Source organism: Crocodylus siamensis, chromosome 10 (assembly GCF_052110815.1).
Source record: "Crocodylus siamensis isolate JL-2025a chromosome 10, ASM5211081v1, whole genome shotgun sequence".
Lineage (NCBI taxonomy): Eukaryota > Metazoa > Chordata > Crocodylia > Crocodylidae > Crocodylus > Crocodylus siamensis.
Window position 1 is genome coordinate 14,864,459 of NC_143404.1, and position 72,089 is coordinate 14,936,547.

The 72,089-nt window shown below is 43.5% G+C and overlaps 1 long non-coding RNA gene across 1 annotated transcript; it reads right to left on the reverse strand.

Moving 5' to 3' along the window:
• Window positions 1–12,894: 12,894 nt before the first annotated feature.
• On the reverse strand, window positions 12,895–31,864 carry LOC149856268 (uncharacterized). Its single transcript, XR_016444499.1, has 3 exons — window positions 31,752–31,864; window positions 16,797–16,841; window positions 12,895–12,990 (listed from the first exon to the last, which is right to left on the reverse strand). It is a non-coding gene; the product is annotated as an uncharacterized LOC149856268 (long non-coding RNA).
• Window positions 31,865–72,089: the final 40,225 nt, after the last annotated feature.

The following is a 72,089-nucleotide window of genomic DNA, read 5'->3' on the forward strand; positions in this document are numbered from 1 at the left end:
GTAGGAAAGGATTGGATACAACTTACAAGGAGACTAGCTAGCAAGAGACTAGATAGCAAGCCAGAGCCTTTCAGATGCTGCTGCTCCAGGAGAGACACAACTCACAGAAGGCACAGATCACTTCAGACACAGCTTGATATGTTGTTTCTACACTCCTCCCCCAGAGCACTGTGATTGGAAGGGAACTCCGAGAAAGATGACAGTCACTGGCCAGCTACAGATGTCAATTTCAGAGCAGTCTTTCCCCTCATCTCAGCCTTTTCCATATATGGAAGATCACCCCATCTCCCTCCCTCTTTTCAGTTTCTGTTTTCTGTAAGCCTTCCGGATATTCCAAATCAATTTGGAGGCTTCCGATTTGATTCTGACCTTTTAATTGGTCTCCCACTTTGATTTGGAGATTCGGCCACTGAATCGGGCTGAATCTCCTCCAAATCGAATTGGCTACCGAAGCTTCATACAGCCCTAGTGCCTAGTATATGTAGGCCACATTTCTGAACCATAAAGCAGGGCTGACAGCACACAAGTCTCGTAGACTTGCATCTTCACCTTAACCGATAGTTTCTTGTTATTCCATGCATATTTCTGTAATAGCCTGAAATTCTTAGCTAATTTTCCAATTCTGTTTATGAGCTCAGTCTGAAGGTCAAGTTTCCTGATGATGGCAGAACCCAAGTAGCAAATACTGACAATGACACCAAGAGATTTATCCTCCAGAGTGATGTCAGGTATTGGTTCTTCCACCCTGTGGTACACGATCACAGTCTTCTTGAGACTAATAGCCATCCCAAAGCTCTTGCATGACTCAGAAAATCAGCCCAAGAAATTTTTCAGGGAAGATTCACTGTGGACAACCAAGTCCATATCGTTCACAAATGGAAAAGCTCTTAGAACCAGTTCTTTTACCTTGGTTTTCACTCTAAACCTCGTGATGTTGAACAAACCTCCATCTAGTCTGGTTCAAAGATAAACCACCATCACTGAATGCATAAAGGATCAGGAATGAAAAGTAGATATTAAAAAACACAGAGACTAAGACACAGCCCTGTTTCACCCCATTACTGATGGAAAAGGTGCTTGATTCTTTGTTTTTATACGTTACAGTTGCCTTCATATTTTGATGTAATGAGTGAATTATGTTCCAACTTGTAGGGACAACCCATTTTCTTCAGAACAGTAAAAAGGCCCTGTCTTTTGACTGTATCAAAAGCTTTCATCAAATCAATGAAGGCTATGTACAGTGGTATTCATTTTTCTCTACACTCATCTTGCAGTTGCTTGACCAAAAATATATCAAGGGTGGGGCTTCCTGAGCGAAAACTACATTGATTTTTAAGATAGATTTTTTTCACCTAGAGATGGCTACCTAGGGAGCATGATGTGTGTGACAGTTTTTCCAACAATGTTCAACATGGAGATATCTTTATCCCCTTTGTTTTTGTATAATTGTGCAAAACAAGCATCTTTGAAATCTTGCACTTCCTCTTTCCAACAGAGCTATAGAACACCATGAACCTTTCAAAGTAATTAATTGTTGACACATTTGTAGATTTTAACCAACAAATGCCTTGTTCACCTGAACTGATTTAATGGCTTTCTGCAAATCTTCTAATGTAGCCTTGTTGTCCACATCCATCATAACTTTGAACTGTTGGAATCCTTCAAATTTTTTATGTTTGATTTCAGTCTCACTGGAGTATAGAATTCCAGTGTTCAACCCAACACTTGAGTTGCTTTTGTTGATCAGGAATGACATTTCTATTTAAGTCTTTCAGTGGAGCTGTTTTCTTTTTGACTGGACCAATTGCTTGTTTGCTGCCTTCAGACATCCCACTTGTGTCAGCTGCTTTCTGAATATCATCACAGAATTTCAGCCAAAAATTTTAGACATACCGCGTAGCCTCCTTTTGCATTTCTCTTCAAGCCTCTCTCTTATTTTTTCAGGATTATGGTGATGGGAGATTCCTTATAGTTAGTTAGCACTGTCTTTTTGATCTCCACCAGTGGTATAAGGATTTCAGAGTGCTCTTCAAAGATAATTTTTTTTGCAATTTCTTAGTTGGTCTAGTAAAAGGTATCATCTCTGAACCAAGAGTTCTAGTGTTTTACGTTTCTTTTTGTCTCAGGCCAACATTCTTCAAACCAGTCTGCATTTTTCTTGTATTTTTTGCCAAATGCTTCTACGACAGCATTATACTTATTAGTTTTAAGTTTTCCCAAGCCTCAGTGGCTGAGTTGTTAAGTAAACTTGCTTTCACAACTTATTCATTGAATAGGCTGCATTTTTCTACATCTTTAGTTTGGCTGATGTCCATCTGAAGATGACTGGTAGTTTTGCTACGGTGGATCTTCTTTACATTTAGTCTGACTTTGCAGCAGTCGCTGTCATAGTCAGCCATGCGATAAAACCTGATATGCAGGATTTCTTTCAGGTGGTTACACCTGGTCAGTACTAGATCTAATTGGTAACAGTGTCCTGATCTCGGATATTTCCACAATGTCTTTCCTGTGATTTTCTTGTTGAAGTAGATGTTGGTAACACATAGATTTGGACCTGCACAAAGTTTTAACACTCACTGGCCATTGTCATTCCTATTACCAATTTCATGTTTGCCCAGAATACCAGGCCAACTCTTGAAACTACATCCAACTCTTGTATTGAAGTTACCAAGTATTATAACAGTTTCCCTTCTGTAAGTTTTCTCAATCTCCTCTGCAAATTGTTGATTGAAAATATTCATGTCTTTATTGCTAGCTTGAAGGTTAGGGATAAAAATGCTAGCTTGAATGGACAAAGGCAACATGATGAAGCCATTCTGTGCATGTACTCTGAGCATCGTGAGTCAAATAGATACAGCAATGGGGTTTTCACAGAAAGATAGTAAGCTGTTTCTAAGAGCTGAAAAGATAATTCAGAAATTATATGTTTTTCATTTACAGAGCTGAAGGACTACTATCTTTAGCTAATATTGTTAAACTTGAAGTCATCATTTGAGGCTAATAATGAATAGCATCTTCTTTTACTTTCAGTGATCTGGATGAGGTATATAAATAAATTACTAAGCATAAAAAAGCATCTAGAGAAAATTAATTAAGGTAATTGGAAAATAATCACTTGATGCTAGGCTATTATAATAGTTTACTTTTGAATCACAAATTATTCCTAAAATGATGAATAATCCCATGTTGAAACAATTTCTTCCCTTAGATCTTCTACAAAAAAGGCACAAAACACAATGCAAGGACGCAATAGTAGAAGTGACCTACAGATTCTCAAGCCTTTGTTTACAGCATTTTCGTACTTCCCTGACAACAGTCTTGAGTAGTCAAATGATATGATTTTCCATCTTAACCAGCCTGGCTGTTTACTCTTCTGTATTTTAAATGTTTCTGTAACACAAAATGGGATGACCAGAGAGTAAACCTTGTCTACTTCTGTTTGCTGACTATCTACTGCAATAGGACTCTGTCTCTGGCAGAGTTGTATCAATAGCAGATCCATTAACTTAAAGTAGTCCCAATATATAAAATTTTCAGTTTAATATTATCAACAATAATGATAAAGCAATGGCTGAAAAAGAAGAATAAATATACCAAACTGTTAAAAGAAAAATTCAGGATGTAATCATAGTACTGAGCTATAGTGGAAAACTCCTCACCAAGTGCACTGACAAAAAACCTATTAGCAATGCCAATAAGATGCTCCACTTGCTTCAAAATACTACAAACACCCCAAGAAAAAAAACAACAGATCAGTTGAAACCCTCTGGGTAAAAATTCGTGGGAAAAACGGCACAGGGGACACAACGCTGGGAGTCTACTACAGACCTCCCACTCAAAGTCCTGAGCTTGACCAGGAGTTCGCCCAGGAACTGACTGAGGCCGCTTGCTCCAGGACCTTGGTTGTCATGGGTGACTTCAATTACCCGGACATCTCGTGGGAAGATCACTCAGCAAAATCCGAGCAGTCGCAAAGCTTTCTCTCGTGCGTGGATGACCTCTACCTGACTCAAAAAGTCTATGGGCCAACGAGAGGCAAAGCGCTGCTCGACCTGGCACTGGCTATGGGGGACGACCTAATCGGTGACCTAGTGATCGATGGGAAGCTGGGTGACAGTGACCACGAGCTGATCACCTTCACCATCCGCCATAAAGCTGGCAGGTCAGTCAGCAACACAGAAGTCCTTGACTTCAGAAAAGCCAACTTTGACAAGCTCAAGAGGCTTGTTGGTCAGGCCCTCAGGGACCGTCACCCCAGGGAGATGGGAGTTCAAGAAAAGTGGTTGCTTCTCAAGGAAGCGATCCTTAATGCACAAGCTAAATCTATTCCAACATGGAGGAAAGGCAGCAAGAAGGCACAGCAGCCCTCCTGGCTCTCTAGGGACCTAGCGGACCTCCTGCGGCTAAAAAGGAAAGCCTACAAAGGATGGAGGATGGGATTCACCTCCAAGGAGGATTATTCTGCACTGGTCCAGTCCTGCAGGGGGCAAACCAGGAAAGCCAAGGCTGCAACTGAACTCCAACTAGCTTCAAGCATCAAGGACAACAAAAAGTCCTTTTTCAGATATGTGGGGAGCCGGAGGAAAAGCAAGGGCAATGTTGGACCCCTGCTAAACCAGATGGGACAACTGACGCCCAGGAAAAAGCCAACCCATTAAATAGGTACTTTGCGTCAGTCTTTCATCAGTCACACGGGATGCCCATGCCTGCTATGGGACAAGGAGATCCGGGTGATAGGGATCCCCTACCCTCCATAAATGCTGACCTCGTGAAGGAACACCTTGAGAAGCTGAATACCTTCAAGTCAGCCGGCCCTGACAATCTGTACCCCAGGGTACTCAAGGAGCTGGCGAGCGTCATAGCCCAGCCCCTGGCACGGATCTTTGAAAACTCCTGGCACTCTGGTGTAGTGCCCGAAGACTGGAAGAAGGCCAATGTGGTGCCGATCTTCAAGAAAGGGAGGAGAGTGGATCTGGCTAACTACAGGCCCATTAGCCTGACTTCTATCCTGGGGAAGATCTTAGAAAAGTTTATTAAGGAGGCCATCCTTGATGGACTGGCCCAGGCTAACATCCTAAGGGATAGCCAGCACGGGTTTGTTGCGGGTAGGTCTTGTTTGACCAATCTCATTTCCTTCTATGACCAGGTGACCTATCACCTGGACAAGGGAGAAGTGATTGATGTCATATATCTTGACTTCAGAAAAGCCTTTGATCTGGTATCCCACGATAATCTCTTGGCCAAACTGGCCAGTTGTGGCCTTGGCTCCACCACGATCCGCTGGCTGGGAAACTGGCTCCGTGGTCAGACCCAGAGGGTTGTAATCGATGGCAGTCACTCATCATGGTGCCCTGTGACCAGTGGGGTCCCTCAAGGCTCTGTCCTGGGACCCATCTTGTTCAACATCTTCATTAATGATGTGAACATTGGAGTCAGGAGTGGACTGGCCAAGTTCGCTGATGACACCAAACTTTGGGGCAAAGCATCCATGCCAGAAGATAGGCGGGTGATCCAGGCTGACCTGGACAAGCTCAGCAAATGGGCGGACAAGAACCTGATGGTGTTTAACACCGAAAAATGCAAGGTTCTGCACCTTGGGAGGAAAAACCTGCAGCTTCCTTATAGGCTCAGCAGTGCTACGTTGGATAGCACTACAGAAGAAAGAGACTTGGGGGTCATCATTGACCACAAGATAAACATGAGCCTGCGATGCTATGCTGCGGCTAGTAAAGCGACCAAAACGCTGGCGTGCATCCATAGATGCTACTCGAGCAAATCCCGGGACGTCATTCTCCCCTTGTACTCGGCCTTGGTGAGGCCACACCTGGAGTACTGCGTCCAGGTTTGGGCTCCACAATTCAAAAAGGATGTGGAGAAGCTTGAGAGAGTCCAGAGGAGAGCCACGCGCATGATCAGAGGTCAGGAAAACAGATCTTACGATGACAGGCTGAGAGCCATGGGACTCTTTAGCCTGGAAAAGCGTAGGCTCAGGGGTGATCTGATGGCCACCTATAAATTTATCAGGGGTGACCACCAGGATCTGGGGGAACGTCTGTTCACCAGAGCGCCCCAAGGGATGACGAGGTCGAACGGTCACAAACTCCTGCAAGACCATTTCAGGCTGGACATAAGGAAGAATTTCTTTACTGTCCAAGCCCCCAAGGTCTGAAACAGTCTGCCAGCGGAGGTGGTTCAAGCACCTACATTGAACACCTTCAAGAGTAAATTGGATGCTTATCTTGCTGGGATCCTATGACCCCAGCTGACTTCCTGCCCTTTGGGCAGGGGGCTGGACTCGATGATCTCCCGAGGTCCCTTCCAGCCCTAATGTCTATGAAATCTATGAAATCACCACCACTCAGCCCCCCACAGTGCTGCTGCTCCATGCACCCTCCTCACCCCCTGCAGCCCCCCCCATTCCCCATGTATGGCCCTGTGCACCCCCTCTACCCCCTGCATCCAGCCGCGTAGCCCCCCCACCCCCGCCACTCCCAGTGCAGCCCTGTGCACCCCCCACCACCGATGCTCCACCCCATGCTACCACTGGCTCCCAGGAACGGGAGCAGAGGGGAGTTCGCACACAGCGGCGGCCACCAACACCCAGCAGCATGCAACATGCCCCCACTCCCTGCCTCCCCTCCTCCCTCCCTCCCTGCCACCTCCCCCCTCTTCTGGCTGTCATCTGTACCAGGTGGTGGCAACAGCAACAGAGGGGGTGGGGGGGGTGCAGCAGTGGCAACGGGGGGGGGCACTGCCACCAGAACCCCCCGTCTTCTTCTCACTCCCCTCCCTCCTTCCCACCCCTGCCAGCTGCTATAGGGAGGCAGGGTGGCATGGCAGCTCCCTCACCCCCCTCTGCTCCAGGCCCTCACAGCCAACCAGCGCGCACCCTCTCAGTGACACATGCACATTTGGCCCAGAGCATTGCAGACAGACAGACTAAGGCTTTTATTATATTAGAATTGATCTGGACACATACTCAACTGAAGGGACTCTGCAACATTCACAGCTCCTGACCCACAACTATGAGGAAGACGGATGGTGCTGTCACAGGCCATGTCTACACTGTGCACATACTATGCCAGGTAGAGGTGCTCTCAAATGTGAAACACTGCTCCGTGCAGGCTACCTACTGGACGTGAAGCAGCGTAGCCATGTTCAGGAGGTGCTAGTTACTACTGCCGGGAAAAAATAACTTCTAAGACAGTTCATAACCTGCACGGAGCAGCACAGACTGTTAGAGGGCCCTGCTGTCTGGCAGGCTATGTTCGTAATATAGACTTGCCCACAGAAAGCAAAAGCCTCGAAGGGCATATGGAGACATAATGATATGGCTGGGCACCTGGGGCAGCTGCCACACGTGGAGGCATAGGTGACTTCTGGCCATCACCATGCCACCAGCACAATTGTACAGCTGCAGCAGCAGCTGCTTTTTTTCCGCCCCTCCCTCCCCCCAAGTCAGCACTTGGGGCAGCTGCAGAGTAACAGAGAAGTGCCCTCAGAGCAATATCACCATACATTGCCAGGTCTGGCACAGGCAGAGTGCAGACAGGTGGGTAGAGATGTGCTTCTCAGTGGTTTCCTCAACATCCCTGTGGAAGCAGTATAGACATAGCCTAAACACCCAGGCAGGGGGAACGCAGGGACAATTAGCTCCTCCTACCTTCCTCTGGCTGAGCACTGGGAGAGCAAGAATCTACAAGCAGAAGAACTCCCCCCACACCTGTTTTCAAGCATGCCTTTCTGCCCCTATTTCTGCAGTCCAATCAAGTTACCTGTGTGATAATGCGCATGGGAGTGGAATCAAAATGAATCTCCATTTTTCAGTATTAAGAATTCTTTTGCTGCAGGACATGGTATTAGCCCTCACTTCTTTACTACACTGTTGGGTCACTAGACTGTTGGGTTTACTACACTGCATGCAGCTTGGGTCACTAGAGAGGGGACTGCATTTTGGTGGCAAGTGTAGTGATTCCATAGTGCAAATAAAGGCCTTTGGGGATCCCTGAAAATTAAAAGCACTTCATAAATCTAAAATAGTCCTGCCATCTCTAAGTGGTTACACTTTATTTTCCAGTTTTATATAAATGTGATCAAACAGCCTCACTAGCATTTGAAAATTTACCTTTTTTAATGTCATCCCATTATTCTTTGTTATACTCTTCTGTATGAAGCTAAATAATTCTTACCATCCTTGAGATCTGCAACCTTCAAATGCTCATAAAAAGTTATGATTCCCCTTGAGTCATCATTTAGCCAAGCCATACATATTTAATTCTTTTAATCTTTCTTCATAAATCCTAAGCAACCTTTAATCATTTGTGTTGCTCTTTGAGTCTTCTCCATCTTTCTGAAACTGAGGCACTAAACAGAGACTTCTTAATGTGGTCTCATGAACAGGGATCCTGGCTCTCTCTGCTTACAAATCTCAAATTGTCTGATAAAAAAATTGCAAATTATCTGATTTAAAACTCCCAAATCCATACGTTTCCGCAATTAAAATGAAACACCACTATACATATCTATAAGTATCAGTTGAACACAATGTTTTATTGATATAGTTACAATTTTAAAGCAATTGCGAAGTCTACTAGGGCCTCAATCACTATAAGAAAATAAATTCTAAATACCTGTACATTTTGGGTGTTTCATTTTATGCTTTTTTATCATGGAAAATCAGAGCTCCCCCTGCCCATCACCAGGATGTGGGTCCAGCTGCAGCTGTCCACCCCTTCCACCCACTGTTTTGTCGTGCTGAGCAGCCCTGCTATGCCAGTGCCCTGCCTATGCCATTGCCCCTTACTCCCCATCTACAGCCCCCTGGCCCTGCCAGTGCCCCTTACTCCCCATCCACAGCACCCTGGCCCTAATGGGGCCCCTCACTCCCCACCCACAGCCCCCTGGGACCCACAGCCCTGCCAGAGGGGGCCCACAGCTTCCAGGGCTCTGGGGCCAAGGATCCAGGTCTTCATCCCTCTGCCCCCCACCACAGTGCCTGAGCCCTTGGTGCTTCCTGTAGGAATCAGTGGCTGCTGTGGCTCAAGTGCAGCACGGAGCCCATCTCCCCCTCATTCATAGGCAACATGGCTAAAGTGGAGCCTATTGGGAGGGGTGGATGCAGCCTGCCCGTTGTGTGCTCTCGGCTCCCCACCCTGCTGACCTCCCCCTGGGGTCTCCACAGCCCAGTGGATGGGACCTAGAGCAGGAGGGCAGAACCCCTCCATGCCCTCTCCAGGAGTCCTATGCAGCAGCAGGGAAGGCAGCCCTCCCATCGGCCCCCAGACAAGCCACCCATGGCTCCATCCCGCTCCCTACCCAGGCTCCATGACAGTGCATTCCAGATCTGGGTGTCAAGCCCCATGCACCACTCCCTCCCTCCCTCACTATGGCAGCCTCAATCTCCTCCCCACCACTTCCCTCGACTTACCTGCAGGGAGCTGCAGGAGCTGCTCTCATGCTGCCTGGCTGCCATGTACCTGCATGCATGTGCACATGCATGTGGCGCCCCTACCTGATCGCCTTCCTCTTGCTCCCCGCAGCCACCTACAGGCTGGAACTCTGCCAGATTGCAAGAGGAAACCCACCATTTCCAACGTTTTTCTCCTTAAAGTTTTACTGCATTTTTCCATGGTGAATGGAAAACCCAGATCCCTGGTCATTAGCAACTTTGTTCAGTCCTTCCTACTATTAAGAGCCTTATTGTGGTCAGGACACAGCTGGAACTTTTAAATATTGGCCCTAGAAGCATGGACAATTATTTTGTGAAAAGTCTATAATTTTAGATAGAGTCCAATGATGTAGCCATAAAATAATTAATCAATCATTTCTGAGTTTTCCGTTCTATCACCCTCCTTTTTTGGTTTGGCAGAAACAAATTCAAATACTCCAGTTAAATTACAATAGTTTGCTATTCTATTAATCTGGTCTGTTCAAATGATTAACTTATTCTTTAGTTTATGTGGTCTTAACTATGGAGTATAGCACAACTCATGCTATTAAAATCCTAAACAAATTGATGGCATGTTGAAAATGAGTTCATCAGCTAGCCACTAGCTGCATAGTAATAAGCCTTGTTATTAAAGTTAGTATTTAATTTACATGATTTATATAGTTCAAAGTTATTTATGATTAGGCATGCTACTTAATAGAAACATTGTACAGTGTGGCTGCAACAAAATTTTATTTTATTGTCTGTTTGTTTGCTTTAATAAAAACAACCTGCTGCATAAGCAGGCAAGTGTTTTAAGTCTTACATAAAAAACCAAAATGAAACTGATTGGCAAGGTTGAGATAAACACATATCCATTGTGTCCTAAGGCAAAAATCATATAAATAAAAAGTTGATAACCAGCAAGAAAAAACTAAGGGGAGAACAAATGTTGAGATATTTTCTCTCTGCAAAAACATGACTCGTAGATACTTTTACTGTTTCTCCACTCTTTCTACCAGCAGAAAGTTAGGCAGAATTGCCTCTAAGGAACAAACTGGGAGACTTCTTGCTTCCTTTTATAATACCAGAATCCCACTGATGTCAGTGGAGATACTTTTGGTTTCATTTTTTAAGTGAAAGTTAACAAATTGATAAGACTATTAACGATCAGAGCTAATTAGGATGGCAGTTATGTTACACAGTTACCCATAAACAGGAGAAGGATTAAGGCCACAAACTCATTTCAGGAAGGCTGTGAAACAACTGCCAGGTGGTAATGATTCTGGTCAGTAGTGATCTGGACAAGATTTACTGGTGACCTAAATTAACTCTACTTCTTTCCTCAATTTATAACCTGTTAGTGTTCATTAAGAGATCCTGCCTTTCCACTTGCCAAAGGAATCTTACCAATAGCTGTAAATTTTGAAGCAGAAAAAAGGTGATGCTCAGGAATAGCATGTCACTACTTCCAAACAAACAAAATGCTAGACAAATACAGACAATATTTTTAATTTGCCCCTTTTCAACAGCAAAGGTAATTAACTGGAATAAGTTACCAATGATTCACCATCGCAGACCAGTTTCTATATGAAGATTGGGTCATTTTATAAAAGATATACTCTTTGATATAATTCAAAGAACTTGTTTAGCCAATGTGTTTCATACAGATGGTCCCATCTGACCTGTAATCTATAAAACATCATTTATAAGTGGAAATATCTGCTAAAACCACATAGGATCACTGATAACTTTAATAGATATCACTTGCATTAAAAGTGCTTTAATAGGGTGACAGTTTGAAACCCCACCATAAATACAGCTATGCAGTAGGAATGTGCGAAATGGGTCCTATTCAATTTGGATTCAGCCCGAATCAAGGAGAGTGATTCAATTTGTTGATTCAGATCACTGTCCCTGATTTGATTCGGTCAAATCTGAATCTGAAGATTCAATGCTGATTTGGAGAATCAGCGATTCAGACACAGGCACAGCTTTAAAAGTTTTTTCTATATACCTTGAGATACCAGGCACAGTTTGTGAATGCTGCAATGCTGGGGCAGAGAACCTGAAAGTGGTTCCACTTCTGGGTCCACTGGGAACCTGTGCCCTCCCCCGGCTCAGTGATTGGCCACAGGAGAACGCTGGGTGCTCCCCCCAGACCCAGGAGACACCAGTTGCTAAGCCAGGGTGGGGGCATGGGGGGTCCCCCTGCATACTCCCCGGTGGATGCAGAAATGGACCAGAAGTGCTTCTGGGCCACTTCTGGGTCTGCTGCCAAGCATGCTGGGGAGCTCCCCGTGCTTCTGTGGGACACTCCATGTGCCCCAGCATAGCAGCATTCATGAACCATCTGCTACCTAGAGGTATGTAGAAAAAACATTTAAAGCTGTCTCTATGTCCAAATCCGCAAACCTTTCCAAATCTCTCCAAATCAATTTGGAGAGTTTAAAGAGTCCTCTGATGCAATTGGGATTTGGAGATTCAGCCACCGAATCAAGCCAAATTTCCACCGAATCAAATCAGGGACCGAAGCCTTGCACAGCCCTACTATACAGTAGGACTATTTTCATTTAAAGAATAATAAAAGTAAAGATGACCTGATGGCTATTCAGGCAAGGTTTGGACTTAGGTAAAAGTTATCTTTTTAATGCTGTTTCAGAAGTATCCGCCCACAATTCACTGGATGACAATACCTGATTACAGTAAACTCTGGTTAATTTGTTTAGGGAATAATTTTTCACTATGGTTTCAGTTGTTACTGATCCAGTTCCCCATCAGTTCCTCCTTGCTGCTCAGGAACAACTCCTGGTCACTACTAGATCATTTGCCAATTATTTGCATTCCTCTTGGAACCATGCATTAACCAAACTTTATTGTGTATTCTCAGCCTATACATTTCCCAAATATTTGATTGTATACAATGCCTACCAGGTGCATATAAATGTATTTTGGACCTGGAAAGTTGTTTTTGTATGCTGTCCTTTTTCTCTGAAAACTGATGGTTATTATTAAAACAACTTGGAGAACCTCAGAGAAGAACTACAGATCCATGGTCAAAGAAATCAATGAAACAAGGACAACACAAGAGCAAAGATGCTGTCAGCAGCACACATGTCAAGAAAAAACTATGTCATTATGAGTGTGAAACTTAACAATACACAGAGAGCAGTCAGGAAGAATCAAACTCCAGCAAGAAGCATAGCTGACAGAGCAGAACTAACAGGGAGATTAGTTGATTTGGGATTGATAAATAAGCATTATGACACCTGTCCAGAGTGCTGTACTTAGCTAGCAATATTTCAGGTACCTGACCAGGAAAGGGAAAGCTACCTTAGATATTTTTCATGTATAAGTTCTCAGCAAACATGCTGAACCCCCTAAATTATAGCACTGTAGCCCCAGTATAAATTCTACATATGATTTCATTACTGAGATGACTTACTGGTTGTTTCTTGAAATGCAGGTCTCTCTGTTGACTCCTGAAGAGTAAATTATATTCAAGTCTTCAATAAAAAACAAAACACGACAAAAAAAAATGGACTTTATTTCCCACACAGCATCTGGAATAGCAATGAAGCCAATTTAGTTGAATGAGCTATAGATCTGGAGGATTTTTCCATTTAAATGGGTACATCTACAGATGTACTGTACTGCAGAGTTGACTAATTAGCTCTGTAGTGAAGCCCTCGCTATCTACATATGTGATGGCTGCTGGTATTAAGGCACAGCAAATTACTCTGCTGTGGGATAATACTGTCCCTGACAGTACAATCCTATGGCAGAATTATTTAATTATGTGCGCTGAAATACATGGATAGACAGTGATAGGGGCTGGCTGGGTCCTTAGGGTGCTAAAGTACAGGCTGTATTGTAGCACCCTTGTGCCCCAGCCAGCCCCTCTGCCACCTCAAACTACTAGGGTCCCAGAAGCACATGTAAACGCAGTGCCCAGGAGCAAACTGTGCCAGAGTTTATCACATCACCTTAATGGCATGTGTAGATGCACCCAATGAAAAAGAAAAAATGTACAATATTTTTAAATTAATAGTTTCTTATGTCTAAGCTAACTTTTGTTGCAGCATTATAACACTGTGCATTCCACCTGCATTTCTTAATGATTAGGACATCTTCTAATTGTAGGAAAATGCATTGGAAGTCCCTGCAGTGATTTCTGGGACGGCACTAGACTGCACTAGACAGACTAGTATAGCAAAAAGACAACGTATATAATTCTACTAACTTCTGGATGACAAATTGACCCAAGACCATAACTTCTTTCGTTACAGTCAAACCTAGACTCTCATACGTATCAGCTGGGACACACACAGCATGTGGCCTACAGGGATGCCTGGTGGAGTAGTAGCAATATTGTTGTACAAGATAAAGCTCACTATGACAAGCATTTTATCTTCAAAGTCTGCACCCCAGCCAGCCTCCAACTGCTTTTTGATACAAACAAAGCAATGTACTCAGGAGAAACTTTTGAGTCCTTCTGAGAGTCATCTTGATTCACTGAGGTGGATATTTTCATTAGGAATATAGCAGAAGCATGGTGTAACAGACCAGTGGTCCATCCTGCTCTTATGTCTTTGCCAGTGGCCTACACCAGCTGTTTCACCAGACAGACAACAAAAACCCCATAATGCACCTGGTGGCCTGTGCACAATTATACCACAGGGAGGAAATATTTTTCCTGATCCCAGCTGGTGATTAGCTCAAGCCTTGAAACATGATGATTGATAGCACTTATAGGTTGTCTCTCAGCTGCTGCAAACTGCAGATGTGATTGTACGAGTGTAGGAACTGTCCTAACGGAAAGAAAATGGTTCGATGGTCCATTAATCACAATGGACTCTTAAAGTGCCAGACAGATGGTCAAGCAACAATGGACTTTACTTACAAATAGACATAAATTTTCAAATCTATATAAGTATGACTATATCTACATCCATGTGTGTATCCTTGTGTTAAATGTGTATTTACACACTACCAATCACACTTAGAGAGAAAAGCTTTATAGTGAGAAAGCACTACTGTGGTGATTTTGTAAGTAGTTTACCTACCAGTCCACCACAAATAATCATATTTACGTTTTATAGCACATGCTGCAATAAAAAACACAGGGCTACATTTCCAGTAGTGTTAATCTTCAGGGGAAAATCAGCTGAATATAAAGTACCATTCAGATATAATGCAATTTAGATGAGAGAGGGAGGGAAAGAGAATATATATCTTGAATGAATGCAAAACTTCTGAACACTTCATTTCAGCTAAGTCTGACTTGCATGGAAATATTATTCTGTGGTGAGCAGTAACTTACCAGAGACAATATGATATCAGGGTAAACCCGTCAACACTTAGGGTGCATGCAAATGTTACTCTTAGATCGGCCTAAGGGGTTAGGTTGATCTAAGTGCAGAACTGTACATTCATTCAGCGAACTGGCCAATCCAGTTTAACTTAGTTCACCTAAGGAGGTGTGCTGCATAGACCTGTGCCTGATCTAACCAAACATACACATTTGGAGCACAGCCCTGGGACTGCAAAAGCCCAGCTACCTGCCCCAGCTCCAGGCTGTGCTGATCCTAGCTACCCCTTCCTAAAGCCTTACTGGACTATTTTTAGCCCTCTGACCCTGTTTCCCCAATGCCCCCTCTAACCTGCCAACTCTTCCCACTGCCTTCGACCAGACGGCCAGCTAGGTGGGAGTACAGGTTACCAGGGTGTCAGGTTAGGGTCAGGGTCTGGATCTGCAGAGAGGGGAGCACGGGACCGTATTGAAGGAGAGCTGAGAGGGAGATCTGAGGCACTTAGTCCAGGTTGCAGGCTGAGGTCATAAGCCAGGAGACTCAGACAGCCAGGTGCCAAGTTCTGGGGATGATCCAAGGACAGGGTCAGGAAAAGCTAAAATCGAGGCAGGAGCCAGGAGAACCAGAGAGAGAAATGAATGTGAGGCTTTCTGGAGCAGACCGAGGCTGCTGTCAAGGCATGCCTGAACTTACAGGTGTGCTTAAATGGGCTGAATCCTATTATAGAGAACAGGGGCAGTAGCATTAGCCTGGGATCAAGGTCAGGTATAGAAGCTCAAGTGCTTGGCTGAACAGGGCCCCTGACAACTACCACCACTAGGTCAGAAAATGGGTAAAACAACTTTATTTGCTTTAACTAGTTGAGTGCATACCAGAGTGAGTTTAGTCATCTAGAAATACTCAAGTTATAGAGCATCACAGACTAGAAATATTTTAACTTTAAAATGGTATGTTATTTATAGAAAAGCATTCTTATTTGGCAGAAAATATAGCACATCTACTGTACTTTATTTCAGGCTACATAAAACTTCAAGTTATATATTTCACTGGAAAGACTAAGTGACTTTGAAACAGATATCCAATAATGGGAAAGTTCTGTTGTTTCCTAAGAAATACTTTTAACTTAATGGCTTATCAGGGGAAAAAAATCAGAGTACGAGACAAAGCTGAAAGGTAAACAAATTTAAAACAAAGTTTGTTCTGAAATGTGTATGTAAAGGCAATGCTGTGCTGATAATTTAATAACGTATGTTCCTTTCACCATTACTGCAAAGTTTGTATTATTTTATTCTATAGGAAAATGGATAAAACTAGTTTCACCTGAATTGTTCAATCATCATGTTATTAAGGCAATTCTAAAAGCCACCAGTTCAAGTGTAATTTGGCGGCCAAGGGCTGTAAGGGCAACACACATTCTTCTAGATCTCTATTTTTTCCAAGATTAATTAGTACCTCCCTCTTCCCTGTATTAGACCACTTAACTGCCGCATTATACAAATACATGCTCCCTTCTGGCAATCTAAGTTCAAATCAGTCTCAAGACACAATGGGAATGAAGTTTTATGAAATTAGCTCAGTCACCATTGAATATTTATGGGCCCTGTAAGCCCAGCACATAACTCCATACAATTGACTGTCTTTTGCCTCAAGGGAAGCCCTAAGATGTAACAGGAAATAATTCAAGTCAAGAATGAAGTACATTGGCAGAGTTTTACAACAGAAATGGGCTGGAAGAACTGCTATGTGTTCTGGATTGTGGTGTTGCAGCTCAGATGTGTGTGGACACTAGCAGAGCCCGTCTATGTTGTGTATAGCTCAATGTTTCTTGGACTAATTCTCCTCTTACTTCCACTACCCTTAACCAGGAGTAATTTCCTTTAAATTAATGGATACTGGTGTATATCTGGTGCAAGAGAGAGAACAGACTTTATACATTTACTTTTTCTAGCATTTAATATTCCCTTTTATTTCCCATTTCAAAAAAAAAAAAAGAAGGAAAGAAAGAAAGAAAAAAAATCTACCTGAGACACTATTAAGTAGAATTTAATAATATTCACCTTGTGTAGCTTCATGCATCACATCAATCTTTTAGAGCAAGTGTGCTGGAAAATAAAGGGGGATTTTTTAATAAGACAGTGATATGATGTTGTGAAGTGATAGGCTATATGAATTACTATTATTGTTTCTAGCATAGATCTTTGACACCTGCACAGTAGTAGAAAACACACAATGAAGAGCACTGATTTCACAAACATGCAATTTGTCAAATGACACAAATCAGCTAAATGACATGAAAATATATCTGGAGCCTTCATAATGTCACCTTACATTCCTGATAAGATTTGACAGATATGAGGTGAGGCGAGCCACTTTAAGCTATGCAGAACTCTATTATGGGTTACGATTATTGTATCATTTAATATCAGCTATTTTCTCTTCTCTTCTAGGGTGCTTTTTATTTCGCGGCTGTTAAACTACTGACATACTCTGCACTATTCTAGTTGAAACTGTCTTCCCTTCTCAAGTCAAGGCACATCTTTGTTTGGTATGATGTAAGGAGAAGCCGGAATCCCCATTTGATTGCATCCAGCAAAAAGATCAAATTTAAAAAGATAAATTTAAAAGAAGACAGACAGACTAAGGTGCTGCATTCTTTGGCTGACTTTAATAGAAGATACTGAACCAAAAGCCTCCTTTCCATTGCATTATCAACCCTTTCTGACTCTTATCTTGTCTCTAGCCTGGAATTCTGGTCTCTGAGGTCAAGCTAGCAGGTGTGAGCTATGTCTTTATTATTATTATCATTAATGCATATCCTGAGAAGGGTCTATCATCTCCTGGGCTTTTTCAGCTTGTGACCTCCCACTGAAATCACTGGTAGCTGTGAGTTCAAACTCCCAGAATTTCCCCTACAGTGTCATAGGTATTCAAGCCCTTAACAGGGGAATACAAATGGGGTCAGATTCTGCTCCCAATTATACTTGAATAAATCTGACAGACTTTGCTGCCTCCAGGCATGCATTTGTGCAAACTGAAACAGACTATAATATAAGCTCAAATTTTTACTTTACTGAACGGGGAGAGGAGAGGTATAAAGAGCTTTTTATCACAGTCTGCTTCCATTTGCACCAGTATAAAGTCCAAAAATGAGGAATGCTGTTATAATCGGCCAAAAACACCCCCTAAGAACAATTCTCCAGTCCTCAAGAACTCCAGAAATGCTATACAAACCTGTATTGCTCCTCCATTAATTTTTTCCTTTGCATTATTAATCGATTATTATTTTGCTAATCAGTAGCATATTGATTCATACGTATTTCTGTAACAAGCACTACAAGGCATCTTCAACATGCTGCAATGGCATCTTCCATTGAATGATAAAGCTGGTTTCAGCCATGATCCTGTAAGCATGTGCTTACCTTTACTACCTGAATGGTCCCACTGATGGGATTACATACGGTTGTAAAGGTAAGCACATGGTTTAAGGCCTTTACTTGTTTCCTCTCCCAGTTTCCATACTTTATGTTGCTGTTTTACACAGTTGGGCCCCGTCCACATAAGTGCAGGCATTTGTTTCCCCAGGGACAAGAAGCAGCAGCACACCTTGTGCCATTGCTACTTGAACTCAGGGAATGCCTATGCGACATGTCCTCCAGGTGGGGTACAGGTTACCCCGGGTGGGGTAGGGAAGGTTGAGGCCAGCAACTGTGCTGGCCCCAGCAGCCTCACCTGGATCCTGGGGGCCTTGGGGAGCTGCGGTCATGATGCTCCTGCAGCTGGGAGCCTGGTGGGCAGCCAAAGTGTGGCTCCAGCAGGCCAGTTCTGGTTTTGGATGGCATATGCTGCCGCCACGTGTGCCACCCAGCTTTTTTAAGGTGTGAGTTTTTTTGATCCTGGTATCTCCCAGGGTTAATCCCTCCCACCCCCAAATCTGCAAGGTAGCAATGCAGGGAACACCTGCATGTGCAGTGTGTGGTACTGCAGACAAGTTTGCAGTGCCACATACCACACATTTGCATTCATCTAAGCGTTTTAGTACAATATGTGTCTCCCTATATGCTGGAACTGTGTCTACTCCAACTGTGCCCCTGCCATGATTGGTATGAAACCAATAGAAAGAAATTAGGATGGCAACGATACTTAGAAAAACTGAACATGGAGCCAAGAGGCAGAAGACAAGAGCTTATGCAAAGCACAACATTCAGCTGTTGGGCTACATGAATTTCATTCACCTGCACTTTTTAAGTTTTGAAAAAACATATCAACAGTCTGTGGTTCGCAAAGGCTTTTGGGTTGCATATTGCTACCTAAATCTGATCTACTACAGTGTATCACTATGCTTCTTATTATAAATAATAAAAAGATAACACTGCAATATTGTGACCTCTCCAACCAACCTAAGAGATACTGGAGGGCTATTCTTTATCTGTGTTTATATTTTCCCCTTTCCTCTTCTGTTCATGTAACTTCTGCATGTTTGCTGCATACCCCAGTGTGAGAAACTATAGTAGTTAATACAGTGTTTCATGGCCTAGGGATATTATCCCAATTACACCTGTGCAAATCAGAATAAACCCACTTTATTTCAGCAAGGCCATTCTGGAGTTATACTGACATAACAGATCAGAATCTAGTCGTGTACCTGTAATAAAGAAGGGCTCAGAACGCACATATTCTATAGCCTGAGACAGCACCGCAACTTAGTTTTATGGGACAGTTTAATTGTTAACATTTTTCTAGTTTATGGGAGACAAAAATAATCTGGGTATTTTCATTTGGCAAGTCTATACAGTTTCACCACATAGAAAGACCTCAGTTTCTTTTAAAAGGATGACCTATTTTTTACCATTACTAGCAGTCTTGATCCTTAGCAATTGAAGTCAAATGAAGGAAGCTTAAATTCATTTTTTTTTATTTGCTCACCATTGCATTCAATCCACCCCAAATGCCAAAGGCCTAATTTTCCTAATGATATTTTTTGTATAATTGGACAATTTCAGCATGATAATGAGGCACTGAAATCAAACTTCCCCACAAAGAGAAAAATATATACAAATATAAATATCAACTTAATTGTGCATGCTAATTGTCTTAACAAGTTCACCTAAAAATGTCAAACCTATATTTAAGATGGCAGCAACTCAAATTTGGGCATCAGTGAAATAAAAAGAAACATAGAAAATACAAATAATAGTGCTAAGCTAATTCCTCTCTGGAAAGAATATGGATTTTGTGCTTATAATGTTTCCTTTTTCTTATGTTTCTTTGAGAGAAAATTAAGCTTCATATGAAAATGTCTATAACTGCTGTTATGCTAAAATGAAACTCCTTTTTTAATTTGGGGTGGTCCATGACATTAAAAGATTAGAGTAAAGCAGCACTGGAGCTTAGATTAGCTTCTGAGATTAAGGATAACAAAAAGTCCTTTTTCAAGTATATAGGTAGCACAAAGAAATCTCAGGGTAACTTCAGACCCCTACGAGGCAGGGCAGGGCAGTTGGTGATGGACGCGCGAGAGAAGGTAGAACTCTTCAACAAGTTCTTTGCCTCCGTGTTCCTGTCTGCTGACAATGGGGTGCTCTCGGGTGACAGCGTAGAGAGGCTCAGGAAGGATGCGAGTCCCCCGACTGTTAGTTCAGACCTAGTTAAGGATTACCTGGAGGGCTTAGATGTGTCCAAGTCAGCAGGCCCGGATGACCTTCATCTGCAGGTGCTGAGGGAATTGGCTGGTGTCATTGCAGAGCCATTGGCATGACTGTTTGAGGACTCCTGGTGCTCGGGCCAAGTCCCTGAGGACTGGAAAAGGGCCAATGTGGTCCCTATTTTCAAGAAGGGGAGGAGGGAAGAGCCTGGCAACTACAGGCCAGTCAGCCTCACTTCTATCCTGGGGAAGGTCTTTGAAAAAATTATCAAGGGCCACATTTGTGAGAGCCCTGCAGGGGAAGTGATGTTGAGGGGTAACCAACATGGGTTTGTGCTAGGCGGATCCTGCCTGACTAACCTGGTCTCTTTCTATGACCCGGTAACAAAGAGCTTAGATGGGAAAGAGGAAGTCAATGTCATCTTCTTGGACTTCCAGAAGGCCTTCACACAGTGTCCCACCCAATTCTGGTGGGCAAGGTGAGGGACTGTGGCATTGACTAATGCAGTCACATGGGTGGCAAACTGGCTCCAAGGGCAAACCCAGAGGGTGGTGGTGGATGGGTCAATGTCGACCTGGGAGGGTGTGGGCAGCGGAGTCCCCCAGGGCTCGGTCCTTGGGCCGGTGCTGTTCAACATCTCTGTTAGCGACCTGGACGAGGGTGTGGAGAGCACCTTGTTCAAGTTCGCTGATGACACCAAGCTGTGGGGTAAAGTGAACACACCAGCAGGCAGGGATCGCATCCAGGCAGACCTGGATAGGTTGGAGAAGGTGCAGTGCTGCACCTGGAGAGAGGGAACCAGCATTACGGTTATGGTTAGGGGCTGACCCTCTCAGCAGCACAGAGGCAGAGAGGGATCTTGGAGTCAGGATTGACTCCAGGGTGAATATGAGTCACCAATGCGACAAAGCAATAGGCTGAGCCAACCGCACCATGTCCTGCATCAACAGGGGCATCACTAACAGGTCCAGAGAGGTCTTGCTCCCCCTCTATGCAGTGCTGGTCAGGCCGCAGCTGGAGTACCATGTCCAGTTCTGGGCGCCGCACTTCAAAAGGGACGTGGAGAACCTGGAGAGGGTCCAGAGGAGGCCACTCGTATGGTTGAGGGCCTCCGTGGCCAGCCCTATGAGGAGAGGCTGAGGGACCTGAATCTCTTCAGTCTCCGCTAGAGGAGACTGAGGGGGGATCTTGTGGCTGCCTACAACCTTATCAGGGGCCACCAACAGGGACTCGGGGAAAGTCTGTTCACCAGGGCCCCCCTTGAAGTCACCAGGAACAATGGCCACAAGCTGAGGGAGGACAGGTTTAGGTTAGATATTAGGAAGAACTACTGCACTGTAAGAGTGGCCAGAGCCTGGAATAGGCTTCCCAGAGAGGTGGGGCTCTCACCTTCCCTGGAAATCTTCAAGAGGAGACTGGACCCCTGCCACCCCCAGTGCTCCTTCCTGCCCATGGCAGGGGGTTGGACTAGATGATCTGTCTAGGTCCCTTCCAACTCATTGATTCTATGATTCTATGCGTTTCACAGGAAATTCAATTAATGTGCAATATAACAAGGACTGCCTAAATTAAAGCTAAACCCACTCTGCATATCAATCCAAACTCTGATGTAATCATTAAGGGTTAGAGAACTGCATTTCAGAAGAATCCATTACTCTGCAATCCAACTGAAAAAGGAAGACCTGATTTTAAATTGCAAAGTTCCTTTTCTCAGGAAAACATCTTCAGCCTCAAAAAATGATCAAGTGACCACAGGGGCTGGGTGGCAGCATACTGCCCCCACCTGCTCCCCCATCACTCATGACAGGCAATTTGCTAGTTCTAATATATTAAAAGCCTTTGTCCGTCTGTCTGTGTGTAATGCTCTGGGCCATCTGTACTGTGCATGAGCCGCCGAAAGGATGCACACCAATTGGCTGCAAAGGCATTACAGACAGAGGAGAAAGGGAGCTGCTTGGGCTCCCCCCCCAACAACAGCCAGCAGGATGGGGGAAGTGGTGGGGAAGAGGGGAGGGAGGGAGGGGAGCAGGAAGGGGGAGTTTCCAATGGCAGTGCCTCCCCTCTGCCACCGCCCCCCCCCACACCCTGCTGCTGCCACTGCCACTCAACCCTGACAATAGCCAGCAGAGATGGGGGGTGGCGGGAAAGGTGGGAGGCAGGGAGGGAGAGATGTTGGCTGCTACTGGGTGCAAGCTACCCTCCCCCTTGATCCTGGGAGTGTGGGGTGGAGCTGGGTGGGGGGGCACAGGGCCAGACACAGGAGGTGGGGGTGACGCAGGGGATAGGGGAGGTGCACGGGCCCAGAGGTAGAGCAGTGGGACTGCAAGGCACTGGGTGGTGCCCCTCCATCCCCACGCACTCCAACCCCATCATTCATGATGGGCAATTTGCTAGTACATATATAATAAAGAAAATGGCTGTGGGGTTTTTGCTGCTAGTTCTGCATATTAGGTAACATCTAGACTGATTGAATTTGTTTTTAAAGAAGAGAGATGCAGGCAGCATGTCGTCTTCATGTTAATTTGCACTGTACTGAGGACTTCCTTTGCTCATTTTATTTCCTCTATAAAACTCTATGTCAAAATGATATTCTCTTTGTAAATAACTGAATACTTAAGATGTTCAATCATGTCATGTGTTAACGTGTTCTAGTACTTTTGTTGGGTGTAGGAAGAAAACACATCCATCTTATAAACGTCGAGCTGGTTGTTTCCATTCACTTTCAGTGGAGCAGACAGGTTTTTCAGGTACTAATGATCTGGGTCAACTTGTGGGAGGAGGTCCAGATTCCAGTCAGAATTGCTTTTCTGGAATCTTGAGATATTTCAATTCATTCCTCTTTCTTTCACTCATGTCTTGTCCTAAACTGAATGGAATGCTATAGGACAAGATTGTCTGCCCCCAAAAATGTTACAGATACAGTGCTAACTGAGCACCACAGTTACCAGATATCTCAGGATTCATCAGCATTCCATTTAAGTGCCACAATGAGCACATCTACATGTGTATTAGGGTGCTTTATTTAATGCACATTAAATCTAGTACCTCCATTGTGAGGTCCTAGGAAAATGCGCAATAACTGAAGTGTGAGGGGCATCTTACACACACTCCAGAAGGCATGGGGGGGCACTTAAATTAGCGAGCCACACTAATTAAAAGCTCCTAAGCATCGCAAGTATCTGTGTCCCCGCTCTGAAAATTGGCAGTGGGTCACTTTAAACTAAAGCTCATTGAATGAGCATGGGGACACTGATACATGTGATGCTAGAGTCTGCTGCAGTGCGTTAATCAAGTCTGCTCTGACACACTGGACTTCCAGTGCCCTGCATGTGTATAGGAGCCCATGCTTAATGTGCATTAAAATAGGCTAATGTTCATTAATGTGCACATGTAGACATGCCTAATGTCAGAGCCAAAGTACCTACGCACATTCGATTTAACACAAGGTATTAAAAATGCCTTCACCATGAAAACTGCCGGTTCTAAAATATGCGATGTCGGTAGCACACGCTTTAAACTCAGTAGCACACGCCTTATATTAAAGTTGTAAACATCAAGAAAAGATGTGCTGCTATTGAGCAATGGAATTAAGTTGAAGTAACAATTGGAAATGAATAAAAGTCTAAATATAATTACAGGAAAAATTCCAGCAGCCAAAATTTGTTAGCCTATGAGGTGACCTCCAAGGGTCACCAAAGCCCTATCCTCAAAGACACTCTGACTCAGACATGAGGAGGCGCTAGAAAAAATAATGCAGAGGGCAAGTCTGCGATGGCAAGAACACGAACTAGCTGGTCCAGTAGGCCTCTTCCATCTCTAGCTTCCACATGCCAAATTAAAATATTACCTCCCTGGGCCTTGCTTTGAGTAGGAGAGAAAGAGAACTACAGCTGCTAAAGGCAGAACAGATGCAGGCAGAGGCCTGAAGAGACCACACAGCAATAATTCTTACTTCTGCCTCTAAATGGAGCAGCAGGAACTCCCTGCAGCATCTGCTGCCAGATGTCAGCCTAAAATCAAGAGTGGAAGGGCAAACGAGGCACATACCTTTTCAGGCTAACCCCAACTCCTTTCTCAAGGCTATGGATCACTGCCAAGTACACAAGCACTGCTCAGCACTCAAAGGCACTTTCCCATCTCGCTCTCCCAGCCCCAACATCTGGCAGAGACAGACAGAGACAGACCTTACCCCTCTGGGCCAAATTCTGTGTCACATCAGCGCACACCTATTGAAGCTAGTGAGTTTGCACAAGTGTAAGAAGCAGACCTGAATCTATGACCCTGTTAGTTCAGGTAGTGCCTAATAGTGACTGTTTATAAGCTATATACAAAGCATGTGCCTCCTTTGAAGGAAAAGTGGACTGATGTTTATTATTATATATAGCACTCACACATCTGTCTATATACACAGTGGTTATATATATCTAACCACTGAAGTCAATGCAGGTAAGGGCTTTTCTGTTTTGCTTTGGTGTGGTTTTTTTAGGCAGTAAAGTATTTTTATATTTTAGAGAAGTGGGTTTTAATTCCCTCCTCACCCAGCATAGCTAGAGGTGATTGTAATTCACAGGTTTATCAAAGAGACAAAGGCAAAATGTTCATGCCTACAGCAAAGGAACATCATTTACATTTCAAAAAAAAAAATCAAGAAAAAGGACTGAATGGATAAGAGAGACCAGTAACATGGGAAACAGTGCCCCTCAGCAAGCAGCAGTGGATGAACCAGTCAAGAGCTGACACATTTTACCACAGCGCTTGCATCTCTCCCTGCCATAATCATGCACATATACAGACAAAGACGCACACACATAAACAAGCCAGAACCTCATCCAGCAGACACAACTCCTTCAGTAGTAAAGAAAGATCATATATAGGGCCCAAAGTGAGCAGCTGAGGACTAAATCCTTGGCTAAGTAGCAACAGTATGAAACGTTATGGCCTGTATTATTCCGAAGGTCAGATAAGATGACTTAATGGCTCCTTCTGTCTTTAAACTGTACAAATGGATCTATGGATATGGTAACATATTAACCCTACCAACAGCAGGAAATAGTTATATTAGGACTCAGTCAGTCAGTAAGTCAAGAAAAACAAAAAAGCCCATTTCTTCCCTCACCTCCCAAGGAGCATACTGTCAGGCTTGCTCCAGAATTTTCTTTTAAAAGTATGGTTGGAGAAGGGTAACAAGTGCAGGCTAATGAAAACCCAGAGTGCTTTGAAATGGTTCGTGTCGATTATTCAGAGTTCATGGCATAAGACTGGCCATTTAAGTTATGAGGCATCGTTGCGGCGGCCAGACTGGGTGACTGAAACTTATATCAATCACACAAAAAATTCAATGTGAGCAAACACTTTTACAAAAAACAAGGGTTTCCTGGATACCAGTGAGCTGCTGATAACACTAGCCTGCAATTAAACTCATCCATTTCAGTGCAAAATATTCTTCAGGGGGGTTTTTGGACAGTGGAGTGGGTAGGGGAGGGGAAGGGGTTAGTGTGCACAGATTACTGTCCCAAGTACGTGTGACCCATCTGCCATGCACCCTGCTCCAGCCATCTCCTTTAATTAAAGCTTCCATAGTAGCTACTAATATGCCATGTGATGAGCGCTGCTAGAAACATGACAAACAACTTGCCTTTCAGCTACTGATTTATCCCACCTACTATGCAAAGGAGAAGAGATGTATCTGGCATGTTTTGAAGCAAATGAATAACCAGCATGAATCCTATTGGTATCTTCTAATTTTAATACAACTTGATGTAAGACTGAATTAGGTTAATGTAAAGTTAAAAATAGCTGTTCCTGTTATCAGAATTGTTCGCTAATTTTGACACAAGCCAACATTTGCTTTTATTAGGAACCCACAGGAGTAATTTATCTAAATTAAGTTGCAACACAAAATTAGCAATTGCACAGCTGGGCCCGTTGCTTTCTCTTTGTTTTGAATCTTCTTTACCCAATTTTCGATGCCAAATTAAGAAATACTAAATCTATGATGAACCTTCTTATTATCAGTTAACCCAATCAGTGTTAGGAATTCTCAGACTGATGCTATTATCCACCCTGGTTTCTCAAGGCTCAGTGGAAAAAACCAGCAGCCATTTTGTAATTTTTGCCTCTGAATACACCAAATATCATGAACATTTTCTTGAAAAAAATAGATCCTAAAAGACAGGGTACACTTACCCCAAAGCTTGAATTATTATCAGTCAGAAGCACTAATCTGTAGTTCAAACAGTGAACTGGTTAAAGAACCAGTCAACTGGTTAAAAAATGAATCAAAGCAAACAAAAAAAAGAAAAGAGCTCCACTCAAATAGAGCACATCACATTCAATTACTTGTTTAAATTCAGTTTTCCAGATGGGCGAACTGAGGCAGAAAGAGGTCCAATAACTGGTGGCATGTCCATCTACATATGTCACCATACCTTTGGGCTAAATTTATCCATAGTACAGTTCCAGTCCAGCTGTGTTGCTGGGATCAGCATGTAAAATGGGTTGGGATTTATATATATATAAATATATATATATAGGCCAAAACAAATTATACTGGAAAACTTTCCGGGTCAAGGACAACATTTCTGGTCAGAAATTTGGAGACTGAGATCCACCCCAGAAGTCCTAGTGACGATATATTGTGGGAGGTTCCTAGCTAGAGGGCCTTGCCCCTCCACTCAGGGTCAGACTGATCATTGTATTTGGGAGCAGAAAGAAATGTTATCCCCATGGTCAGATTGGTACAGACTATGAGCGGATTTGCCTTCCCCTCTAGTTGTCGTGTGGCCCTCTACCCAGGATCTCCCCAGCAGACAGGCTGCTTGCAGCCATTGGAGGGGGGAGAGACAGCACTTTAAACTCAGCATGCTCCCATGCTGAGTCCAGTGCACACCCAAAAGAGCCATTGCATTAGTTGGACCCAGATTTCCCAACATCTGTATAGACTGGGGGCTTTAGTGGGGCTTTTTTGATGCTTTTATCTAATAGTTGATTGAACTGCCAAAAAGTCCCGCTGAAGTGCCCAGTCTATACAGATGCTGAGGAACTGCATCCAAGTAATGCCCTGCTACTTCCAGTAAAGCAGTAAAGCACGTTTCCCTCTCCCCCCCACCACCCATCTGTCAGCACCCATATTGCCAACATTTTACAGAAACAGGATATTAGCTGCCATGGTCCCCCTGCTTTACCTGTGGCAGGTTCAAGTGTTAGGTCTGTGTGGTGTCAGGGTTGACAGTCATCTTATGTAGAGTTTAGATTATGGATTGTATAGGGAAGTTTGTTGGTTTAGGATAGTTTGAATAGGGATGATCCTGTTTCAGGTGGACAGTTGGACTACATGACCTTTGGAGGTCCCCTCCAGCCCTACTTCTCTATGATTCTATGACCAGGTTCAAATCCCAAAATTTCCCCTCAGTTATTCAGTGAATCTGGTATACTAGAGATAAGAAGTGCCATACTGGGTCAGACCAGTGGTCCATTTCGACCAGTATCCATCTCCAACAGTGGCAGGAATGGATGCTTTAGTGAGAACACTGAACCAGACATATTAAGAGTGATCTATGCCCTATCCATTACCCTCTCTGGCATCCACAATTATTAATTTAAAGATGCCGGAGGAAACATCTTTAACCATTCTGCTCAAAAAGACATTCTATTTTGTATAAATAATGAAATATGCATGGGGTAGGAAGAGGCTGACTACATGAGAGTGGTTAAGGCATGTATCTACAATGTGGGAGCACCAGGTTCAAGTTCCTGCCTTGGCTGGCTTGGATTTGGGTATTTCCAAATCCATTTCCTATGCACTGGGTTGTTGAGTAGTCTGGAATGGGCTGTTCTCTTTTCTCCCCCCACAGAACATTTAAAAGGTTTCTTTTCATTCTGAGACAGCAACAAATAATGGATTTTTTTTTTTTGCAAAATAGAATTTTAATCATCAGCCAGTCCTCATCAGCTGTATAATGCCAAAAGAGAATTTCACCAGCACTCCTTCTGAGTGATGTCATGCTATTGCATTTTTTGTATCACTCTGACATCAGATACATAATTGCAGGAAGGATAAGAAAAAGGAAGAGGGCTGCAAAGCATAATATGTTTACTTGGTCATAAATATCTTCAGCAGCACTGTAGGGATGGGAGGACAACCGAAGTATCATTTTGGTTCTATGGGGAGTATGGAAAATGACCAACCAGGTATACTGTTATGTTTTGGGGAGTTTTTTTCTGCACAAGTTCTGTTTTTCAAATTGTATCATGTCTGTCACTGGAGTTTCCTCTGATATCAATCATGGACTACAGTCTGTCTTTTTATGATAACATCAGTTTGGCTACCAGACTGCCTCTGGATCCATCAACCCAGCAGTAGTGATAGTGTTTCTCTCTCTCTCTCTCTCAAGAGGAATGAGCTATGAAAAGAAGATTCATGCTTTTGCTGCTTTGTTGCCTTGTGTCCTGCAATTTCCCTTTCCAAGGTGTTGCAGTAAGAGCCATATATCAGCTAAAATGGGCTCTGAACTCAAACTAAAATGTTTCACTTATGCATATTTTCATCTCTGCTTGAAGGCAGTAGACTGACTTTGAGTTAAGTGATCAGATAATATGTTTGTTTTTTTTCCTGTGGCAATACAAATAGCTCTAAGATCACTATGGTGTTTAACATACATCTTATTAGAAATAAACATATTACAGGAACAACTTCTTTCCAACCTTTTGAGAAACTGTTTTTTCCACTCAGACCAGACATCAAACACTACCGTTGTCTGTTTTCGGGCAATGTAAATGAAATAGAGATGGATCTGAGGTATATGGCTTTAGATCCAGCTATGGAGTTTTACAATCTTCGGGGGAACGTGACTCCATTATACAAACAAAATTCAGGTTCAAAATTGGATCTCCATTTTTTCAAAGTTGCTGGCTATGTGCGTAGTCTAGCAGGAAGAACATCTGAAGTTCCACATAGCTTAATTGCATCTTTGTTTAGCCAAGTCCTTCAGCACATGTTTAATTTTAAGCACACAGTGAAATTTTATCAAAGTCAATTAATGAACATTATTTAATGTTAAGCACCCTATTGATGGATTTCAGTCGATGTTGAATCACAGCTTATCAAAGTGTAACTCCTTGATATTGGAAGATAATTTTTTATCTACATTATTTCATCCCACCCCCCAAAGAATAGGTTGATACTACTATTTGGCCTCTAATGATGGCTGTAGTTAATGGGTACTTAAAGCTAAGCCTTCTATACCACAGGAAGAAGGCAGACAGGCAGAAGCCTTTGGGGAACCAGCTAACTGCTGGGCACCCACCTGAAGCCTCAGACAATCTGTGCTAGAAGGTGCACAGCCCTGCATCTTTTAAGTGAAAGATGAACATTTTCAGCACTTTCTAACTGTCTAGTAAATGCTTATGCGAAAGGCTGCAGTTTTCTTTAAAGGACAGAAGAAAGAACAAGCACTTTATCGGCATCATTTACCAGGCAGGACTTTTTTTCCTTCTGTTCCAAAGCAGTACATTAACTCCAAGAGCCATTTAATTAAATTAACCCGTCAGAAATATTCATGTTGCACCTATTAGGTAAAAGAACTCACATAGCCACGTAAAGCCCCTCCAAACAAGAGCTAATTTGTTGTTTCAAGTCTGAATCATGTTAGCCTGAGACCAGACCAGGTACACTAGAGATATCTGAAGTGATTTTAATTGCCTGAAATTCAAGCACTGTCAAACTGTAGGGCAAGAAAAGAGCCTTTACAGTTATCTTGCTGCTATAGACAAGTAGCATGTCTGAGCTTGAAATGCTTCTGCATGATAAGGGGCTTAAAATAGTAATCAACTCCTGTTATTTAAACAGAGGTCTGGCATTGACTCCTGTGGTTTTGTGCACATACACAGAGTTGGTAACTAGGTCATACCGACAGGAGAAACAGTTACTGGAAAATAACTTCTGCCCGGTCAATGTAGGAATAATAAATGGAGCCACAGTGGTACGGAGCGAGGGATTAGAGTTAGAATTTAGCAGCTCATTTCTGGTTTTCTCCATGGCCCTCACAGCAGGGATAGGCTATAAAAATTTGGAAGCTACTTGAACCCAGGCTAAACACAAGGCACACAGAGTGCTTCCCATATTGGCCATAATAGAATCAGGGTGGGAAAGGACCTCAAGGGTCATCTGGTCCAACCCCCTGCATAAATGCAGGAATGTTATTCCTAAATTATCCATTATCAAATGCCTCTTGAAAACCTCCAGTAAATAAGAGTCTACAGCTTCCACAGGTAAGGATGTTTTCCCTGGGCACATCTACATGAGGTGCTTACTGCAGTTCCCTAATTAGCTCCACAGTAAAATCTCCACATCTAGACTATACTATAACCCTACTAGGCTGCAGTAAGCTAATTAACTCCACTGTACATGAGTACTTGTAAATACAAGTACTGTCCTGTGACAGAGTTCTTCAATCCATAGCAACCCATGTGTAGATGCTGATGGGGGCTGGCTGGGGCATGAGAGTGCTTCAGAGTGGGAGCTGCCTGCCAGCTAGCCCCACACTGGAGCACCCTTGGGCCCCAGCCAGCCCCTCCGCAGCACATTGAGCTAGGTCAGAGCCATCCTGGATTGCTCTGATCTGGCTCAATGTGCTGCAGTCCCAGGTGCACATTCAAACGTGGTGTCTGGGAGCAATGGACTCCAGCACGATATGTGCTGCAGTTCATTGTTTTGCATTAATGTCATGTGTAGACATGTGCCCTGAGATATAATCTAAATCTGCTTTGCTGGTATGCTCATCTTCTACTTCCCCCTAACCCTCACACACACCCTGCATCAAGGACAGGCTGACCTGGAGAGGCTCTATGCCTATTCATCAAAGCCACACAATTCCTCATGCTTGGCAGCCCCAGGGAATCCATGCTACTGCTGTCACCTCAGCAGAACCTGTGTGAGCAGTTTGTGTTGATGTGTGCCTAGGAAGTAAGCTTGCACTTTCATCCCTTGCCCCATCCTGCCCCTTCCCCCCACCCCCCTTGCCAAAATTGCAAGGTGTGCCTCTGCTACTATTCGTGTTACTTCAACAAAATTGCTAGTATTGAAGTGTATTACTTTATCTAAGCAATGTCAGGCAGTAGAAGTAACTGATATAGTTGAGCAGTGTCACATTTATATGGAAGGCAGATGCCATTCGATCTTTAACTGCATTTTCTGAACAGACCATTATTTCCTTTCTATGACTTAGGAAACATCATTTGTTTCACCCATCTTTCTACACACAGAATTTTTTTGCATATTGCAAGTTTCAAATCAAACTTATCTATTCAGAGGAGTCTCAGAAAATAAGAATTGAGCCAAATGAACTCTGTTTGTACTGTAGTTTCGCTTACCCAGATGGCTGAAAGAGTCTATTCATCCTTTTACAGTATCTTCTCCATGCAGTCTCTACTTCCCACAGCTGAAATTAAGAGACTGAATTCCTCTGAGCCAGTATACACATTACACCTTTAGAAAGCAACAAAATGAAGATGTTAATTATGAAAGAAGAAGCTGCCAGGATTATTAGAGATGTGTCAAGCAAATTAGAAACCGTTATTCATATGGTGAATAGTTTAACATATGCTTGGAATTTTTTCATCTGCAAGACCGTAACACACTGGACTGCTTCTTGTCCCCAGGCCATCTACCTGTGGCAAGGATATCACAATGAATCCCCACACTTCCAATTTATTTCTACCCTCCAAAGGCCTCTTTCTGGTAAAGCAATGTATTGAAATGCTGCCACAATTTCCCTCCAGAGTATGGTCACAACTGGGTTGTGATTCTGAAAGAGAAAGATCTACAGATGGATCCTTCATATCCCGTTAACATCTTCCCATTTCTTTCTTATTACACCTCACTGCAACTTAATTAATAATAGCTTTCTCCAGAAGGTGTTCATTAAAACAACACAAATCTGATTGCATAATGTAATATGGCATATTCTTATCACTTCGTACTAACCTTGCATAATTGTAGCTGTTACATTCTAATGCAATAGACAAATTATATTCCACAAATAATTAAGTTATTACTGACACAGTTGAAAGTGATAAAACATAAGGCAATTATGACTGGATAGGTGTGTGTGCACTTGCATGTGCAAGAGGGAGCATGCACACACACACACATTTTATTGAGGTGACATGAAAATGACTTCAGTCAGATTATACTTTGGCTTTCTCACAGATGTTAAGTTTAATGTACAATATTTCCTGACCTCGCCAGTTTGAAATTAACAGGTAAACTCGGATCTATATCTGAAATGTACAACTGTTTATTTTGGGTTTTGTTGCATGTGATAGCTCTGGTTCAAAAACTTATTATATAAATAAAATCAGTGGGCTCCTATACACATGCAAGTAGGCTGCTCTGATGTACTGTAATGACACTGTGTCAAAGCAGCCTCAGTTAAGTGTGGTAATTACTGTGCTCCAGCAGATTCCAGCATCACGTGCATCAGCGTCCCTGCTCTGAAAAATGGTGGGAGGGCACTTTAAACTCAAGCTCGTTTAACAAGCTTTAGTTTAAAGCACCCTGCTGTCATTTTTCAGCATGGGGACACTGATACATGTGATGCTGCGGGTGCTTTAATTAGCACAGCTCCTGAAGCTGTGTTTATTAAAGCATCCCCTTCCCCCCTGCCTCCCAGAGCACATCTATCAATGCCAAAAATCATTAGCCAGCAGTTATGGGGGAGCATTAGATTTCTAATTTTCTCTCCAGTTTGCCAATCCAGGATGTTATAACCAGGAGTAAATGGATTTTTACTTGTGTTGGCACTCTAATTTGTAGTTTGTGTGTTTCTTCACTTAACTTCTAACACTTCCTATGTCCTCTGTTATTAATACACTAGTGTTCCTGCTTTAACAATCCTGTATGTGCCCATAATTGTGAATTGTTAGGGTATGCAACAAACTATTGGTCTCCACGCACAATCACAGCATGACCGTGCTCAAATTAGATGTGTAAATGCCTGTTCATTTACAGAAAAAGTGTTCCAACCAATTTTGCCTCACCGTAAGCACAGCAGAATTGTGGCCAGGTGTAACTTAATCAACATCTTTATGGTACTCATGGGACACATCTACATGTTCATTAATGCACATTAAATCTATTACCTCCATTGTGAGGTACTAGAAAAATGTGCATTAGCTTATTTTAATGCGCATTAGCTAAAAAGCACAGCTTTTTGGCGATGCTTTAATGTGCATTAAAGTGTACATGTAGATGCACCCACAGAGAGTTAGATAACTTTGTATTTGAATTTTTTGAATATCGAACATAAAAACACTTTATTGGGTGAAGAACCCATGCAGTAGTTCCCAAATATGTTTGGTACTTTCTTTTTAATCAGGGGACAGGACCAGGAGTAACAGTTTTAAATTGTAATGAGGGAACATTAGGTCGGATACCGTGAAGAACTTTCTCACTATGTGTATGATTAAACATTGGAGCAAGCTACCTAGAGCAGGTTAGAGGGACACTTGTTTGGACTGGTTTAGATATGGATCACCCAGGCTTCAGTAAGGGTTGGATTGGATGACTTCCTGAAGACCAGTCCATCACTATTTTTCTGTGATTCTAAGATCAAGGGGTAAATGAAGTACAGAAAAAGAATTACATAGAGGGAGTAAAACAGAGATGCAATGAGAGAGTGAAATAGATATACCCAGGATAAGGGAGATAAAAGCACTGATCCAAGGAGCATGGGCATCCCTAACGTCCTCTAGATCCCAGAATATCATCTGTCAAGATACAAATACAGATTACAACTCAAATGAAAGCTCCTCTGAAATAGAGCTTTTAAAGACAGGGGATCCACACTGAAGAACAAACTACCTGCAAGGCTGGTAATGTGTCAAACAGCTCTGATTTGACATTACCTTAACTATATAGCTATGTAATTCAGTGCATGTATATTGAATACTAATACGATGCAAGTATTATACAGAGACACAAAAGATTTGCTTCCTCAAAGCCCAAGTGAAGCTTGAAGCACATCAACCAGAAATGTCAAAGCCATGAATAAAATGAGAGGGAGAAAAAAAAAAAAGGTTATCTCAAGGTAATTGTAGGTTTTTAATGAAAGGAGTCATATTTGACTCAAAGCCATGTCATATCATACAGAGATGTAAATAATACTGACAGATTAACACTGCATTTCAAAAAGAAATCAGCCTCTTTCAGAAGCTTTTAGCATGCATCTGGGGATAAACAGGTTATATATCATCCCAGCACTAAGCTAAAACATGGGTGCATTGTACTGTGTTTCAGCCTGACCTTGCTTAACATCATGGATCACAATGATGGCGTTGTTGACCTGCAGCAAACAAGTCATTCTCATCCCTATGAAAGGGCTCGATCTTGTATCATTAAAGTCAATGGGACTTTTGCCATTAACCTCAAACGGAAGTGGGATTAACTTAGCACAAGAAGATCTGATCAAGAGCAGAACATGTGTGTGTACGAATTTGTACAAAGACCTTGACTGAGGTACCACTGCCACAATAGAAAGAAAAAACAGACAGTGTCTGCTGACAGCTCTTGAAAACGAAGACACTGTCTCACTCCCCCACAAAAAAAACCACAACTTTGTTGGCAGTACATTTTAATGTAAGCTATTTTACTCTAAGCTAAATCCTTATTGGAGGCATAACAAGCCTGAGTAGTGATGGCCAGGCCAGCAGCTGTGGCCCCCCTCAATAGTTCTTGTACCCCCTCAAAACTGGCATCCAGAGCTGGTACACCAGTAGTGCACCCTTAATAAGACTACTGCCCTTAGTTTTGGTCCGCTCCCCCGGCTCCATCTCCCCCATTCCCATTTTGTAAATCCATCTGGCTGAGCTTAAAAGCTGGCAGCCAAAACATAAAAATAGAGCAGTTACATTTGCTTTTCAGCCATATCTGCATATATTTGCCAGCTACTAATTTTTTCCTTGTATTAATTCAGCAGGAAGTTTCTCAGAGAGCTCTGCTCTCCAGCTGCAGTGCTGGCTTCTCCACATATTCCAAGAAGAAACATCAAACCTTTATAAATAGGCCATAAAATATAGCACTACTTCCTATTTCTTTTTTCTCTCTCCTAGACATAGCCTGACTCCATATCAATGAAACTAGATAATCACTAAAAAAGACCAGGGCAGTTTACTGGCAACAAGAAATAAAAATATTCCTTTTCATGTTTAAAATACTTCTGACAACAAGTGTTGGTACTGGAGAGGCTTCATCTCTTGAAGTCTTTCACTACCACATACCTCTAATCTTTTTCTTTCCAAGCAAAAAAGCAGTCCCTCTGAATCAAAGTTTCCATTTTCTACTATACCATAATTTCATTTTCAGTGCGCTGCCCCCTGACGCTTGCAACTCCTAAATGTTTTCTTATACTTGCTAAAAGAGCTCCCCCTCCACTTATTTAAAATCCCTCTTTAAAACATGTATTGTTCTCACAAACTTTCTGCTATAATAGTTCAAGTGCAGAACTACACACATAGGCAGACAAGGTTCTTTGGGTGGATGTGATATCTTTTATTAGACCAACTAAATAGTTGGAAAAATTGTTCTTTGCAAGTTTTCAGGTATAAATACCCTTCCTCAGGCATAGGGAGAGTCTGCTGGTGTTTTGTGTTCTCATGGGTGGAATAATCCATTCAGGAGAACACGAAACAACAGCAGACTCCCTAGGCCTGAAGAAGGGTGTTTGTGCCCATAAGCTTGCAAAGAACATTTTTTCCAACTATTTAGCTGGTCTAATAAAAGATATCAATTTACCCAAAGAACCTTGTCTGCCTATGGCCTTAGACCAACACCCCCAAAATATACACAATAGGGGTGTGCTAAACAGGCCATATTCGATTCGGATTGAGCCCAAATCAGGGACAGTGATTTAATTAGTTGATTCAGATCACTGTCCCCAATTCAATTCAGCCTAATCAGAATCCAAAGATTTGATGCTGATTTGGAGAATCAGCGATTTGGACACAGGCACAGCTTTAAATGTTTTTTCTACATACCTTGAGGGTCAAAGCATAGCTCATGAACACTGCGATGCTGGGGCAGATGGAGCATCCCACAGGAGCACAAGGGGGCCTCTCGCACGCTGGGCGGCAAACCTGGAAATGGACTGGAAATACTTCAGGTCCTCTTATGGGTCTGCCAGGAAGCATGCAGGGGGGCCAATCCACGCCCCCCCAGCTCTGCGATCAGCTGTGGGGGGACCCTGGCGACCCTCCCAGACCTTGGAGGCACCAGTCACCAAGCTGGAGGAGGCAGGGAGGGAGCCCCCATGCACTCCCCAGTGAACCTAGAGGTGGACTGGGAATGCTTCTGGTCCACTCACAGGTCTGCTGCCAAGAGCACTGGGGAGCCCCCCACACTTTTGTGGAACACTCCATCTGCCCCAGCTTTGCAGCATTCACAAGCCATCTGGTACCTCAAGGTATGTAGAAAAAACCATTTAAAGCTGTGTCTGAATCATCAAATCTTTCTGAACCAATTCAGAGGGTTCTGATTCAATTTGGAGAGATTAAAGTGTCTCCTGATTCGATTCGGGCAGAATCTCCACCGAATCAAATCAGGAACCAAAGCTTCACACCGCCCTAATACATAATCACATGCATTACCACCTACACTGCTGGAGGCTTGGGTTTCAGGTGGAGCCAAGCCCACAACGCCACACGTCGCCTCAGGAAATGCATCAGCTGAGCCTGGACCTGGAACGAGGAGCACTGGGAGCTGGGAGTCTCCCTGCAACCAGCCCTGCATGCTGACCACTTCACTGTGACGCCCCACACAATGACCTTCCTGGAGGACGCCATCTGAAACAAGTACTCCAGCGACCTAAGGGCCAAACCCAACCAGGACAAGGTCTTCGACGTCACCTCGAAGTGGGACACTAGCAACCACTTCATGCCCAGTGGGAGCTTCATGCGCTTCACGGACTGGTGCTTCCTCCACCGTGCCCGCCTCAACTGCCCGCCTCAATGAGGCCGTACACTTCAGCCACCAGCACAAGAGGTGCCGGCGGTGTGGCTACGTGGCAGAGACCCTCCCCCTCATGCTGTGCAGCTGAAAGCCGCATGCCAGAGCCTGGCAGCTCTACCACATCGTTGTCCAGGACCACCTGGTGAGGGCCATCCCAGCTGCAGCAGGGAAGATGTCCATGAACCGTACCATCCCGGGCTGTGAGAGCCAGACGCAACCCGACATAGTCATCACCAATAAAGAAGCCAAGAAGGTCGTGATCATGGATATCACCATCTCCTCTGAGAACTGGTGCCAAGCCTTCACCTACTCCCAGGCTTGCAAGCAGAAGTACACCCTGCTGGCTGACACCCTGAGGGGCCACATCTACAACAGGATGGTCGATGCGCTCATCATGGGAACGCTCGGAGCCTGGGACCCCAGCAATGAAAGCGTCCTGCATGCCTGCTGCATCTCCCACCACTACACCAAGCTGATGCGCTGCCTCATGGTGTCCAACGCCATCCATTGGTCCCGTGACATCTGTGTGGAACACATCACGGGCCACCGCCAGTACACCAACCTCACCGCCGGACCGGACCGGACCCAGAGGGCACAGCCTGAACCGCCTCCCACTCTGCACCAGATGGACCTTCACTTCTGAGAGGATTCTTCAACCACGGATGACCCTGCTCCACCCGAATAGGACCCCCACGATGAGACTCTATATGGAGTGAGACATTTCCTTCGAACCACTTCCTTCACCATTGTGGACCATTGTAACAGGTTTGTATTTATCTCCTTTCTCTCTCAGCATCGCAAACCCCTCCCTCCCCTTCCCCTCATCCCCCACTCCCAGGTTCAGATGGCTAACATTGCATCTCCTGTAACCTAGTTGTGCTCCCCTCCTCACCCCCAGCCCTCTATTGTTATCCCTTGCTTGGGCGATCTGCATTTCCCTACCGGCTTTGTCATCTTTTTTGGATTCCCAATCCTAAACATTTACGTATCCTATGTCAAGTGTTTTGGTTGAAATCAGTGGGAATATCTATTGAATGAAGTCCCTCAAATGCAGAAGTAGGCATGTGGAAAGAATCTCCTCTCTCAAGGAAAGAAGTCCAAGCTCTCTTTCACCTTTCTAAGGCTTGGCTTCATTAAAAATCCAACAACAACAAAAAAGCTCAAGCCTTTTCCAAAGATGTGGTTTGTTCTGTGGTTCCTCCCTCGAGATTGTTTAGCTTCTGCCATACTGTCCATTCTTCCTTATAGCAAGATGGAACAATAAACAGGTCATCAAAACCCACTTAATCCTGCCCTAGCTAACAACATTTCGTTATTCACACAAGCATAGCAGCCTATTCTAGGCCTACACAGGCTCCTGTTTGAGCAGCGTGTGCCAACAGCAACTTGTTAATAAACATTATAATTAACTTGGCATCCAAAATATGCTTTAAATTAATGGGACTGCAGCCAGCTGTTTGCCAGGCATTATGAGAAATTTTTTCAATTAAAACATCACCTTGCATTTAATAGATCTGCAAACACATTCACATAAAACTAAGGCAATGTCTTCACAAACTTCCAATGCACTGCACATCCAGTGCAGATCAGATCAGTGGTACACAAGAGTCTATATACTTGTGGAAATCATTTGTTTAAATTCAAGTCCTTGTGCAATGCAAGCTCAGGAAAATCTAAATAAAGGGAAGCTCACCCAATTAGGCTTTTCAGAGTAGGTCCACAAATTTTAGGTCCTCATCCTGGAACATGTGGCATGTAAGCAAAATTAGCCTTTTTTATTTTTAACTAACTACAGAATTGAGGCTTCAATTTGTGCATGAACTGGTATTTGAACTTAAATTGTTTTGCTGTTTTCTCACAGATTGAGGCAAGGCAGAGGAAAGACTGAGCGTATAACTGCACGAACAATTATCACAAGGTAAGTCAGGTGTGATCTGTAAGCATATTTGCTAACCACTCTGTTTGACTGTGTGCATGCTTTCATGCCTGTTAAAGCAAGGTGGCCTTTCCTCAATGAAAGTGAAGTGAACTAGTTCTCATTTATAGCATGGTAGGAGCGTGCTCATGGGCATTCACCACAGAGTAGTAGTGATACTACACAGGGAAACCATGCCTCGTTTATGTCACATAGCATACAGAAGTGAAGCCACACCAGAGTAACAACAGACCTGAGTTCTCCACAGGTTTTTATTTCATAGAATTACTTCCACTGACTTTAATTAAGCTCTTCCCAGACTCATGAGCATGGAGAGATTAACGCAAAAACAAGAAACCAAGGAATTTGCTTACCATGTAGCTTTCTCTATAAACTTTTACAGTTCAGTAATTGAATTCACATGCATAAGCATAATCATTGTGCTGTGCAAGAAGCCACATTGACCTACTTTAAAAGCCATTTATCTGTATCCCATGGATAATTTTATACCACTTTACAAACTGCATTTCTTTTTCTAAGTTAAACTTAATTGTTATTGGCACTATTAGAAATCCCCCTCATCCTGCAAAACAGCCTCTTTGGATCGTGAAATTTCATACAGGGTTTCTTTACAAGAAATGTGTATCTTACATTTCTCACGTCATCTTAATTGTTTGCTCTTCCTATGTACATAGTACCAGTGTGGGTTTTATTTCAGCAGCAGCAACACCACAGACTGATCCTAAGAGATTTCCTTTGCGCTCCATGAGGACGGAGCAAACCTCAGTGTTTACTTTCTGAAGTGGCAGCGTCAGCTCCTTGCTGCGAATGTGATAAATGGCTGGAGCCTGCATGCTCTGTTTTGCTGCACAGCGCAGCAAGGAAAAAAACTGCACAAAGTCCTGTGGGAAACCTCGAGTCGGATGTAGAAAGGAAGTATGTTACATGCTCTGTTCCTTTGTGCTGTGCATGACTGCCTGCAGCAGAAATTATCTACGTGGGTAGTTTCAACATTGCCACCTCTGCTGATTTGATTGAATTTTGAGATATTTGGTAGGGTTTTGAAAGCTCTAACTAACAGAATCCTGGGATTGCAGGAAAATCCCAGCTTTTATTTTAAGAAGGAAGTTTCTAGCCTTTGTGGCTGAGGGGAGGAAACAAAAAGGCTGTGCCATGGCCAGGAGCCCACCCTCCAGCCTCCTCCATCTCAGACACACCAAACCCAAAACTGAAGCATTAACACACCTATTCTAATAATCACGAATAACAAGCACTCCAGAGGCAAGCATCTTGTGAGCAGCTGCAGAGGAGCATCCTGGGAGTGGATTCATGTCCTCATTACTGAGTTTCAAGTTTGCATGTGAGAGTGGGTAGTTGGGACATGCTCGGGAGTCTGTGCCTCTGGCAACATCAAGGGCGTGACGTAGACATACTCCAGAAGAACCCCACATGCAATATTTCTGATAGAAGTATTGTACTTGTTAGGCCATGATTTGGAGGGATTGACTCAATGCTACTTGATGTCATTAGTTTGGCCTTGCTGAGTCTGCCGCATTGAGAAGAGGGGGTTGGCAGGCTTCCAGCAGGAGTTGTGGGGGATACAGGGAACAGCCACTTTGTAATAGCTGAGAACTGTCAATGAGGGGGATTCATGAATCAAGTTAATCAGGGGGAAAAGCCAGAGGGGAAAAAACGCCAGGAAACCTGATATGTTTTTGCAAAACTGCTGTGATTTTGAGAAAGTTATCTGCAAAATAAATTTGCCTTTCAGCTTTCACCCCCCAAACTCACAATCATTTTGGAAAAAATTTATATGCGGGACCCTGAAAAAAAATTTTCTCTCAAAACCAAATTGTTATCTGGAACTTTTCTTTAATTTTTTCCATTGCTTTTATTATTTCATGAGGAGAAGGGAGGGGAGGAATTATGAGTGAACAAAGGCCACGTTGGCTACCTGGCCAATGAGTTGCGGGAGATGTCTTCTTGCCATGAGGCTTGCGGTCACCTCAGGGAAAAGAGACAATGTTGCTTAGAAAAATAAGTGATATCTGTCCTTGTTAGTTATTTTATTACAACAGACAGACATGTAAGGGCCTATGAAATGAATGAAGATTTTCACCTGAACTGACCAGTGTATCGATTTTATGAGGATTAGAAGCATGCAGAGAAAAACATGGTGCAAGTCAGCGAAGAACCACAAGATACTAAAAGAACCCACGGTCTTTCTACAGCACCCCTGGTAAAGCTTCATCAAGCTGCAAGGCCTGTTCACTGGTCTCCCCTGTCCAAATATCCAGATCTCATCCAAAGGAGTTTCAATAAACTTGCCTTTCTTTTAGAACTATTTTCAAGCAGCCAGCTGTAACCTCTTTCTATTTCTCCTCCTGGTTAGAGCCTCCATGTAGCTCCAGGGGAGATTACTTTGCAGTGTCAATCTCCAGGTTTACCACCTCACCCTTAATCAAGGGAGTTGTCTTTAAAAGAGAGAGCGCATGAGCTGAGACGCTTGCATTTCACATTCAGTTTCAAGATCAGGGCACTCTGCCATTGCATCCCATTCAGACACTGTAATATCTCCTTCTTCAATACCTCATGCTGTCTGAGACCATGTAACTGGAGTTATAAAATATAGCTGTAGAGGAAGCAGTCATGTTAGAGAAAGCATATTCCTAAGCTCAAATTCATTCTGAATCCTCCTTTCACTGGACTCTTAGCAACCACCCGTGGAAGCAAGTACCTTTTCACTGGTTCTAAATTATGTATTTCATTGTTGCAATTAAATTTTTTGTAAGAAATGTTTAATATTGGCATTTCCCTCCATCTTTGCCACAGCCTCAGATAACTTTGCCATTTGTTAAATATCCATTCAATTGCTGTTATACTCATCCTCAAATCTCTTTGGTCCTTGCCATGCTAAGATCAAAACTGCTGCAAGCAACCATGTTTTAATATAATTAATGCTCGTAGGATTCTCGCGCGGTGTACTGATCAGTGTGGGGAGGATTTGATTTTTCCTTTGGGAATCATTCCATATACTACTCGACTATGCCATCCAGAGCATAGTTTTATCCTGCTCTAATGCATTGCTCAGAATAAAAATCCCTTTCCACTGAAGACTTCTGCTAGAAATATCTGTGTTTAAACACACTGTGGTTACAGTAGCTCTCTGGAACCAGAGAACCCTTTTAGTTTCATGGATAATTAAATAGTCATATTTTCTGTTCAGAGCCAAGGCCAACATTTTAAAACATATGCCGCCAAGTCCATAGCTGCATACCTGCAACTCCTATCCGCTTCCATGATTTGAGAGTGCCTAGCATCTCTGAAAATCATGTCACTCCTACTTAGATTCCAGAAAATGGATTAAAAAATTTAATTCCATGTGCTCAGATGTGAAACATATTGCCTGTGGCGATAGGCATCCTTCAACAACCATGAGATAAGGTATATTTGGATACATTCACTCATCCCCTTCTTTTATTTTTCCAGTTTAAAAATTTAACAATATAATCTGCATTATGGAAACTAAAATATTGCATTCTGGTTTTGAAATAGGCTGGCCAGAATAGGGTTGGTTAAAGCACATGGCAATTTCTATTCCAACACAAGGAATAAAATAAATGGACAGTGAATAATTTTGGTGACGCCAGTTATGGATTTCCTGCAAGCTGCTCATAACCAAGCAGAAATGCTACATACTTAATTCCTAGAAATCCAAAATCACAAACTGACTAATTATCACACTAAAATGTACATTTTTAGAGCACATATTTATGTTTGTCCTTCCAGAGCAACAAAATGGCTAAACAAACAGTGAAGGAAGAGTTCTTTTGCTAAGTCTTCAGTGGGTTTTATTTTTTGCTCCACTTCACAAGCAATAACTGTGATACGATAAGGATTTGCAAAACAAACGGAAAGCTGCACACTGCTTATGTTTGGAAGCTGTAAGCATGAAAATCTATTTCAGGGCCTATCTCCCTACTCACCCAGATAAACCATTCTAAGCACGGTGCATAAATCTTATAACGGAAAGGTAAACAACCACCAAACTTGTTATATATTTGGCACCAATTAAAGTTCAAAGTCTGGGATTTGGAAAGTTCATCTGCACTGGCTCACTGCAGTTTGCATGGATACAAATTCCTGACCTTAGTATTGTAAAAGGACCTGAGGACACTTCCAGTGTTCCTGTGTATAAGAGGTTCATGTATTCAAGACAACGGCTAGGGACAGACATTACACATAAACTGGTTTAAGTGATCAGGAACTGGTTTAGACCTGTAACAGAACAGAAGTTCAGTGCACACAAACCAGTTTCAAAATGGCTGAAATTGGCTTAAGATAAACCTGGTTGAACCTAGTATCAGACTTAACTGATTTAGGTCAAACCGGTTTATGGAACTTGTCCCAGACGCCCTCCCAATTCAACTTAACTCACAGTCCTCCAGCATCCTACGGTGCTGTGCACTCTGCTCCAAAGGAGCAGGGCTGACCACAACCCCAGCTGCCAGCAGGGACTTTTCCATCCTTGGCAGCCAGGCAGAAATCCCTGGCCCCACCTCCACCCCCTCCTGAGGCAGGGGAGTTGATGCAGCTCTCAGCTGGGGTGGGGGGAGTGAAGCCCCCACTGAAGGCTTCCCCCTCTGCCAGGTACAGCAAGGGGGGCATTTTGACCCCACTACACCCTCCGCCAGCCCACTGGCTGGGTAGGGAGCATGGATGGGGAATTGCTCCAGCTCCCAGCTTAGGTGAGAGGAGTAAAACCCACACTGTGGGCTCCACACCATGCCGGGCACAGTTGGCTGGGGGTCTGGAATGGGGGTGCGAGAGGGAGGAGGAGGAGGTTGTCATTTTCCTCCCCACTCCCTTCACAGCCAGCATATCGGCTGGAGAGGGAATATCACTGGGTGATCGGCCCAGCTCCTGGCTGCAAGGAAGTCCACATTGGGAGCTTTACTCCCCCACCTAAGCAGAGCTGCGATGATCACCCAGCCATGCCCCCACACCCAGCCAGTGGGTAGGCAGAGGAGGGAGTGGAAAACAGCCCCACAGCCAGAAGCTGGGCCGATCACCTGGCCATGCCCCCTGCTCGGCTGGCAGGCCAACGGTGTGGGGGGGGGTGGAGAATGGCCCTCTGCCCGGCTTTGGACCCCCCAGTCAGGCTGTGCCCGGCACAGAGGGTGGAAAGCCCACAGTGGGGGGGCATTTCTCCCTGCACACACCCTCCTCAGCTGACCTTCTGGCCAAACAGGGGTATAGCCAGGTCATTGCCCTGGCTCCCAGATGCAGGGAAGCTTGCAGTGGGGGCTTTACTCCCCTGCCCAAGCTGGGAGCCTGGACAATCACCTGGCCATGTCCCCTGCTTGGCCAGCTACCAGCTGAGAAGGGAATGGGGGGAAAACAGCCACCACTGAGTGCTCCCCCCTGCACCTGGCACAGCCCAGCTGGTGGTCCAGAGCTGGGCGTTCCCCACCTCCCACTCCATCCTCATCCAGCTGCTGGCCACGGGGGGGGGCATGGGCAGGTGATTGGCCCAGATTCTGGCTACAGGTACTGGGGGTGGGAGGAGAAATGCCCCACTGGGGTTGCCCCCATACTGGGGAGACCCCATCTTTTCCCCCCACTCTGAGGAGGCCCGAGCTGGGGGTCCAGTGCCAGGTGGAGGGGAAGGTTTCCATGCATACTCCCTCTTCAGCCAGCCCAGACTGAGGAGGGGGCATGGGTAGGGAGACCAGCTCTGGGCACAGGGAGAGAGAGAAACACTCCACTGGGGGCTTCCCTCCTCCCCCCTTCCCCAGTTCTAGGGAGACCCCAGCTGGGGGTCTGGCAGACGGGGTTCCCCCCGTGCTCCCTCCTCAGCTGACTGGAGGCTAATGAGGGGGCATAACTGGGCAAATCACCCATCTCCCAGTTCTCTGCACCAGCTGTTCTGGCACCCCTTGGCTCCTGGTATGGGCCACTGCAGGGGTTAGGCTGCCTTTCACTTTTGAAAAGTGAACATAAATTCACTCTCTTATCAGTTCAATCTAAGCAGTTTACAGAAACCTGCAAAGACTGAAACAATTCAGCCTCGGGCTTTTAGACCTTCTGTACTTAGCCAACTGGTCCATATTTATATGAACACTGGAAGTGTCCTCAGGGCCTTTTACAATAGTGAGGTCAGGAGTATATATATATGGGACACAAAAATCACTTCCAGTGTTCTTGGAAACATAGTGGATCAGGCTTATAGTACATCTAGTTTTGTCTTGAAAGAAACCAAGTAAAGAAGCAGAAATTACACAGAAGGCAGGTTATCTGCCCGCTATGATAGGTCAGGTCTCATCCTGATCTCTAATAGTTGGAGATCACCTGAAGTCCTGAAGCTTAAGGCTTAATAGCTCTTCCAAAAAGTTTACCATTCATTATAATAACTCTGCCTATCCCTGATATCTACAGACGTGTCCAAACTTTCTAAACATTATTTGGTTCTTCAGCTTCAGCTAGTTACTTCAGTTATCTAGAGCAAATTTCAGGACCTGTTGTCTTGAATACATCAAACTCATCTAAATATTCTTTAACCTGTTATATCCTTAGTCTGGCCTGTGCTTCTACACCCTAGTTTAAATTAATTCTGCTAGGTACCTGACCATGCTTATCCTTGTTTTAGAAAGACTGAAAGGCAGCTTTAAATACAGCCTTCTCCTATGTCGTCTATAGTTCCTTCTCTTTTTCTACTAAGTAATAGACTTATACTTTCCTACTTCCCTCTTAGTTCTAATATTTGTATAAAATCTTTTTTTGAGAGAGCAGCAGTTGCCTTTTTGTACAAAATCCAAAACACAACCTGTTCTTCTATTTTACACCCTTTTCTAATTGTAATTAATTTTGCACCTTGGCCTTTCTTCTGATTTTGTCCCCTAAAAGCTTTAATGTTTTTATACTCATCCTTAATCACTCACCCTCAATTTCACACAATTCCTTTTTTTCATTTTTAAGTCTTTAAATACTTGTATAATATTGTATATATATGGACAATGGCCACTTGGCTACGTTTCTCTCTTAAACTCGTGTTTTCTGCAGCTGTTTTCTGTTCCATATTCAGACTAACCCTTCTTAATAGTTAGAGGTCTGGGATGGCTCTAGTGAACAAAAATACACATCTTCAGTGAATATGACCAAATATTGGGCAAGTGCCTAACCTAACATAAGGTAGCTTTGCACCCTATCTTGTTATTGAGTGATTTTTTTTCTCCCACACCTGTGTGGTGGCCTGCATGAAATGTGTTAGTCCTCTTTTCCTAGAGAGCAGCAATCTTACATTAACTGGTGCCTTTGCTGGAAATCTCAGCAAAAAAGCAGAGGAGCAGTTGCTTACATGAAAAAGTGATGTTAAAAAATGTATTTAATGATTTTTTTTTCTTTTAATTAACTCTGGCAGATGGAAAGAGCACCAGACACTATATGGATTACTGGGCTGACCTTGTTACCACAGAAGTCAATGGCAAAACCCTCCACTGGAGTCAATATTCAGGATTAGATCAAGGATGAGAAGCTGTTTATTTGCTTATAAGCTAACAGGTATTCTAGCCAGAAACATTTTTAGAGTATTTGCCAGCTAATTGATATCCTGTGATTATCATGCATATCCCACAGATGGGAACAGCAACAGTGAGTATTTGTACTGTATATTTCAATGTGTCAGATTTTCCAGGAGCATGAATCTGTCAGCTCTTACCCTCCATGGCCTGATTCCACTTTCCAATAGAAATCTTGCCATGAATTTTGTTGGTCTCTGGATTGGCCCCATCTAGAAAACAGCACACTGCTAAAGGATGGATGTATTTTTGACTTCACTGCCCTGACTAAATAAATGTGGGCTTGAAGTTTAAAGATTGCATTAGGAGCTATATTCAAAATTCCCCAAAGTTCGGAGAATCCAGAGCTTTCACTTGGCCCATTACATAATAAGGTTCAGCTACACAGTCACCTCTACCTTATTACTTTTTTTTTACATTGATTTAATATTCAAGATCTTACAACATAGTTTTTATAATTCTCCACTAGTGAATTGCTCACAACCTCATCTGACCTCCCCTGTAACATAAGGAATTAAGTTGAACCTATTTATCTCCACCATGACTATGATATCACTCCAGTACTACTGTTCAGTTACCTCTGTATTCAGACTAATAACTTTTGCTCAAACGGCACTCAAAACACTTTAAAATTAAAGGAAAAAAATCTCTATCATATGTGGCCACTGGGACCCTTAACACTGACTGCCCTGTTACACCTTACACTGTGAGCCACACTAATATTGATGGGTGTTAGTGCTACACACTTCAAGCCAGCAGGGGCTGGAAAACTGAAAGGTAAGAACCACCCTCCCCACCCCATTCTGTCCCCTGGGGCACCTCCCCTGCCCATCAGGGTTCCCCACTACTCCCTCCCACACCCACCTACTTGTAGCTGCCCGGCTGTCTGTCCCAGGGGAGCAGACTGGGAAGGGTTAACCTCCTTGCCCAGCCTCTACTCTTCCCGGACTTATCCTGCCCAGAGAGCAGCAGCTGCAGGTTTAACTCTTCCCTGCCTGCTCCCCCAGGATAGACAGTGCCAGCAGCCACAAGTTAGCAGGGCTGGGAGGGGAGGCAGTGAGGGGGGGATCTGGGGTGCTGGGGAGCACGGGGTGGCAGAGGGCAGTGGGCCCAAAGAGGACCAGTTGAAGCGGCTACACCTTAATGCAGGCGGGCAATTATTTCAGGTGGAGGGCCACTTACTGAGTTTTGGCAAGCCATCGAGGGCTGCATGACAGGCAGCCAGGGGCAGATAAATATTAACTTTCTAAAATTTTTAGGGGCCCCATGGGCCGGAAAGAATGGCCTGGTGGGCCGCATCCAGCCCACAGGCTGCATTTTGCCCACTCCTGCTTAGTGCCATGTGAGCTGCACTGCATAGAATGGATCAGAGATAATCCTGCCCTGGAGTGGTGTAACTCTGAGCTACATCGTGGGTGCTTCAAACCAGTTTCAGATGTTAAAGAGGGGACAATCCAGGTGTTCAGAACCCAAAAAGCCAGCCAAAATGATCACATAAAGCTGTAACAGGTGAAAAAAGTACTCTTGTAAAACTCTTTTTTTAAAAAACAAGTGGGAAAAGTATGTATATTTATTGTGGCAGCACTTTCACTTCCCCCCCCCCTCAGAAAACTGAGGAAGTTTGTGAAACCAATTAATTAATCTGGTAGAAAAATATCTGCTAAATAATAAATCTGGTACCTATCAGAGTACAGATGGGGAAAAAAAGTTTCCTCCAACTAAGAAATGTTGATCTGGGGACAGAAGATGAACACCAAATCAAAACATTTCAACTAGAAACAGAAACATTTCAAATTTTGGCCAAAACATATGAGTTTTCAGCTCTGCCTTCTCCCCCCTTCAAAACTGATGCTTTGCAGAAAGCAGGCAGTCTCCTTGAAAAAAATATGCTCCTTCAAAAACCTAATTTCCCCATAAACAAATAATTCTGATAGCAAATGTACAATGAGCTCTATTTCATAGTAATTATCTTTAATAATTTGATTGATATATCTTGATTATACACTCATGTTCTGTTCAGAGGAAAGAAGACAGATACATGATATGTGATTTGAGAAACACGTACAAACAACTTACCTTGTTACTTGTCAGACATTGTTCATAAATGAGTAGAGTATACGCTTCTTTGCTGGGAAGGCAAAACATTCTTCCTTGTTTGCAAAAGGAGTTCCTGATTGCATTTTTCTTCATCCTGAAAGCACACATCCCCAGTTCATTGATGCCCTGAGGAAGAAGCGCTGTGAGTTTTAGCAGATTCACAAGTGTTAGAAGTATCACCTGAGATCAACTGTTCACTTCCAGGATTTGCTCTCAGTTAAGGGGACTACCTGATTCTTGAACTGTATGGATAATTTCATTTATAATAAATGTTAGTATATAGTGATTTATTCATGGTATAAAACCATATTTTATAGTAGAATGCTTAATGCTCTGCAATGCTTAATTGGCCAAACTATGAGAAATTAAGATGATCATATATTTTGAATCAGATGCTAGACTATTAATAGCTACTCAGATATCATGGTGATGGGCACAGTGCAGGAACCTGAACAGAATAGAAAAGAATAAAGTAGGGTCTGTTTATTGAATGCAATTCAAAGCTACCAAATAGGGGACATCTTGCACAATACAGATGTGTGGTCATCCTACTGGGAATGGATGCAGACTTTATAGATAGGCTGTATCTCACTCTGGTCTCAGAACTTTTCCCTGTCGGACACCATCTCACTTTTTTCCTCTCTTACTGAATATAAACAACCCATGGTGCCACCTATTGTCAGCCCTGATACCCAACACAAAACTAGTATTACTTTCTTATTTTAAATTGAATGATAAGCACTCATTTTGCGGGGCTATTTAAAACTTTTAAATTAAATAAAACTATTTTCCCTAATAAGCTTACCAGCTATTTAAGGATGAACTCAGATCTTGGCAGGCAAGTGCAGAAGAAATTGATTTCCAGTTTTATAGCTTTGTAGTTCTTAAAGCTACACTTACAATAAAGCCAGTGACCAAGTCAGAATCCTAACTAGCTCAACTGGTTTGAGAACCCGGCAGTTTCTAAGGCTAGGGACAGACATTACACATAAACTGGTTTCAGTGATCAGAAACTGGTTTAAACTTGTAACAGAACAGATGTTCAGTACACATAAACCAGTCTGAAAATGGCTGAAACCGGCTTGAGATTAACCTGGTTGAATGTAGTATCAGACTTAACTGATTTGGGTGAAACCGGTTTATGTAATGTCTGTCCTGGACCCTGTGCTGGTTTAGGATAAACCAGACACCCCCAGCATCCCAGCATGCTCCCTGGGCTGGGTGGGCCCCTTCCCTCTGCTTCCTGGCCAGAGCTCTGGCAGAGACTTGCAGGCACAGAGCATTTTCCTGGCTTCTCCCTGCTAACTGGCAATTATTCCCCCCTCCCTTCTACCTTATGCAGGCACCTCAGCATTAGCTAGCAGGCTAGCAAATCCTGGGACGTCATTCTCCCCTTGTACTCGGCCTTAGTGAGGCCGCAGCTGGAGTACTGCATCCAGTTTTGGGCTCCACAATTCAAAAAGGATGTGGAGAAGCTTGAGAGAGTCCAGAGGAGAGCCACGCGCATGATCAGAGATCAGGAAAACAGATCTTACGATGACAGGCTGAGAGCCATGGGACTCTTTAGCCTGGAAAAGCGTAGGCTCAGGGGTGATCTGATGGCCACCTACAAGTTTATCAGGGGTGACCACCAGGATCTGGGGGAACATCTGTTCACCAGAGCGCCCCATGGGATGACGAGGTCGAATGGTCACAAACTCCTGCAAGACCGTTTCAGGCTGGACATAAGGAAGAATTTCTTTACTGTCCGAGCCCCCAAGGTCTGGAACAGTCTGCCAGCGGAGGTGGTTCAAGCACCTACATTGAACACCTTCAAGAGTAAATTGGATGCTTATCTTGCTGGGATCCTATGACCCCAGCTGACTTCCTGCCCTTTGGGCAGGGGGCTGGACTCGATGATCTCCTGAGGTCCCTTCCAGCCCTAATGTCTATGAAATCTATAATGTCTATGAAATAATGACTACATGCTGGTTACAGTCCATGCTGTGGGAGAGGACAGGCAGACAGGCTTTTTGGAGCTGATCAACAGGTAGCTTAATGTCCTTCCTTGGAAGAGCTGTTAAGAAGAGCTCCATTAGTTAATGGAGAAAAGCTTTGTTTTCTTAATGGGTTGATATGTTGATGAGTTAGGGGTGATAAACATTCTCTACTTAGGAGTAGGGGGAATAATCAGATTGTCCTGCTGGGGCCTGGCCATGCCCCCCTCAGCTCAGCTCTGTGGAAGCAAGTGAAGGCTGTTCTAATGCTACCCAGCTTCTAGCCTGAGCCACCGCAGGTACATGCCTGCATTTCTGGGATGTGTGTCCAGTTACAAAACAGTAGGCAAAACTGATTTAGCCTAGCCACATTAGACTAACCTGCAAAGATTGAATAAATTCAAGCTCAGGCTTTTTGAATGTGTGCCCCTAGCCTAAGGGATACAGTTAAGCACAGAGGTGGACCGGGGGATACAGGGGTGCAGTCGCAGTCCCCTCTGATTCCTGGTCTACCCAAGTTTAAAACCAACTGCCTGGCAGTAGATGTAGCATTTATATTCAGACAGTATTAAGGGAGTCACCTTGATTTCATGGCTAATTATAATCTTCCTGATTCCTTCTAAATTCTTCTTTCCCCAGGTGTTAACAACTCTGTTACTTTCTACTGGTCTTGATAGTCCACTTATCAAGCTAGCTTTCTTTTGCAATTCTGCTATTTGTTAGCTGTTCCTGTTCTTAGCAACATACCTTCTATTTCATAGCCCTGCAGAACTGTTTTTAACTTTAACTAAAAACATTAACTCAGGTGAAGAAATAACTTCCAATGCAACACTGGATGCACTAATAAGATGCACAAGGCTAGATTTTGCTTTATGAACGGTCCTGCTTTAGGCAGGTGGTTGAACTAGATGACCTCCTGGGTCCCCTTCCAACCCTAATTTTCTATAATCCTATGAATCTGAAAGAAATGCATATTTTAGTCTAACGACAAGAGGACTAAAGAAACAACACTTTTTTTGCCTAATTTGTTGCATTTATAGTGTGTGCATAGATTTCTATCAGGCCTGTGTGAAGCGGCAAGCATTTGATTCGGATTCGGATTCAGCCAATTCAGAGGGACAGTAATTCGATTCAGAGATTGATTCCAAATCAATTCAGAAGCTTTCATTTGAATCAGATCCAAAGATTTAGCCATAGACTAAACAGGCAGCTGAAACAGCTGCCTCCAGCTAGGAAGTCTGTTGTGGTGGGCAGAAGTGGGAGGGAAGGGATTGGGGCTGGGGCTGGGGCTGGGATAAGCTGCCCAGCCAGGGAGGTGGGGCACAGGAATTGGGGGCTGCCCAGCCAGGGAGGAGGGCGAGATGTGGGCACAGCAGCACTGGGAGCAGGGGCTATGCCCTGCTGCCATTTGCCCAGTTGAGGTAGGGGGGAGGGGGCATGATGCAGGCGCAGCTCGCTCCAGGTGGAAGAGGGTAAGCAACAGCAGGGCATAGTCCCCGCTCCCAGTGCTGCTGCATCTACATCCGCCCCCCCAGCTGAGTAAGTGGCAGCAGCCCGTGCCCCCCTGCCATGGCTGGGCAAGCAGCAGCAGCACCCGCATCCTGCACACCCCCACCCCGGCTGGGCAAGCTGCAGCACTGCCCACACCCCACACCCCCACCCTGGAAGGAGAAGCAGCAGCAGTGCCTACATCCCACATACACCTGCCCTGGCTGGGCAAGCGGCAACACCGACATCCCATGTGCCCCCACCACAGCTGGGCAAGTGGTGGCAGTGTCCCAGCTGGAGTAGAGGGGCCCCCGTTCCCAGCACTGCTGCATCCACATCCCGCATCCCCCCACACCCTCCCTGAATCCTGTGCCCTCCTCTGTCCCAGCTGGGCAGCTTGTCCCAGCCCCAATCCCTCCCTCCCCCATGCCCCTTTCCTCCCCTCTTCCCCAACCCCAACAGACTTACCAGTTGGAAGCAGCTGTGTCTAGCTTGGTGAGGACTACTGCCTGTTTAGTCTATGGCAGAATCTGCGCAGTGGTGCTGAATCTTTTCCAAATTGATTTGGAGGCTTCCAATTCGATTCAGAGCTTGTAACTGGTCTCCTGATTCAATTCAGATTCAGAGATTTGGCTGCTGAAACAGTCTGAATCTCCTCTAAATCAAATCAGCTACTGAAGCTTTGCACAACCCTAATATCTATGTGTGTGTGTGTGTGTAGTATATATATACTGGAATGTATATACTGGAATGTGCTTTAGCAAATTAATGAGCATTCCAACAAAGTTATATTTGGTTTTGTTTCCATCAAACTGAATAATATAGCCCTAGGCCTCTAGCATATTAGTAAAGCTTCTAGTTTCTTTTTTACCTGGAGAAAAATGTCTGTGCTATATGTGAGGATGCACCACATCATCTGTATCCTCCTTTTCAAAGTACTACATCCACTCCTGGTTAAACATGTGTCATATTTTTCCCCTATGGCTGGGGAGAAAAGGAAGCACCCAAGTGCATTAGGAAGACACTTTGCCAAGGATATTTTGGAGAGGGAAATTCAGTGACCATTCATATATATTCTGTCTATTCCATAGAAATAACCTGTTATTACTGTATAATGATCAGGACACAAACAGGAAAATAGGTAGCACCATAACTGTACATGGAGACACACTGGAGGCATACAGAACATAGGTCTGTATTGTACTAAGGGAGCTAAGCCAGCAAGATGGCAACTTCCTTCATCCTTGCCCTACCCACACACCTGCCTGAATCAAACAGATCCCCTGTTGATGTAGCTTCAGATAAAAGGTCTTACAGATGTTACCTCTGATTCTATACTGGCAACAGTAATAAACCCCACTCTATTTAGGAGGCGATGTGCTAATGTGTTAGATTAAAGCTTGCTCTGTGTGGAGAAGGGAGAAAAAAGAAAGAAAAAAAACTTCACAGCTATTAATGATTTTCTCCTGCAGCCACAGAATGAATTGTCTTCCTGACTAGGGCTTTCCATTTTCAAGCTTTTTGTCTGTTAATTAATTACCTTAATGCACTACATGTTCCTTAGCAAAGGCGAACAGGATTTTGTTATGACAGATACCATGAGACTGGGGCAGCTATAAAATACATTTTCTGTAGGAGATGTTTGCATCAGCTTGTGGAGGGAGCACTTTCTGTAAAAGGCTGTAAAGGAGAAATACAGCAGTTCATCTGAAGGCTCCATCAGTCAGCTTAATCACTTGTAACACTGCAATCAATTCAGGCCATCATTTAACACACTTTTCCCCTTTTTCGATTCTTTTCCAGCTAGTCCAGGTTTCCTCTCTATTTTTATGTTAAATTCCGTTGTGTGAATATGGGACACATGAAAACTGCTAACACCTTGGCAAATAAAGTCTGCTGTCCAAAACACATAAATCAAGAGAATAATAGGGCTGTATTTGCTGCAGCAGTGGTGCAACTATGGTGGGACCCCTGGGGCACTCTACCAGTTGCCAACTTGCAGAAGGAGAGGCAGAAAAAGAATAGCTGCTATTGCAGCTGGGCAGTTGCACTGGCAGAAGTAGCAGCAATAGAAAGTCACTGCTACCCCAGCGTGTAGCAACTTCCCCGGGCACTATTATGTCTCATAGTGTCTCACATCCGACCACCTCATTTTTTATATCTCTCAGTGACACTGGCAAATGTGCTTTGGCCATAGCCCGGTACAACTACCATTAGCTGTACAAGAATATGTTGGTCATCTGTCCAGTCTAGACATCAGCATAGTTTACATCAGTGTATGAACTGACATAGGTTACACTAGTATGAACACATCCATACCTCATTTTACAGACCACATAGCAGCCATCAGTTGTGACATGCATGTGCTTATTTTTTGTACTGATCTTGGCTGGCTTTCAACCCTTGGAGAATCCCAAAGCTTATTACCCCTGATCTGAGCATCTCACTATCTCTTTCTTTATTTTTCCACCAAAAGACACACTCACTACCATGTTGTTGTTTTCTTTCATCCCCACACCCACCTGTCTCAGATCCCAGCCACCACCATTTAATTGTAGGAGCACTAAATATCCTGGGCATTAGCTTGACCAATAACGCAAAAAATACTTAAATATGCTAAGTTAAGCGCTGAAGTACTTGGTTAAAGTAGAACGTAAGCATGTTTTAAATTCATCCCTGTTCAGCAAAACACTTCATTCCTTGCTAAAAGGTAAGTGCTTAAGGCAGGCAGAGGGGTTGAATAAGGACGGTATAAGTACTTTTCATCCAAAAGCAGTAAACATTAATTTAATTTCCTGATTAAGAAAGAACTGAGGGGGAAAAAGCAGAATTTCTTTCTGTGAGAAATTCAGTTTCTGATTTATTTATAAGCTGGGGCAAAAAGTTGAGCTACCAGAATTTCGGAAGGGGGGAGGGGGATGGCAAAGGGAAGGATATGGAGGAAAATTTAGAAAAGTCTTTGACTGGGAAAAGGGAAAATACCTTGCTGCAGCACTTTTGTCCAAAGCAAAATATTTCAATATTTCCTAAGTGAAACGTTTCACGTTGTTCTGATGTAATGAGCTGAAACACTTCATTTTGACTCACTTCATTTCCCCATAGTGGCATGCTGTCTTATAGAGGTTGTAGTTTGATGCTCCATTTTTTCCCCCCTCGGGCCATGGCTGCTGGCCAGACAATACATCCCACAATCCATCTGCAGCTCTGTCATATCCACAATAACATCATACCACACAATGGGAAAGGAAATTGTGTTGCACAATATAAGCTGCAGTCTAGGCCAAAGCACCTGATCCATTTAAAAAATGAGGACCATATTTCATTTAATTTCATTTTGGCCAAAAGCAACCCAAAATCAAGTATGGGGGGGGAGACACTGCTCTGGGAGAGGCGGGGTAATCAAACATTGTCAAAATGGAAATTTTCCAGAAAATACATTTTCAGTTGAAAAATCATGACAACAAAAAAAGTCTTGTTCAGTTGTGATTCTCACACCAAGTCAGTAACAGATACATAATGTGAAGCAATGTTCCTGTCATCTGATTTCTGTTTTGTTGCATACAGGTTGTCTATACTAAGGAATTCTGCAAATATTCTGCACTATTGTTATTTGGTCAGTTCAACCAGTGTTAGCAATGTGTAGAAAAGGCACTGAAGGCTTAAACACTTTATCTAACCTTGCAGGTCTATGTAACACGCTATTTAAAATGTCATTGGCCTGTCAACACTAGCGTTTGCAAAGCTTCTAACAGCAGCAAAGCTGGAGCAAAGTCAAAGAAATTTTGCAAAAAATGTGCTTGTGTAGAGAAGGCTTTATAGCTAATCAGACCCTGAGGGCATAACACTGTGGCTGGCTACTTGTGAAAGCAGCCATTTTTTCCAAAACGAACCTTGTCATATACACCACAATAAATAATTGTTTTATTCTGATTAGGACATATAAATATGTCATTCGTTTTCACTTTACTGCACTTATGGATCGTTTTTTCAAAAACAATCCTCACCCGATATCTGAAAAATCTGCTCTCTGCTCTACGGACTGAATCTTAGGCCCCATTGCCATGGTATCTGAACTCCTCCCAATCCTCCTGGCAGGTAAAGAAGTATTTATCGTCATTTACTCAGATAAGGCCATGCTGAAAATCTGAACGGGGGTGAGGAACTGCATGCCACTCTCCCAGGTCTCAGGTTCAGTGACGAGGGCGCTAGCCATCCTTCCTCTCCTACATGGCATTTGATTGCTTAAATTACTATCTACATAGTAAAATCTCAAGCACTGATTAGTCAATCAGCTTCATCTAACATGTTTGCACACTAAGAGATAGTTCAAACATAAACAGACTGATAAATTACTCCTTTCCCTGGATGTGACAGTCTCAGCCTGGTCTCCAGTGAAAAGATCTCCTCGTGCTCTCTTACAGTAAATTGCAAGCACAGAGGTGAAGTCCTTTTCTCCTTGGAGATGGTGCTGCTAGTTAGAGAGACATTTGTCATCCTGCAACAGAAGCTGCCTCCGGAAAAGAAAAAAGGCCAAAAAATGTAAAGCAACGGCCTGCCAGCAGGAGGGCATATGACCAACCATAGGTATCCCCTGCTGAGCAACAACCTGAGGCAAACTTTCATCTGTAACTAACTCAGCCGCACTTGAAACAGCGGCATGAATGCACTGGAAGAGTGTGCAGTTGCACAGTGGGGGAGAGAGTTGTTTGCGTTTTTTAAGCACAGATGCATCCACCTGATAGTTCAACTACAGTGACCTTCAGGATGAGCTCCAAGAAACACACTGTGAACTATTTTCCACCCAACTGAAGGGGACACTTCTCTGAGTTGCACGCTTCTGACAAGAGCCCACTCCTCTCTCTGAACCATGCCCAATCAGCCTGCCAGAGATTACTGGTCTGATGATTTATCTGATACCTCTGAGCATCTTGGTTTCTAAGATGGACTAAACTGTACCATATAGTAGACATTAAAAATGAGGTAGACTTTGAGAAAGCCCACCAACCCTGGCAAGGTTTTCACCCCAGTAAGGTGATAGCTAGATATTATACCAAGTAATTGAGAGTGCATGCCTTTTAGGCCACACTAAGGAATTCTGCAAATAGCTTAAGCAGTAGTTGTATGTTTAGATGGGGAACTGACGACGCACCAGAGTGTGTGTACTATCTCAGAGCACTCTCCTGTGCGCACTCTGGTGATGCTTTGAGCAATAAAAAGGAAGAGCTAAACACCTAGGAGGCAAAGAAGGGTCCTGACAGCACCCATAAATTAGTCGTTTAAATACCCCAAAAGAGTTGTGTTATAATATACGATATTTATTGGAATTGGTCCCTCCCCTGTGATTCAGGTAGATCATTTGGCTGTGACCAGTGGTTTTCCTTGGTTTCCAAGGCCACATCCAGATGAGTGCGAACATGTGGTATGTGATAGTGCAGACCCATCTGCGGCACCACACGCAGCACACGCAGGTGTTCACCGCACTGCTACCTTAGAGTGCGAGGGAGTGGGGGTTTGACCCAACAGATCCACACTGAAAAAAAGCAGGGTGTTGCATATGACAGCAATGCATGCCACCCAAAACTGGAGCCTGGCTGGCCAGAGCCACACTCAGCCAGGCTTCCTGCCATGGCTGCAGCCCCAGGAGACCCTCAGGACTGCAGTTGCTTGCCCCAGACTCCCCAACCTCACCTGGGGTAACCTGCCATGCACCAGAGCATATGGCATGAGCATTCCCTGAACTTTTCCCCGATGAAACAAAAATCTGTGCTCATTTGGATATGCCATAAGGGCATGTCCAGATTAGTGCACACATGCAGGAATATGCATTTGCCATGGCACAAATAGCAGCAGCACATATGTGTGCTGCTGCTTTGAGCCCCAGGGCATGCCCCTGCACATGTGCTCTGATGTGCACCAAATTGTCCCAGGTGAGGTAGGGGAGGCTCAGGCCAGCCCCTGTGCTGGCCCCATCAGACTTTCCTGGGGGCCTCCTGGAGCAGCACTGGCACCAATCCAGCTCCACAAAGTGTGGTCACAAGCCAGACCATAGATCTGGCTGGCCAGGCTCCATTTCCACTGGTGCATGTGACTATCACATGCACCATGCTGCTTTTTTTTGAATGGCTTTTCTTGACACTGAGATCTCCTGGTGTCAAATTTTGGCAGTGTGCTGCAAATTAGCAGTGCAGCAAATGGGTGCACATATGCCATGTGCAGTTTTGAGAAGCCACAAACCTCAGGTGCGCAATTGCCTGGACACGCCTCTGCCGTCTGCCCCTGCTCTGAGTTTTGGTATATTAAAGAAATCCGCCTAAAGTTTCTTTGTCTTCCTCATGCTGGCAACTTTGTTTTATAATTTCTACATAGAACTTCACCAAGCCTTTTCTCCTTGACTTCCTGTTATAAATTTTTCAAAAACTAGGTGACTGTGGCATTGATGCCTACACAGTCAGATGGGTTGCAAGTTGGCTAGGGGGCTGCACCCAGAGAGTGGTGGTGGATGGGTCATTTTCAACCTGGAGGGATGTGGGCAGTGGAGTCCCCCAGGACTTGGTCCTCAGGCCCGCACTGTTCAACATCTTTATCAACGACTTGGACAAGGGGGTGAAAAGCACCTTGTTCAAGTTCACAGATGACACTAAGATGTGGGGAGAGGTTGGCATGCTGGAGGGGAGGGACAGGCTACAACTAGATCTGGACAGGTTACAGGGGTGGGCAGATGAGAATAGGATGGGATTCAATACTAACAAGTGCAGGGTTCTGCACCTAGGGAGAAAGAACCAGCAGCATACCTACAGGCTGGGGAACTCCATTCTCATCAGCAGAGAGGCAGAAAAGGATCTTGGTGTCATTATAGACTCCAAGGTGAACATGGGCCACCAAGGTGAACGCGGTCAGTGAGGCTAATTGCACCTTGTCATGCACCCACAGATGCATCTCAAGCAGGTCCAAGGAGGTGATCCTCCCCCTCTATGTGACATTGGTCAGGCCACAGTTGGAGTACTGTGTCCAGTTCTGGGCATTGCACTTCAAGAGGGATGTGGCTAACTTTGAGAGAGTCCAGATGAGGGCCACTCGCATGGTCAGGTGGCAGCAGGGAAGGCCCTATGAGGAGAGGCACAGGACCTGAAATTGTTCAGCCTCCACAAGAGAAGGCTAAGGGGGGATCTGGTGGTCATCTATAAATTTACCAGGGAGGACCAGCAGGGAATGGGAGAGGCCCTGTTCCCCCAAGCACTACCTGGAGTAACTAGGAATAACGGCCACAAGTTGATCAAGAGTACATTCAAGCTAGATATCAGGAAGCACTACTTCACAGTCAGGGCAACTAGGATCTGGAACCAACTTCCAAGGGAAGTAGTGCTCACCCCTATCCTGGGGGGTCTTCAAAGGGAGGCTAGACAACCACCTTGCCGGGGTCATTTGACCCCAGCATTCTTTCCTGCCCAGGGCAGGGGGTAGGACTTGATGATCTGCTCAGGTCCCCTCTGACCCTACCAACTATGAACATATGAAACTATGAAGAAAAACTAAATATATCTGTATAAGGATCAGTCTTGAATGCTTCATATTGAATCTCTGTACTATGCAAGGGACAAGACCATCAGTGCTGTTTTGATGGCTCCCATGAGTAGCTCCATTTCCTTACTATCCAACAGAGTAACAGCAAGTAGGATATGATCCAAATTATATGAAGCTGAATGTAAAGATAATAATAAACTATAGGTATATAATAATGTAAACAAGTTAATAAAACACTTTGCCTTAAAAATCTATGAACATGCATATCAATTCAACACAGAATTTTTATTTTCACAACAAAAGCACAGCATCCAATGATAAAATAATTTTACTAACACATTCCTTTCACTCTTAGTCTTTAAAATTTCACAAAAACCATATTCTGCCTGTGCTCTACCATTTTTCAGTTCTTTGTTTTGCTAATTTTAATAAGTCTAAACTAATTAAATTAATTTTCCAGAATAATAAACTCCCAGGGACATGCATCAAGATAATCCTTAACTCTTCATGAAGTTAGTTTCCTGTAGGGTAGGAAAGCAATTACAACTCATTAATGATCTATCTTACAAGAAGATGACAGAGTTTTTAATTGATTGCCTTTCTGTATATGCATGTGTGTGAAAACTATAAAGGAAGATAGTATCAAAGGTGGTGCTTGATGTGAAATGAAACTTATGGGTCACTAGAATTATTTTACAACAGGCAAAATTCTCCATCCCAACTACAGACCATGGAGGACGTTGACCACAATAAAATAAGTGTGATTCTGTCATCTATGTAGGCAACCCATTCGAGGGATACCCTGTCTCAGCCGCCAGCAGGGGGTTCAGGATTGACTGAGAGTGTGGACGGGGGTAGAAAGGTAAGAAAGGTTTATTGACTTAACAAAAACACAACTATACGTAGTAACAAGAAAAACAATAGACACGAATAATTTGCACCAGCAACTTATCAACAATCTCTTCTGATGCTTGATGTACAACAAGTTTGTCTTTCCACGAAGCTCAGTGAAGTCAGGCGTCTTTGATCAGCGCTGTCCGAGAGGTACCGGGAAGGACCCTGATACTCAGTCTTTGGGCTCGTTGAGATCCATTGATCCAGGTCAATAGCTAATTAATTTCTCTCAGAGCTGTATCTTTTTTCTGAATGATTTCTGGATGTGCCGGCTCATATATAATTTCTGAGCTGTGCTGATAAGTTACAGCCATTCAGATTCTTTTTACTTCAACTGTTCTTACACTGACCAATAGCAGTACAAGCCTTGCGTTCTTTTGATAAGGTTAATTTTAACTACACTACAGGGCCTTACTACTTTAAGGCTTTGCTAAATTTACTAGGCCTTACTTTATGCAAGGCCTTACTACATCTTAAACTTTAATTAGGCTCTTACCAACAACATATAGCTTAATATCTAAACAAACAGAAAAACACTGGGTCTAATCTTCCTAGAGCCTTCAGCAAGCACCTTTATCGCACAGACATAATTTTCAGCTGTCACATACCCTGCAATGGAATTAATAGCTCCAACCATACTACCCTGGGCAGAAGCATGGCTAGTAGGTCCAGAACTATAAACGCTTCCCACAATATAGGGTGGATATACAGAGTGAAAGATTCTGTTTCTATGACATTCATATAGCATGCTGTTGAAACATTTATGCATGACTTGGCATAATGGAAAGTCCTTCTACCTGGCTTGAGAAATTGAAAGAAAGCAATATTGTATAATTCTTGCACGCCTGCTGTATCTGCTGCAGTCTTTTTTACTTTAGTCTCCTATGACTATTAGACTAGAATTCCCAATTCCTACCCTATAACTTGGTTCTGCTACCTCTAGTCTAGTGCTCAGAAAAATATGTCATTAGGCACAAATACAAATCACAGAATTGGGGCCTAAGCAATTAACTTCTGTGCTGGAGCCTAGTGCTCCACCATTTCCTGACTTCAGTTTTCTCAGGTGTGCTCCTACCATTCATGGCATGATTCTAAAACCAAAGAGCCCACCTTCCTCTATAAAATGAACATTTACAATTGATGCAATGGTAGAAGGCATGGCTAAAATAACCATGGATTAGGACAATACTCCTGCTCCAAAGGAAAGTATCCACCCTGTGTTAAGCAACATATTTCAGCAAATCTTAATATGTATACTAGACGCATGATGCACATACGTGCATTTTCAGTCCATTATAATACCAAGGAGAAGGATGTCTTAGAGAATCTCTGGTCCAACCCAATGTTCCCTCTAAGGTGCAGCAATGCATGAGTGCGCTGCTTCGGTCCACTCCTGAATTGGTCCCACCTCCCCCTTTCAGTGCATGCTGCTTCGATCTACCCCACAGTATAACATAGTATAACAGAGGTTCTCTGCACCTCTTCCTGGAATGTCCTTCTCAGTCCTGCATGATATGTAGTCTCTCTATCTAATTTCAAATCCCTCTTCAAGATTAATTTGTTTTCAATGGCTTTCTGATGCTTACTCATACATACCCTCTTGACTAACTTGCTTCTGCAAACTATAAATATATCAACCTCTGGAAAAAATTTCACAAATAATAAAAGAGAACCAAGATGATATGTGGATAACAGAAGGATACCTTGTATTCTTTCCCTTCCTTGGGATAGGTCTAGCTTAAGTCCATTTCCACCCTTCATAGCTCATAGTCTGCCTTCTTTACCTGTAAAGCATAAGGGATTCATCTATGCTCCTACACAACTGCTCAGTAATTAATCTTGTTCCATTAAAGCTTAATGTACTTGGTTCAGAAACAACAGCTGCATACCTTAAAAATTCTTTGCAGTTCTGTAGTGCCTTCCAAGCAAGCATCTCCAACTTCTTTTGACACACCATTTAACTTTGTTAACCTTCTCTCTGTTGGGGCTTGGGGCAAAGCTCACCTGAAGGGGCTGGGGAGCAAAGCAGTTCTCCGGAGCCAGCAGAGCCCATGCAGCACCTGCAGTGCAGGCCCCAGCCCCAGCCCAGGCCCCACCTCACCTTGGGGAAGAGCAGCTGCCTGCCCCGCATCAAGAGTGAGGAGTGGAGCAAAGGAATGAGGAGCTTACCGCCGCTAAGTATCCCATACCAGCCCCAGTGCCTCTACCATGCTCCACGCCCAAAGTTTACAGGAAGTTGCAGCCCAGCTCCTCTCCAGACGGGTGCGCAGAATTAAAAAGTTACTGCGCAGCAAGACTTTTTATTGTGTGTGGCCACACACATGCAGCTTAAAGGGAACTTTGGTCCAACCAGACAAAACTGTTTCAGGAATCTGGTGAGATTGCCTTTAAATGTTTGCAAAATTACTACAGAAACTTAGTCAGAAAAACAAAGAAGAACAAAGCAGAAGGTCCTCTGCCTGTAGCACTTGTAACCTCGTGATATTCAGATAACATGCAACTGCATACAAAGGCTATTTATAATAAAATAATCTTTTGGCTTAATTTAGATAATTTTATACCCTACTGTGACTCCCACCTATATTCAAAATTTACATCTGCAGACTTGATTAGAGCCTTTCATATTCTATTTTGAACTATACGTTGTACATATTACAATATACTCAGTGCAATAAATTTGACATTTCAGATGCCAACAAATGGCAAGAAAATTGCCCCCTTGAGAATAATAACCTAGCAGCATTTACATGTAATTATTTTGCCAGGAATTTAATTTGCTAGACATGAAAGTTACAGTGAAAGAAAGAATGCTGGATAGTGATCTTTAAGCTAAGGAAATAGGCATTACTATGGGCACTGAAATATGTGGCCCTCCTTTCAATGCATAAAGTGAATTCCCTGTGGCTAAGGACATTTCTGCAACAAATTGAGATAATGCTTTGAGATAAATGATACTCATTTCTTTGAAAATGCTACAAGTATGTAAATCATTAGTCACCATGTTGTCATTTTAACATAGTTTTTTCACTTGCCCATGAATTGAAGCTAACCTGAGTTTGCATGTGTTAAAGTGTTTCCACGGACAAAAACCAGTATTCTTTCCGTCTCATTACTGCAGAGCCCTGTAGCATAAACAGAATAGTCACTGCCTACCTAATGATGCTAAGGAGACTGAAGATGAAAGGAAGTGCCAAGGCAGAAAAAGGAAGTGAAGGTTGAGGAAGCTAGCAGTATGCCAGCAGTATATCGCTGGGGTGAGGACACGCAATGAAGATAACTAAGACTTTGTGGTTCTCAAATAATACAAGGAAGGCTTTAGTCCTTTTCTAGTTCATGAAAATACGTTCAACTAAACTGTATTTCTCCTCTGGTAATATATAGACTGCACTTTAGGGGCTCTCTGCCTGGTTGTACATTACTGGACTCTTAACCAAAAAACCCCACCTAAAAACATAACACAACATGTTTTTAATACACTTTTTTTCAATAGTCTGTTATTTTCCAGTGCTTTTTCATTCTATAAGCATCTCTCCAGTATTGAGTACACTCAGATCCGGTAGTGTGATTGATTTTTTCACTATAGTAAAACCCTCTGCAGACACTTCTTTTATGTACAAAGGTGATATACAAGCCACCGTCTTAGTTCCCTTGACACTTATATTTGCATCCATATTACAATATGAATTAATCTTTAGAAAATGGTACAACATGCTCCTCTATAAACAAAAAATGAAAAGGAATGCAAGGACTGGATGGGCAAATCTAATACCACAACTGTGCAGAAGATGGAGCATCCATTCTTAGAGGATGGTGAGATTTCAAAAGTTAGCTTTGTTCCAAATTGCAAGAAACCTACAATTTGCAATGTTGCCCAAGAAAGAAAATTTTAACAGGCTAACAAAAATTTGGGTTTCATAAATTAACATATTTTTGACCAACCAAAATGTTTTATTTTAATTTTTTCCTTTTTTTGTCGTGTAGCCTAATAAATAATACTGTTACTGAACATGGTGATCTGGTGGCCACCTATAAGTTTAGTAGGGGTGTTCACCAGGATCTGGAGGAACTTCTGTTCACCAGAGCGCCCCAAGGGATGACAAGATTAAACGGTCACAAACTCCTCTGCAACCGATTCAGGCTGGACATAAGAAAGAACTTCTTCACTGTCCGAGCCCCCAAGGTTTGGAATAGACTGCTGCCAGAGGCTATTCAAGCACCCACTTTGAACGCCTTCAAGACACTTTTGGATGTTTAGCTTGCTGGGATCCTATGATCGCTGCTGACTTCCTGCCCCTGGGCAGATGCCTGGACTCCATGATCCTCTGGGGTCCCTTCCAGCCCGAATGTCTATGGTTCTCCAACCACAACTACAGTAATGCCTTACTTGCCAAACCACCACTTAACGCATCAATCAAAACAGTTGCAAAACCACAATGCTCTGCAGTGTGAGAATAAATTGAAAAATATGCATGTCAACACACGACATACAGTGTAGTGAGAATAAGCCACTAAATTAAGATCCTTAGAAACTAATTAGTGATCTAGGGGAATCCTCACATCACAGGAAATTAGCCAAAGGAGCTACATAGAGCTCTCAAAAAAAATGCCTGTTTTTAATCACTAGAAACATGCAATAATCTGAAATAGATAACTTGTGTTTGAAGGGAAAGCTTTTGATTACCTTGACAGTTGGTATGTGGAGTTGATTTACAAGGTGTGTCTATATATTCATTAATGCACAGTGCCTACACAAAAGGAAGTAATAAATAAATTCATAGTAGACCAATAGTACTGCACGTTAGCCTAATGGCACGGTTTTTGCCATGACACTAACACACAATCAATATATTAAGCACCTCATGTAGACATGCCCAAAGAGTAATATTTACACATATATGTAACTACGTAGTAAACAGAGAGCTTTGTAAGCATCTCAATGAATCTCATAGGCATAAAAGTTATATTGTATTTGTACGGTTCTCTTTCATTCATATTTAAAGCTGTGACTTGAACTATATTTGTAGTCATATTTGTGTCATACCAGTGTTGCCCTGGTATTTTAACTGCACTGTAGATGCTATCTGATGACTGAATGGATTATAGTAGCTATCAAACTCCAACTCAACAGATCTAGTTCGATATATAGCTGTATTTAATGATGAATCAAAGCAGCCTCCTCTCAGTAACTGAATTGCTCATTGTCTGGTATTATTAGCCTCGTAGTAGTAGTTTTGTAGGTCAATAAACATAAACTGGATTTGAATTAGGAGTACATGTCAGTCATGTCTGACATAGCAGGGCAGAAATGTTATATAGCCTTCATCTAGATTTATCCTAACCAAAAGTATGTGTTTGACTTTATCATTTAGGGTTAACTCAAATGGGCATTTCCCGTTTCCTTTCCTTTATTCCCTCTCCCCTCTTCCTCCTTTTTTAATTTAAAGCTAAGAGTTGATCCTGTTAGGGTAGAAACAGACTAAGAAACTACTGTAATCATCAGGGGAAAGTAATCAATGGAGCATAATGTGAATTGTCAGGTAATCGTATTTCAGTTCTGAATCTGTTCCAAAGAAGAAAAAATACCTGCAAGAGCCTAGGAGTTTGTGAATGTAGTGCTACATACTGTTCTGGTTCAGTATATGTTCATTATCTGAAGTCAAGCAAAAGTCAAGGGTGGCTGGGGACCAGCATGGAAAGCTGTCCAAATGAAAAAACATGAACCAACTAGTCTACACTCATAACTGAAATATGCCGCAACTAGCAGGGACAAGGGAATTAGGAGGGAAGATGCTACTTTATGGCCAGTGACAGAAGTTACACAAAAACTGGTATAAGTGATCAGAAACCTGTTCAAATCTGTAACACAACACAAGTTCAATGCATATAAACCACTTCCAAAATAGCCAAAACCAGTTTAAGATGAAACTGGATGGATGTAGTATCAGAATTAACTGATTTAGGTTAAATCGATTTATAGAACTTCTGCCACAGATCCCCTCCAGACTCTAGTTAACTCTCAGTCCCCCAGCATCCCAGGATGCTTTGCATCTCCCCTGCAAACTGGCCCAAGCTGTCTGATCCAGTCAAGCAGGGAAGTGTGATCTAGCGCACCCTGGTGCTTGGGCTGAGCCACTGCAGGAATGTGGCTGCATTTCAGGAATCAAAAGTGAATGTCTGTTCACTTGCTTTTCAGTTCAATCTACGCAGTGTAGATTAACCTGTGAAGACTGAATTTATTCAACCTTGGGATTTTTTACTCTTTGTACTTAGCCTATAAGTTTTTCCCTCTGGGTTGATTATGGTGGGTTTGAGGTTGATTTTGTTTTGCTTTTTGAATGATATGGGTTCAATGCTTCCTTAAGTGTTGGTATTTGGGAGCTTGTTGTGCCCTCAGGATTTGCTTGACAGTCTTAAAACTATGACCCACAACAGAATGGCTTGTTTAAAGGTAGCTTGGGTATCTGCAATGTTGATATACCCTAAATTGGTTTATCCCAGGTCTGACTGTCCAGAGGTTTGCCTCCCAACAGAACAGGCAGGGGATAGTTGTTTACAGGCATAGCTTGAGTGCAATTAACTGAATTAGCCGGGGGGGTGGTTAGGAGAGAATGTTATCCTGGTACGTCACAGGTGCTTAACAATGGGACAATGAGCTTGTAGGATCCCATAATAAAAAGCTTTGCCTCTCCTGGAGAAATACCACCTTTGTTTTTTTTGCTTTTTTCTCCTTGCATGGACTCCCATCCCAGAAAGCAAAAGACCTTTCTGGTAGAAGAAAGGAGAAGTGACGCCACAGAAAGAAGCAAGCCTTGCAGTAAGGGAAGAGCTGTGTCTGACAATATTGACTCAAGATCCCCTAAATGTAGCATTTATTCGTTTATAGGATTAGATCTCTAATAGCAACCAAAAAGGAGTTGCTAAAAAGAGATGGTTATTCCTATACTGATCACTATAAAACAGTGGTGCTCAACCTTTTGCATGGTGGGCCAGACAGGCAGTGCCAAGTCTGTCTGCAGGCTGGATCTGGCTGGTGGCCCTGATCTGATACCCAGGGCCAGCACAGCAGGGCCAAATCTGGCTGCATGGAGAAGGGTGGGTGGCAGCCTGGCCCTGATCCAGCTGTGCAGTGGAAAGGAAGGGGGAAGGAGATATGGCCCAGCAAGGGGAAGGAGATATGGCTTGGAACCAATTCAGATGCTCATGGAGAGGGGACATGGTACAGCCCTACAGAATAGGATGTGGGGAGAATGGGGTGTGGCCCAACGCAACCATGGAAAGGGTTGTAGTCCAGCTCTTATCTGGTTGTGTAGGAGGAGGGGAAGGAGGAATGGAGGGAGGAGGGAGAGGGAGAGGGAGAGGGAGAGGGAGAGGGAGCACAGCCCAGCTCCAGTCTGCCATGTGGGGTTTTGGAATTTGGCAGTGGGGAAGGGTGACCGTATTAACTGCCACTGCTCTGCCACCACCAAATTTCCTGATCCATGAGGAGTCCCACAGGCCAGATGCCATAGCTCTGTGGGTTGGATTTGGCCCACAGGCCAGAGGTTGATATAAGGCGACACCTAATTCTCAAATTTAGTGGGACCATATTGCCATCCAAAGCAAAAAAGTTTATCAGTTAAACTCAGCCAACCTTGAATCATCTTCACTAAGACACCTATTCTGAGGATCCACACAGGTTCTGTACTAAATATGCTGGGAAGGCTAAAGCAAAAAGACAACAAGGGATTATACAGGGTGTACAGAAATTAGATATCCAAGCCTTAACTGACAAGTATTCAATTCCAAAAGCTACATCCTTTTAGATGGATTTTAGCTCCTTTGATCAAGTCTTAAGGTTAATTACAGATAACTCTCTCACTCCCCCTCATTAGATATTACAACTGACAGCTTAATACTGTGCTGAGTCAAAACTGTTAATGCTAGTTTTGACATCTCTGTTGAGTAAATTTTGGTTGGTGAATTTAGTAAAACAAACAAAATCTAAAAAGTTAATTTCTTCCAAATCTCCTAATCAACAGACTATATTATCAACAGTATTTTTAATCTCCCCTTCCACGAACTAATCACTGTTTCCTTAAATGTATTCATTGTTCAATTTTGGATTCAACTATGTGGTTTGTGAATCCAATGCAATAACATCCAAAAATGAAATACATGGGCAAAAAATTAAATCTAACCAACTACTTGCAAATTAGACAGAAAGTTTAACTCAGATTCACCTAATTTCCTTGGAGGGCTTTCTAGTGAAAGCTGTATACATTCAGAGAACTGAATACTTTCAGTGCTCTTCTAACTTCTTTGCACAGTGAGATGGGGAAAAGAACCACCATTCTTACCCCAACATGGCCGTGTCCAGATGAGTATGGATGTTTGGTTCCCCAGGGACAACTAGGTGGTGCACCTTGTGCTGCTGCTACTTGTTCCTTGGGAACACTAGAGCTGCATGAAGGTTCAGTTGCTAATTCAATTTGGTGGAGATTCAACCTGATTCAGTGGCCAAATCTCCAAATCCAAATCAAATCAGAACCCTCCAAATCAATTCAGAGAGATTCAGAAAGATTCGATGATTTGGACACAGACACAGCTTTCAATGTTTTTTCTACATATCTCAAGGTACCAGGCAGCACATCAATGCTGAGATGGTGGGGTGCATGGAGTGTCCCACAGGAGCACAAGGGGGTCCCCAGTGCTCTCACAGCAGACCCAGAAGTGGATCAGAAGCACTTCCAGTCCACTTCTGGGTCCACCAGGGGGTCCACTTGGGAGCACCAGCCTGCCCCCCCCCCGCACCCACCCCCAGCTCAGAAATTGGAGCATTCTGGATCTGGGGGGGCACCTGGGGTCCCCCCATGGCCAATCACTGAGCCAGAACGGTATGAAGGAGCCCCCCAGTGTGCTCAGCGGCAGACCTGCTCAGTGGCAGGTTCACAGCTGAGGATGCAGGGGCTCCCACCCATGCTGCCATGGGATGCCCACCATCTCAGTGTTGACAAGCTGTGCCTCGTACCTCAAGGTATGTAGAAAAAACATTTAAAGCTGTGTCTAAGGCTGAATCAGCATTGAATCTTCAAATTCAGATTAATAGAATCGGGACAGTGATCCAAATCAACTAATTAAATCACTGTCCCTGATTTAGGCTGAATCCAATTCCGAATCAAATATGGCCCATTTCACACATCCCCAGGAAACACCCATGTGAGGCATGCTCTGGCGCACAGCAGATTACTCCAGGTGGGGTAGAGGAGGTTGGGGCCAGCACTGGGCTGGACCCAGCAGCCTTACCTGGGGTCCTAGAGGCCTCCCAGGGCTGCAGCAGCAGCGATCCTGCTGCTTGGAGACTCTCTGGCACCTGCAGTGCAACTCCAGCTGGCCAGGCTCGTTTTGAGCAGCGCACACTGCCCCCGTGTGTGCTGCTCCACTCCACTTTTTTCTTTTTTTGCACGGGTCTTTTTGTCCCCTGGATATCCAGGGGTCGGAAAAAAACAAACAAAAAACCCCCACGCTTCTCCCTTGCAGCACAGAGAACAGCTGAACATGCGGTATATGGCACCACAGGCATGTCTGCAGTGCCCCATACCACATGGCCGCACTCATCTGGACATGGCCCTTATTTCCAAACATGGAACAGATGCTCCAATATGTGCATAGCCAGTTTTATTGTGTAGAATACAGCAGAAATAAGAAGAAAGCAGAACACCAGAGCAGAATGCCTCAAAATGAGGAAAGGTGTTAAATCTAGATATACATTTTCCAGTCTGGATTAATTTGTAGCACCATTATTACATTACAAAATCATGTTAAATGCAGTGATAAATTACATCAAATGGTACAAATTAAATTAAATATGTACCATTCAAATTAAAAACATATCTTCATACAAGCATGCAAGGTTCTCTGAGTAGACATGATATCTTTTATTAGATCAATTGAGTAGTTGGAAAAAAGTTCTTAGCAAGCTTGATCAACTACTTAGTTGATCTAATGAAAGATATCACATCTAGTCAAAGAACCTTGCCTCCCAATGTCCCTAGATCAACACGGCTACAATCAGAAACCCAGCAACATGGAAATATCTTCACATGGGAAGGCTGGAAGTGATTTGGAGTTTTGTTTTTTCATTTTTCCTTGGGAGAATACAACAGTTCAGGAGTCTCACTCACCAAAACTCTGGTCACCCTGTGTGTAGGTCTCTGAGACATATCCCTAACATTTGGATTAAAATTTAAAAGTACTGAAAGTTTAGCTTTTTTAGAAGTACTTAACACTTAACACATTGAAATCAATGGGACCAATATAAACCAATACTGGGTATTTTCAATAATCCCACCACAAAATACATTTTCTATAATGACTAAGATTGCAGGCAAGATCCTCAACTAAAGTTAATCTCTATATTCCCTTTGATTTGAATGACGCTGCCAGTTTATACCACCTGAGATATTTAAAGAGTATCAAGTGGCCAAATTAATCCATTAATTAAGTATAATAACTCTCAACCAGATCTGAGATTGCCATGTTAACAACACCCCAGGGCATCTAGAAATTATGTGCTTCATAAAAACAGGACTGGTTTTGAACCAACCTGTTGTCACTGCCCCCCCTCCCCCCACCACCACCTCTTTTCTGATTAATTTTCTCTCCAGCTGTGCAAAACTGTTAAAGCCTCTCAAAGATAACTGTCCATTAGCTGCATATTCAGAACAGTTTGAGCAAGCCACCCCTACATCTCTACTAATCTCTTGCTAAAAACCTCCCACTCTCTACAAGCTGTTGGTAAAAATTGCATTACACTTTTTGTAGCTCAGCCATCAAATCTCATTTGTAACATGTTGCACTCAGCCAGATAAAAGACTGCAGAAAAGAACCCACTGCTTTTCAGGGAGCCCACTTTTGGCTGGTCTAATTTTGGGGTCACTGATCATCAAGCGTATCTCTCTCTATATATATCTTTTTAGTCGTGATAGTATATCACATGCATTAACACCAAAAAATAATGTGTGTTTTGTGTACGGAGATACGGTTCTATTTTATTATGGTTCCACCCTCCACTTACTTAAATGATGAACCAAATTCAACAAGTAATTACATACTAGTTGAACCCAGCTTCACAGCAGAAAATAATGATTTTTTTGTTATAATCTTTTGTCATAATCATCATCATACTCACTTTCCGACTTACGCATCATTGCCTGTTCCAACTTCAAAAGCTTTCAGACCATCATTTCCATCTGCTTTTTT